We start from the raw sequence: 59342 nt of genomic DNA on the forward strand, positions 1-59342 counted from the left end.
CCCGCCTTAGACACATGATACTCACTAGCTGTGTGATCCTGGGCAAGTCACTTAACCCTTATTGCCTCTCAAAAAAACCAAAACAAAACAAAAACAAAAAATAGATTAACCTAACTGGCAAAAGAGATCCAAAAAGCCAGTGAGGAGAAGAATGTCTTAAAAAGCAGAACTGGCCGAATGGAAAGGAGGAACAAAAGCTCACTGAAGAAAATAATTTCTTAAAAATTAAAATGGAGCAAATAGAAGCTAATGACTTTGTGAGAAATTGAGAAACAATCAAATAAAACCAAAAGAATGAAAAATAGAAGACAATGTGAAATATCTCACTGGAAAAACAATTGACCTGAAAAATAAGTCCAGGAGAGATAATTTAAAAATTATTGGGCTACCTGAAACCATGATCAAAAAATGAGCCTAGATATCATCTTTCAAGAAATTATCAAGGAGCACTGCCCTGATATTCTAGAACAGAGGTTCTCAAACTTATTTGGACTACTGCCCCCTTTTTAAAAAAATTTACTTAATGCCCTCTGGAAATCTACTTTCTTAAATCCTTTAACAGTTTTTTGGAAATTTGTGTCTTTAAAAAATATATAAGACATTTTTTTTAAATGATGCGTCTTATGGGGTTCCACTTCTGGGATCCAAGATGATGGAATAAGAAGTATCTCTTACCCTCCCTTATTAACCCCTGAAAGCCCAGAAAATATCAACCCAGGAAAAACCCTGAGCCAGCATGGGGGATTAACGAGAAAGGACCCTTTCACTCTGGGGAAGGGGAAGCCATACAGGACTGGAGGAATCCCAGCAAGCCAGTGGCAAGCCCCACCTCAGCATATCAGGGGAGATCCTGATACCCATGTTGGTGGAGCAGGCAAGTGTCAACACCAGGAGCCTCCCCTGACCTCCCCACCCCCACCCTGAGAGCCTCAATATAGGCAGGGGAACCTGTAAACACCATCTTGGAAAACTTGGAAAACCATCATGGGTGACAGTGTTCTCTAGCAGCAAAATTACCCAGTGCCTCAACACAACTCTCGGAAGCACAACTCCAGGAGGCAAAACTCCAGGATGATATATGTTCATGAGCAGCGAAACATTCCTATGCAAGGCCTTGGCTAGCAGGAGCCAAACATTCAAGTGCAAGGAAACAGGCAAACACCATGCACAAAAAACAGAAATGGAAGATGATCATAGATTCTTATTATGTGGAAAGGGAAGATCAAGGCACAAATTGAGAAGAGGACAACATTGTCAATATACCCACATCTGAAAACTCAAAGGGGAATATGAACTGGTCTCAAGCCCAAAAAGCCTTCTTGGAAGAGCTCAAGAAGGATTTTAAAAATCAACTAAGAGAGGTAGAAGAAAAACTGGGAGAAGAAATGACAGGTATGCAAGAGAGAATCAATAGCTTGGAAAAGGAAGGACAAAAATTAACTGTAGAAAACAAGTCCTTAAAAAGTAGAATTGGATAAATGGAAAAGGAAGCACAAAAACTCACTGAAGAGAACTCCTTAAAAAGTAAAATGGGCCAAATGGAAAAGGAGGTACAAAATCTAATAGAAGAAAACAACTTGTTAAAAATTATAATTGGTCAAGTGGAAGCTAATGACTATGAGAGAATGAGAATTAGTCAAACAGAAACAAAAGAATGAAGAAATAGAAGAAAATGTAAAATGCCTCATTGATAAAACAACCAACCTCGAAAATAGATCCAGGAGAGACGATTTAAAAATTATTGGTCTACATGAAAACCATGATGAAAAAAAGAGCCTGGACAACATCCTTTAGAAAATCATGAAAGAAAACTGCCCTGAGGTTCTAGAACCAGAGGATAAATTAGTCATTGAAAGAATCCACCAATCACCTCCTTAAAGAGATCCCAAATTGAAAACGCCAAGGAATATTGTAGCCAAATTCCACAATTACCAGATCAAAAAGAAAATATTGCAAGCAGCCAGAAATTGGGCCAATTCCATTTGGCCCAATTTGAATATCATGGAACCACAGTCAGGATTATGCAGGAACTTGCAGTTTCTACATTAAAAGGTTGAAGGGCATGGAATACAATATTCTGTAAGGCAAAGGAGCTTCTATTACAACCAAGGATCCCAGCAAAAATGGGCATAATCTTTCAGGGGAGGAGATGGACATTCAACAAAATAGGGGACTTCCAAACATTCCTGATAAAAAGACCAGAGCTCAACAGAAAATTTGATTTTCAAATACAAGACTCAAGGAAGACATAAAAAGGTAAACAGGACAGTAAAAAAACAACAGTGTGCAATTAACAAGGGCAAACTGTTTAAATCCCTAAAAGGGAAGATCACACTTGTAACTCTTGAGAACTGTATTGTTATTACACCATTTTAAAGGGGTATACATAGACAGAGGGAATTGGTATAAGTCGACTTTGATGTAATGATAAAAAGCATCTGATTAAGTGGGTTAAATATATCTAAGTAAATGGATTAAGCAGATCTAATTAAGGGATTGTACTGGGAGAAAAGGAAAGGAGTAGACAGACAAGGGTAAATTACATTATAGGAAAAGGCACAAAAATCTATTGCAGTAGAGGGAAAGAAGGGAGGAAGATGAACATTGTTTGAACCTTATTCTCATCAGCTTTGGCTCAAGGAGGGAATAACATAATCAGTTAGGTATACAAATCTAACTTGCCCTATAGGCAGTAGTAGGGAAAAGGGGAAAGAAAAGGGAAGGGGGATAAAAAGGAGGGAAGAAGTAGTAAGGGTATACGGGAAGAAAAGGGAGGGGGTTAGTAGAAGGGAGGGTAGATGGTGGTAAAAGCAAAACACTAGTGATGAGGGAAGGGGAGAAAGGAGAAAGAAAAGCATAAACAGAGGGGAAATAGGATGGAGAGAAAGACACAGAGAGTAATCATAACTGTGAATGTGAATAGGATGAACTCTCCCATAAAACAGAAGCAGATAGCAGAATGGATTAAAAACCATAACCCTGTAATATGTTGTTTATAGGAAACACATTTGAAACAGAGGGAAACACACAGGGTAAAGGTAAAAGGCTGGAGTAGAATATATCATGCTTCAGCTGAGGTAAACCAAGCAGAGGTAGCAATTCTGATCTCAGACAAAGGAAAAACAAAAACAGATCTTATTAAAAGAGATAAGGAAGGAAACTACATCCTGCCAAAAGGCACCATAGACAATGAAGTAATATCATTACTAAACATATATGCACCAAGTGGTACAGCACCCAAATTCTTAGAGGAGAAGTTCAGGGAGTTATAGGAAGAAATAGACAGCAAAACTATAATAGTGGGGGACCTCAACCTCCCCCTCTCAGAACTAGAGAAATCTAACCACAAAATAAACAAGAAAGAAGTTCAGGAGGTGAATAGAATTTTAGAAAAGTTAGGTATGGTAGACCTTTGGAGAAAATTGAATGGGGATAGAAAGGAATATACTTTTTTTCTCAACAGTACATGACACCTGCACAAAAATTGACCATGTGCTAGGGCATAAAAATCTCACAATCCAATGCAGAAAGGCAGAAATAACAAATGCATCCTTTTCAGATCATGATGCAATAAAAATTATATGTAATAAAGGGCCATGGAAAGAGAGACTAAAAATTAATTGGGAATTATATAATATAATCCTAAAGGAGTGGGTCAAACAACAAATCATAGAAACAATCAATAACTACATTCAAGAGAATGACAATAATGAGACAACATACCAAAACTTATGGAAGGTAGTTATATCAATTCTATTCACCTCCTTAACTTCTTTCCTGTTTATTTTGTGGTTAAATTAACCAAAGGTGTATCTATTTTATTGATTTTTTCATAAAGCTAACTGTTAGTTTTATTTATTAGTTCAATAGTTGTACTGGCCGCGCCGACCTTCTGCCGGCCGCACGCCGTACCCTCTCCTCCTATAAGGAGCAGGCTACCAGAATCATACTCACTTCCGAGTCTTCGGTCCTCAGCCGGATAAACACACAGAGACGAGCCATCGGGAGGCGCCAACACCAGAGCTTTATTCAGAGGCCATCACAGCAAGCCATCATAGCAAGCCCAAGCAGCAAGGCCAGAGCAACAGAACAGGAGCCAGGAGAGAGAGCACGCATGATCTGACCACGCTCGTTCCTAAGTACCTACTTAGCCCCTCCTCCTCAGCCCGCTTACTAGCCAATGATTGTAGGGTCAGATACCGGAAGGGGCTGTCTGAGTTTAGCACACCAAGGGGGAGGGAGTGACGTAGGAGGCTAGGACCGGATACAGGGAGGAGGCATCTGGGACTAGTGCATAGACAGAGTACGTGACCTAGGAAGTCAAACTCAGATACTGGGAGGAGGGGTCTAGGGTCAGTGCTACACAAAGGGATCCAGGAAGTCAGGAAGGTCACAAGATGGAGGCGTCTGGGGATGACGTAGCATATAGGGAGGGGACTAAGCAAAGGGAACTCAGTCCTCTGCCGTCCCACTCCCACGTGGCACTGCCCCTTGCCTCAGGAGCACAAGCTCTGCTACTTCCTTGTACCCAGCTTATCTCACATAGCACTGCCCACTGCCTCAGGGCTTCTCCGTACCCAGCCCATCCCAGTTCACCATGACTCCGCCTACCACAGCCCCTGCCTCGACTTTCAAAATACCCAGATTCTACCCTACTCTTGCCACAGCGCCCAACTGGCAACTGCCAACATCAGACAGTCCCTCACAAATAGTTTTCTTAAATTCAATTTTATTAATCTTTTCTTTGGTTTTCAGTATTTCTAATTTGGTATTTAATTGAGGATTTTTAATTTATTCTTTTTCTAGCTTTTTTAGTTGCATGCCTAATTCATTGACCTTCTCTTTCTCTATTTAATTCATGTAAGCATTTAGAGATTTAAAAAAAAACAACACCAGCCCTGGAGTCAGGTACTAGCTCTGTAAAATGATTTTTTGGCAATTTGATTGATATGGCACTGAATAAGTAAATTAACTTAGGTAGAAGTGTCATTTTTATTATATTAGCTCAGCCTACCCATGAGCGACTGATGTTTTTCCAATTGTTCAGATATGACTTTACTTGTGTAAAAAGTGTTTTGTAATTGTGTTCATATATTTCCTGTGTTTGTTTTGGTAGGTAGACTCTTAAATATTTTATAATGTCTACAGTAACTTTAAATGTTACTTATTCAGTGCCATATCAATCAAATTGCCAAAAAATCATTTTACAGAGCTAGAAAAAATAATAACAAGATTCATTTGGGGCAGGGGGCAGCTAGGTGGTGCAGTGGATAGAGTACCAACCCTGGAGTCAGGAGGACCTGAGTTCAAATCCTTCCTCAGACACATAAAACTTACTAGCTGTGTGACTCCGGGCAAATCACTTAACCCCCAGTTGCCTCACAAAAAAAGAAAAAAAAATTCACTTGGAAGAACAAAAGATCTAGAATATCAAGGGAACTAATGAAAAGAAATGCTGAGGAAGGTGGCCTAGCCTTTCCAGATCTTAAATTGTATTATAAAGCAGCAATCATCAAAACTACTTAGTACTGACTAAGAAATAGAATGGTGGATCAGTGGTATAGGTTAGTTATGCAAGACACAGTAGTCAATGACTATAGTAATCTAGTATTTGATAAACTCAAAGACCTCAGCTTCTGGGATAAGACTCATTATTTGACAAAAACTACTGAGAAAACTAGAAAATAGTATGGCAAACTAGTCATAGACCACCATCTTACACCATATACCAAAATAAAGTCAAAATGCGTTCATGATTTAGATATAAAGACTGATACCATAAGCAAACTGGGAGAGCAAGGAATAGTTTACCTCTCAGATTTATGGAGAATAGGAGAATGTATGACCAAATAGGAGGTACAGAACATTATGATATGCAAAATAGATAATTTTGATTATATTAAATTGAAAAGTTTTTGCACAAACAAAGCCAGTGCAACCACGATTAGGAGGGAAGCAGAAAACTGGGAAAGAATTTTTGCAGCTAGTATCTCTGACAAGGGCCTCATTTCTAAAATATATAGAGAACTGAGTAGAGTTTATAAGAATAGAAGTCGTTCCCCATTTGATAAATGGTCAAAGGATATGAACAGGTAGTTTTCAGAGGAAGAAATTAAAGTTATCTATAGTCATATGAAAAAATGCTCTAAATCACTAGAGATTAGAGAAATGCAAATCAAAACAACTCTGAGGTACCACATCATACCTATCAAATTGGCCAACTTGACAAAATAGGAAAATGATACATGTTGGAGAAGATGTGGGAAAATTGGAACACTAATGCATTGTTGACGGAGTTGTGAACTGATCAACCATTTTGGAGAATAATTTGGAACTATGTCCAAAGGGCATACCCTTTGACCCAGCAATAGCACTTCTAGAGCTGTATCCCAAATAGATCATACAAATGGGAAAAGGACCCACATGTACAAAAATATTTATATCAGCTCTTTCTATGGTGGCAAAGAATTGCAAATTGAGAAGATGCTCATCAATTGGGGAATGGCTGAACAAGTTGTGGTATATGAATGTAATTGAATACTATTGTGCTATAAGAAATGATGAGGAAGCAGAATTCAGAAAAACCTGGGAAGACTTGTATGGACTGATGCTCAGTGAAGTGAGCAGAACCAGGAGAACATTGTATACAGTAACAACCATATTGTGTGATGGTAAACTTAGCCCTTCTCAGCAATGCAAAGATCTAAGACATCTCCAAAGGTCTCATGATGGAAAATGCTATCCACATCTAGAGAAAGAACTAAGGAGTTTGAATGTAGATCAAAGCATACTATTTGCTCCTTTTTTTCCTCCATTTTGTTTTGTTTCCTCTTTCTTGTGGTTCCTCCTATTGGTTCTAATTCTTCCTAACAATATGACTAATGTGAAAATATGTTTAATAGGAATGTAACTGTAGAGCCTATATCAGATTGCAAGCCATGTTGGGGAGGGAAGAGGAGAGAGAGGGGGAGAAAAATTTAAAACTCAAAAGCTTATGGAAGTGATTTTTGATAATTCAAAATAAATTAATAAAAAAAAGAAAAAAAAAGAAAAAAGAAAAACTGAACTTAAAGTCGAATTTTGGTGTTTTTTTTTGGCTAGGCAATGGGGTTAAGTGACTTGCCCAGGGTCACACAGCTAGTAAGTGTTATGTGTCTAAGGCTGGATTTGAACTCAGGTCCTCCTGAATCCAGGGCCTAGCTGCCCCTAAAGTTGGACTTTGGAAGAAGGTGTGTGTGGGGGGAGCTCTAAATCTCCCAAAGATATTAGTTATTAATGATAATTTCTCTCAGAAGGCTACCACTAGACATATATATATATATGTGTACATACATATATAAATATGCACACATATATACGTACACATATATGTATGTGTATGTATATACACCATACTATACATACTTCAATTTATCAGTTCTTTCTCTGCATATGGATAGCATTTTCCTTCATAGATGCTCTGTAGTTAATTTGAGTATTTATAATACTCAAAATAACTTCATTACTCAAAGTTCTTCTTAGAACAATATTGCTATTACTATGTACAATGTTCTCTTGGTTCTGCTCATTTCAGTCTTCATAATTTGATGTAAGTCTTTCCATGTTTTTCTCCTGTTCATCTGGGCCTTGCACAGGGATGTTTCCCTGCTGGTGGATGTCTGTTAGCCTGGAGCTTTGCCTTCTGGAGTTGTGCTTCCCAAAGTTGTGTTGAGGTACCAGGTGATTTCACTGTTAGAGAATGCTGTCGCCTGTAGTGGTTTTCCAAGCTGGTGTCTACTTGTTCCCCTGCCTGTACTGAGGCTCTCAGCGGTCCTGGTGTTGGTACTTGCCTGCTCCACCAACCTGGGTCTCAGGATCTCCCCCTGGTATAATGAAGTGAGGCTTGCCACTAGCTTGCTTGGATGCCTCTAGTCCCTGTACTATTCCCCCTCCCCCAGAGTGAGAGGGGCCTTTCTTGTTAATTCCCCAAGCTTCCTGGGCTAAAAGACTGCTGTGCCCTGTCTTTTGGCTGGCTCATGGTTTTTCTTGGGTTGATATTTTCTGGGCTTTCACAGGTCAATGAGGGAGGGTGAGAGTGACTTCCTATTCTGCCATCTTGGCTCCAGCTTTCCATGTTTTTCTAAAATCAACTAGCTCATCATTTCTTATAGCACAGTAGTACTGATGCAGTTTGGGGTTGCTGAGAGCCCCAAAATGTCAGGGTACAGGGCAGTGTCTGCCAGGAATGAATTCATATGCTCACACCTTCCTTTTTCCAGTCAAGGGGTGGTTTATTGTAATGCCAATAGCAATGGGCAGAGTTCCTTGTAAATCTGCAACTTAATGAGGGTGAGACTGGTGCTTATATAAAAAAAGGACAGTGAAAAGATCTGGATGGGATTAAGAAGTGATAAGTACTCTGGGATAGGCCAGGTGCCACAGTGAAAGGACTATCAGACAGGCTAATTAGGTGATCTAAATGGGATTAAGGAGTGGTTGGTATAAGCAAGTAGTCTGGGGTAGGCCAAATATGACAGTGAAAGGAAAGTCAAATAAGCTAATTAGGTGATCTAGGTGGACTGAGGTGTGCCAGTTGCCTTGGGCGGATGTTCCAGTGATCTGGGCTGCTGAAATGTATGGGAAAATTCAGGGACTGAGTGGCTTTCAAAGACATTTATTCCATCACAATCATATACACGACTTGTTTAGCCATTCCTCAATTGATAGCAAAGAAATTTCCTTTTCTTTGCCACTACTGAGAGCTGCTATAAATATTTTAGAACAGATAAGTTCTTTTCCTTTTTCCCTAATCACCTTGAGAAATAGACCTAATAGAGTTTTTATAACTGTGGACATAATTCCCAATTATTCTCCAAAATGGTTGGATTGGTTTACAGTTCCATCAACAATGAATTGGTGTCCCAATTTTTCCACATCCCCTCCATTTGTTGCTTTCCCCTTCTATCATTTTAGCCAATCTGACAGGTGTAAAATGATATCTCAAAGTTGTTTTAATTTGCATTTCTCTAATCAATAGTGATTAGAGCATTTTTTCATATGACTATATATAGTTTTGATTTCTTCATCAGAAACTGCCTGTTCATGTCCTTTGACTTTTTATTAATTTTTGAATGACTTGTATTCTTATAAATTTGACAAAGTTCTTTATATGTGTGAGCTATGAGACCTTTATCTGAGAAACAGTTTATAAAATTTTTCTTATTGGGAAGCCTTCTATTTTATCTCAATTACAAATAATGCTTGCTGATGGTTTTAGGAGATGCTTTTCATCCGTTTAAGGAAAAATCTCTTTATACTTATGCTTTCAAGTGTTTTTAATAGGAATGAGTGTTGTATTTTATTGAAAAATTTCTGCATCTATTGGTATAATCATATGATTTTTGTTACTTTTGTTATTGATGTAATCATTTATGTTAATAATTTTTCTTATGTTAAACCATCCCTGAATTCCACATATAAATCCCAGTTTGTCACCAAGTATAATCTTTGTGATATAGTGTAGTCCCCTAACTAGTATTTTATTTAGGATTTTTGCATCCATATTCATTAATGAAATTGATCTATAATTTTCTTTCTCTGTTTTTCCTCTTCCTGGTTTTGGTATCAATACCATATTTGTTTGATGAAAGGAGTTTGGTAGGACTCCTTCTTTGCCTATTATTCCAAATAATTTATTTAATATTAAAATTAGTTGATCTTAAAATGTTTGGTAGAATTCACTTGTAAATCCATCTGGTCCTGATGCTTTTTTCCTATGAAGGTCATTTATGTCCTGTTAAATTTCTTTTTCTAACATAGGTTTATTTAGATATTCTATTTCCTCTTCTGTTAATCTAGAAAGTTTATATTTTTGTAAATATTCACTCATTTCACTTAAATTGTTAAATTTATTGACATATATTTGGGCTTAAAATAACTCCATATAATTGCTTTAATTTCATCTTCATAAGTGGTATATTCACCCTTTTGATTTTTGATACTAGTGATTTGGTTTTCTTTCTTTTTAAAAATCATATTAACCAATGGTTTATCATTTTATTGGCTTTTTCATAAAACTAACCTCTAATTTTATTTATTAATTCAATGGTTTTTTTACATTTAAATTTATTAGTCTCACCTTTAATTTTTAGGATTTCCATTTTGGTGTTTAATTGGGGATTTTTAATTTGATCTTTTCTAGTATTTTTTTTAATTGCATATCAATTCATTGATCGGCTCTTCCTATAGTTTATTGTTTTGTTTACTATGTATTAGAGGTTAAGTGACCTGCCCAAAGTCCAGTGAGAAATTGTCAGAGACAGGGTTTGAACCCAGATATTTCTAAGTCTATGTTTAACATTGTAACCACTATATCACACTGACTTGTAGTCAATTCAGCACCAACCCATTTTTTTTTTGCAATCCAGTATTCCCAAATATCTATAGAATATATCTATTTAGATGTCTGCTATCATCAACAATATTGTACATTCAACATATTAAAAAAAAACACCAACGTTGTTATTCATCAATTATTTGATGGTAACAAGTGCTGGTCACTATGAGAGAAACAAAAAAGTATGATTCAGTTTTTGTCTTCAAGGAATATATTTTCACAAATGAAAAGTGAAATAATATTATAGAGCAATTGTTGGACTTTGGAATTTCACGTTGCATGGTTAAGGGACTAGGGCATAGGTTCCCAACTCCCTTTGGAGAAGAGTAAGTGTATCAATTTTTTTTTTAAAGAGAGAAAGAAATATAGTAGAGTTTTCAAATTTTAGGCCAGTGACCTTGACAAAATTCTAAAATATATTACTAAAGGAATGGTTAGTGAACATCTAGTAAAGGAAGTAGGGACCACAGAGAGACAATATGGCTTCCTCAAGAAGAGATCACACCTGTCTTACTTTTTTCCTTTTTTCACAGCATTTTGTCAGGGGAACCCCAACCTTTCAGTGGGCTTTTTCTGATCAGATATAGGAAGCAGTCTGATTGCTAGCTGAAAGGCTCAGCAAATTAGAGTGATTGTGTTGCTGGCCTATTCCTGTTCTTGGCCCTGGACTTAGTTCACATCTGCTCTGGGAGACATTGGACTGCTAACCCTGCCCTATTTGGAGGCCTTTGGGCTGAGTCCTCTGTCTTCCTGCCTCCTGAGAGATCCAGTGCTGCTTTCCTTCTCCACCCCCAGCCCTGTTCTCTAGATGGGCTGAGCCCATGATCTACTCTGTATGCTCTGAGTGACCCTGCCCTGCTGTTTAGTGTCCTAGGGACTGAGTCCATAATCCTACCTGCCCCAGGATATCTCCCATGGCTGACCTGGGCTGTAGGACTAAATCCTTGAGGTTGTTTCACTCCTCTAGTTCTTGCTGTAGTCACTTGGCCAGTGGGTTGATTTTGTGATCTTCAGCTAGAAAGATGTTTCCTTGTGTTTTCTCCTCAGATTTCTTGGTCACTATTTGGCTTGGCAGTTTTCTTTGTTTTAATAGTTGTGTGTGGGGGTGGGGGGGTGGGGAAAGAAGTTGGGCTACTCTGCTTTCTTGGCTGGTCTCTGACTAGTAGATAAGGGAATTCTGTAGATATACTTTGTTTAGCTTTGATCAAAGAATATGATAATCATATTCACATGGAAAGGATAAAAGGATGTGGACTAGATGGAAAGATAATTACAAAAATTTGGACCTAATCAAATAGTCAAATGCAATGATTTAAAGTCAGCTTGTAAGGATATCTACAGAGGAGTCCTCCAGGAATCTGTGCTTTTTACATTTTTTAAGTGATTTAGATAAAGTCATAGATGGCATTATTATTAGTTAACAGAAAGCTGGGAGTAATTACTAATAATTAATTAATCATGATTCAAAAATGTCTTGATGTATGAAAGCACTGAGTTGAATCTAAGAAAATGAAATTAAACAGGAATAAATGTAGAGTTTTTTGGTTTTTTTTTTTTTAGTGAGGCAACTGGGATTAAGTGACTTGCTCAGAGTCACACAGCTAGGAAGTATTATGTGTCTGAGGCCAGATTTGAACTCAGGTCCTGTGCTCTATGCACTGTGCCACCTAGCTGCCCCTCCCCCCTTTTAAAAATCAGTTTCATACATAAAAAATGTACAGCGAGAACTAGGGAGGTGTGGCTAGACAACATTTTGTCTGAAAAAGATCTGGGGATTTTAATGAATCAACAATGTGATGTGACTACCTGGAAAGTTCATGAAGTTAATTGTATTGAAACAATGGAGACGATATTTCTGTTGTACTCTGCCTTTGTCAGACTGCATTTGAAATATTGTTTTCAGTCTTGGTAGTCACATGTTTTGGAAGGTTCTTGACAAGTAGCGTATCCAGAGGAAGGCCAACAGGATGATGAAGAGCCATATGAGGGTTTATGCCATATGAGGGTTGCTTGAAGGAATTGTGAATGTTTATAAGTTGGAGAAGAGAAGACTTAGGGGACATAATAACTATCACAATATTCATAGGGTTGTTACGCTGAAAGAAGGATTAGAAATTGTTCTGCTTGCCACCAGAGGGCAGAATTAGGACAATGGGTCTAAGTTGCAAAGAAGCAAATTTAGGTTTAATAGGGAAAATTTATTAACATTAGAGCTATCCAAAAGAGAACTGTGCTTTCTTGGAGGGAGGTATTGCAGCCTTACTGAAGGTCTTCAAGTACACACTGGATAACTATTTGTCAGTTTATTATAGAGGGAATTCTTGTGTAGACCTACCTTTAGGTGGGTTTGTCACTCTCTTGAAGAATAATCCTGTGATGCAATGAGATATGATTCCTGATTGACTGAAAGACTTCTGGAAGAGAGAAGGAGATGGGGCAAACAGAAGCAAGGTGCAGACTTTAAATGGTGAACAGGAGGTCCCTGACACCACAGGCATGTGGAAGGTGCACTTCAACATGTCCCTTGATTCCCAACACCTGCATCCCCAGAGACTTGAGCTGACATTTCATCTTACTTCTAAGTCACAAAACCTTCTAACTCTTGAGTATTTGACCACCTAAATCTCCATGGTTTCCCTGATTACTGCTTTCACTTGGTTTAATAAATGTTTGTTCATTAGCTGTATTTATTTTTTATATAATAAGTGTTTCATGTGAGGGAAGGATAAGGCAAATAAAATTAACTGTTACACTCTGGGTCTGAGAAGAACTATTTCCCCTTCTCTCCTTTCCCCCCACCATGCCCTCCCTGAAGTGACCAGAGAAACCAACTTTTATCCAGAAACTGAAAGCTATCACACCTCTAGATATTAAATATCTAGTGTATTAGATATTAGATATTGCCCTCTTGAAGAGCAAGAACCTCCCAGTTCCCACAAACATGGAATTCTAGTCTCCTGGAAACATGCAGTACAGCATTCCAGATCTATTTATAAATCCCTGTTAAATTAAGCAGTATAGTCTCCTTGTATCTGTTAGTCTCTTTCCCAGTGCTGATTGGACTTGATGACCTCTGAGGTCCGTTCCAATTCTGAGATGCTGTAACTATGCTCTTTCTTTTTGACCCTAGAATAAGGGGACTTGTGTAAATATGTAGGGTTAATATTTTCCCAGGAAGGTTCTATCTATTTCTAGGCATAGAATTCCCGCAGGGCAATGTGTGGCTTGGGAATGCATAGTCTTGGTGGCAACAATTATTTTTCCACCTAAGGATAGAAATTCTTGAGGATGTTTTGTTCTGGTAATTGGTACATAGTTCCCTTGGAATGATATGCTCTTTTGAAAAGGTAACCTAGATATTATAACATAATGAATAAAGTTCTAGATTTGGAGTCAGGAAGATGAGTTCAAATCCCAACTTAGCCACTTACTAGCTGTGTGACTCTGGGCAAATCACTTAATATTGTTGTGCCTTAGTTTTCACCACTGTAAAACGAGAGGATTAGATTGAGGCCCTCTAAGGTACCTTCTATCTCTCAATCTATGATTGTATGATCTCAGAGAATTTTCCCAAAGAGCCTACCTACTAGTTCTGTGTTATTTCTGCTAGTGTATGGGTGCCTACTTTTAGGTAGATAATAGTATCACTATTACTATTGTCAATAGCTTTTCTTTCTAAACTGCCAGTGCTGGGTGCCACATGAGGATTCGTTGGGATGAGGAAATCAATATGGTATAGTGGCAAAAGCACTGCATTTAGAGTACTGGCTCTGCTGTTTACTAACTGTATAACGTTGGGCAAGTAATTTCATTTCTTTGGGTCTCAGTTTTCCCATTTATAAAATTAGGGGGTTTGACCAGATCATCTCTGAGGTCCACTTAAGTTCTAAATCCTAAATTCTTTTAAAGTAGCATATAGTGATTCAATCAACCAACCAACCAACAATGTACCAGGCACTGCTGGATGCTCAGGGTACAAATATGAAGAATTTATTATTCATTAATCCCTAATTTACCATTAAACATAATTATTAACAAATAAGACTATGACTAACCTGTATCCAATATAATAATGGAAAATTATGTGATTATAGTGTCATTGGATAAGTACTATCTTTCCATTATACATGAACATTTTTTCATTTCATCAATCTCCTATTGGTTAGTAATTTTGGAATGTTTGAAAACCTCACCTTGGGGAATCAGAGTCTCCTAATCCTTCAAACTCATGGCTGCTAGAAGGGGTTGAGTATTGAATCCAGAGGTATATTTTGACCTCCCCTCCCTTTTTTAATATATTTTATTTGTCTTTTGCCTTTACACCACGGTCATTTCTCCCTTCAGATTTAAACCTCCTTTGTGAAAAAGAAAAACAATTAAGCAAAAACATTTGATACATAATCCTTGCCTCATAATAGATATGATGTTTTGATCTAGTAATCTCCCACCTCTCCTCCATGAGGGAGAGAATATCCAGGAAGACAGTGGTGACTTCTACCAAAGGCTTCAGAGAGATCAAGAAGCATGAACATCAGAAAAAAGACCTTAGACTTGGCAATTAAGAGATCACTAGTAATTTTGGGGAAAGCAGTTTCAATCGAATGATAAGGTTGGTAGCCACAATGCAGAGAGTTTAGAAGAGAATGAAAGGAGATGAAGTGGAGATAGTGAAGGTGATAGGATCAAGAGGGTCTTAATGTCCAGCAAGGCTGGAAAGATAGGTTGGTAATGGGTTGTAAAGGGTTTTAAAAGCTAAACTGAAGTTTATGTTTTTTCCTATAGGGAGCTACTTAAGTCTATTGAGTAGGAGAGTGACATGGACAGATTTGTACTTAAGAAAGATTATTTTGCAACAGTGTGGAGGGTTCACTGTATACAGTATCATTCTCTTGGTTCTGCTTCTCTCCCTCCCCCAGCATTAAATCATACAAATCTTTCCATATTTTTTCTCTAAATTCCTCAGCTTTGTTATTTCTTGTTCCATAGTAATATTCCATTACATTCATATTGATTTAATTTTTCAGCCATTTCTCAATCAACAGGCCACCATTTTGTTTCTAGTATTTTGCTAACACAGATTACTTCTATGAATATTTTGGCATGTATTGGACCTTTGTTTCTGTCTTTGACTTTTTCAGGGCACATACCCAATAGTGGAGTTGTTGGGACCAAAGGCATGGATAGTTTAATCACTTTTCTTGCTTAATTCCATATCCTTTTATTGGAGATCTTCAGAGACTGACAATTAGGGCATAGATCCAGTTGTTCTTTTCTCCCAGCAAGAAAATAAGTGATATTTCTATTTTATTTTCATAATTTCAGAAGAGGAAACCAAGAACAAGTTCATTTGAAAGCAGCACATTTCTGAAGAATTAGAGTCATGATGAGAGATATTGAGAAGACCCTAAAAGGATGTTCCTTAGGTGTCTGAATTCAGAGAAGCCTTTCACGGAAAATTCAATAAGAAAGAAACTGGGGGAATAGATGAAAGGTTCCAGACAAATGACAGTCATAAAGAAGAAAACCCCCCAGAAGAGAGAGGTCACAATTATGAAGAATTTGAAAAAAAAAAAAAGGCTTCCTTCAGAGCTAAGATGTTATTCATCTGAGAATTCCTGCAGGAGCAAGCTTTCATTAAAATGATGAATATAGCAATGGTTTTATTTTAAAAAATCAAACCAGTATATATAAGGAAATACATGCATAGTAGAAACCTCACAAATGGAATTAGTATATGAAAGATTTCGATATTGGTATGAGGAAAGGATCATCATATCTGTTTAATGAATGTGGGGGAAAATAAATTTATATCTTAGATTCTAGACAATGTCAGAGAACAAAGAAAGATGTTTACCAATATATTAACCATGAGACTTGAAGTTCAAACCTTTCTAATCCTCAAATAATTTAGGCTAGGGAAAATTATCCAAGCATGTGATGAATGTGGGAAATCCTTCAGTTGGGAATCATGACTTATTGAATATTTATGGATCCACATTGGGGAAAAGCACTAGCAAGATAATGAGTGTGGGAAAAGCCTTCAAGCAGAGTTCCATTCTTAGTAAATATATAAGGGAAGAAATCTCATGAATATGGTGAATTTGAGAAATCCTCATGTGTAAATTCCCACCTTCTTCAACATAAAAAAAAGTAAACATTGGAGAAAAATACTAAGTATCTAATGAATGTGAGAAAGCCTTCCATCAGAGCTCCACACTTGGTAAACACAAGAGAATCTTTGTTGGGGAAAACCCTAAGAATGTGGGAAAGCCTTCAGTTTTAGCTTAATCTTGTCAGCATTAGAAGATCTATACTGGAGCAAAACTCTATCAGTATCAGTTTTAGTTGTTGTGAATTCCTCATTAACCATCAAAGAATTCACACTGGAAAAAACTCTGAATAGGGAAAAGCCTTCAATTATTCTTCAATTTTTCAGTCCTTAAAAATCTTCTGAAGGAAGTTTTTTTTTTTCGAATTCTTCATAATACATTGGTGAGAAAACTTACTAATGAGGGTAGGAAAGACTTCAATGTAAGCTCAGCTTATTAAACAAAAAAAAGGTATACTAATGATAAAATCTGTGAATGTAGGAAGACCGTCAGTCAGAACATCAGGAATTCCATACCAAGGAGAAACCCTTTATACATGAGGAGTGTGGAAAAATCTTCTGTTTAACCTCATACCTTATTCAACACCAGAGAATCTACACTGAAGAAAAACCTCCTCAGTATACTCAGCCTAGTAAAAACTTTATTCAGCGCTCAAATCTTATTAAATAATAATATTAATAGTTAACTTTTATATAGTGCTTGCTATGTGTGAGACACTGTGCTAAGCACTTTACAACTATTATCTCATTTGATCCTTGCAACAACCTTGGAAGGTACGTACTATTTTACAGTTGAGGAAACCAAGGCAAATAGGTTGGATGACTTGCCCAGGGTCATTAATAAGTGTCTGCAGTAGGATTCTTGCTCACTCCAAGCCAGGCACTTTATCTATGGCTCCACCTAGCTGCCTTATTAAACATCAGAGAAAGAATTCTAGGAGGACACTTTATGAAAGGAGTGAATGGAGAAAAGCATTCAATTAAAAGTTCTGACCTTACTAAATAGAGGAGAAGCCATGCTAGAGAGAAAGTTATGATTATGATGAATTTAGTCAATCCTTCAGAATCATATTGGAAGGAATCATACTATAGTAGTCCCTTTCCACTGATCTAGTCATGAAGGATCATGGTTTTGAGTACACATCTTCAGATTTAGCACAGAATGCAGATTCAGAATCTATTTAATTTATTTTGTGTATGATGTTTTATCATAAAGGATTTTAAAAATGTTTTATCATAAAGGATTTTAAAAAAATTATTACTCTAGCCCTATTTTATGTAAACACAAGATAAGCGGTCCCCAACTAAGGAATGAGTTGTGCTCCAAAAGTTCATTTGTTAGGGTTGTTTGGAAATCAAAATTCATTTTCCCCAACCACAGTCTATAAATAATGATTAGATTACTGAGTTTTATTGTTTCTGAATCTCTCTTGTCTCGTCTATTCAATTGATGTATCTCTATTTTTTAACCAATACCAGGAAGTTTGGATGACTGCTGCTTTACACTATAATCTGAGGTCTAGAAGTGCTATTCTCCCTTTTTCCTTACTTCTTTTCATAATTTCCCTTGGCATTCCAAACCTTTTGTTTTTCTAAGTGAATTTTATTATTATTTTATCAAGCTCTATAAAGTAACTTTTTGATAATTTGATTTGCATAGCATTATAAGTGTAAATTACTTTTGGTAATATTGCCATTTTTATTATATTTGTCATAGCTTAGCCATGTGCAGTGAATATTTTTCCAACTATTTAGATTATTCTTTAATTCTTTAAGAAATGCTTTTTAATTAAATCTATATAAGTCTTTTGTGTGCTTTGGAAGGATGACCTCCAGATATTTTGTGCATTGTAGCTATTTAGAATGGGATTTCCTGGGGCATCTAGGTGGCACAGTGGAAAGAGTTCCAGCCTTGGAGTCAGGAGGACCTGAGTTCATATCTGGCCTCAGACGCTTGACACTTACTAGCTATGTGACCCTGGGCAAGTCACTTAACCCCATTGCCTAGCCAAAAAAAAATAAAGGAAGAAGAAAAGAATGGGATTTCCTTTTCTATTATTGCATCTTGTGTTTCTTTTATTATCATATAGAAATGCTGTTGATTTTTGAGGATTTAATTTGTAGCCTACAACTTCACTGAAGCTATTAATTATTTCAGGTGTTATCTTTGCTATTCCCTGTTTTGTTTTTTTTTTAAGTAAGTCATTGTATCATCAGGAAATTGGATAGTTGATAAAAAAACCTCTTCTTTATCTATTTTCATTCTTTTAATTTATTTCACTTGTCATTCACTTTCACTAGCATTCCCAGTATTATAACATATAATAGTGGGGAGAGTGGACATTCTTGCTTCACTCCTATATTTATTGGAAAAGGTTCTACTAAATTACCATTGCATTTGATGCTTCATTTTGGTTTTAGGTAGATGGTTTTTATGATATTTTTTAAAAGGTCCCTCTATACTTTTACTTTCTAGGTTTTGATTTTGGTTTTTAGCACAGAGGCGTGTTACACTTTGTCAAAGGCCTTTTCTATATCTATTGAGATGATCATATGGTTTGGGATAGTTTGGGTTTCAATATGATTAATTATGTTGATTATTTTCCTAATGTTGAACCATCCTTCATCCCTGGTATAAATCCAATTTTATTATGATGAAGAATTTCTGGTCTAAATTATTTTGAGTCAATATTCATTAATGATAATGGCCAATAGTTTACTTTCCATGTTCTAGCTTTTCCTGCTTTAGGTATTAGGACTAAATTTGTCTCATAAAAAAGATTCTGACAGAACTCTGATAGAATTTTTGAGAATAATTCACAAAGTATAAGTACTAAAATTCAATAGAATATTCCTGTGAATTCATCAGGTCCAGGATTTTTCCCTCCCTTTGGTAGTTACTTTACAGCTAGATTTATTTCCTTTTCTGAGATTGGCTATTTAATATTTCCATTTGGTCTTCTAGTAGTTTGGGCATTTTATGTTTTTGAAGAGTATTCCTGTATTTGTTTTATGTTCTCAATTTTGTTAGCATATAACTGAATATTGTATATTCTGATTATTCTTTTTATTTCTTCTGGTTTTGTTGTGATTTTACCTTGCTCATTTGCTGTTTTATTGACTTAATTTTCTATTCTCTTTAATCAGATTAGCTAAGGGTTTTTTAATTTTATTAGTGTTTTAAAAAACAGGTTTTAGTTTTATTTATCATTTCTTACAGTTCTGTTTCCAACTTACCTATTTCCCCTCTAATACTTAATATCTTTTTTGTGCTTATTTTAGATTTGTTTATTTGTCATTTCTCTAATTTTTAAAAATGTATATTTAGTTCATTAATCTTCTGTTTTTTCTGTTTTATTAAGGTATGAGTATAAGGATGTGATTTTACTCCAAGGACTACGTTAGCTGTATCTTAGAAATTTTCGTATGCTATTTCATATTATCATTTTCTTTTACATAATTATTAATTGTTTTTGTGATTTCTTTTTTAGCCTACTCATTATTTAAGATTTCATTGTTAAGTCTCCACTTTGGTCTGTATCTTTTGTTTGTGGTCCCTGAACCGATTTCTCATCTTATTACCTGATGGTCTGTAAAAGATGTATTGATTATTTTTGCCTTTTGACATATGTTTGCAATATCTATGTGCCTTAGTACATGGTCAACTTTTGTAAAAGTTCCACGTGGTGCAGAGAAATATATATACTCTTTTGCTGACTCATTTAGAAGATGCCACAAGTCTTTCAACTCCAGTTTCTTCAGAAATTTGTTCAGTTCCATATTTCCCTTTTTGTTTGTCTTTCTATTATACTTTTCCAAAACTGAGAGAGGGTCTCCTAAACACTAATGTGTTACTATCTAGGTCTTCTTGAAGCTCAGATAATGTTTCCTTTATGACTATGGATGTAAAGGCATTTGGACTATGTGAGTTTATTACTGATAATGGCTTATTGTGGATGGGTCTTTTCATCATAATAGGGCTTCATTGTTTATCCCATTTTATTTTTTGAATGTTTATTTTTGCTTTGTTTAATAACAAGATGGCAAACTCCTGCTTTTTTATTCATTTGATGCATAGTAAATATTTTTTTATCACCTCAGTTTTATTTTGTGGATATGTTTGTTTTTTGAATTTATTTATTTTTTAATTAATTAATTATTTTTTAGTTTTCAACATTAACTTTCACAAGATTTTGAGTTCCAAATTTTCTCCCCATCTCTCCCCTCCCTCACCCTAACATGGCGTGCATTCCAAATACCCCTTTCCCCAATCTGCCCTCCCTTCCACCACATCCCTTTCCTTTTCTTATCCCTTTCCCCTCCTATTTTCCTGTAGGGCAGGATAGATTTCTACTCTGAACTTTGACCCAGTCCCTGCTCAAAAGTGTTTGCTTCTGATTACTCCCCTCCCCCTAATCTGCCCTCCCTTCTATCATCTCCCCCTCTCCTATCCTCCTCTCCCCTATTTTCCTGTAGGGCAAGATAGATTTCCATACCCAATTCAGTGTGTATGTTATTCCCGTCTTAAGTCAAATCCGATGAGAGTAAGATTCACTCACTCCCTCTCACCTCCCCCCTCTTCCCTTCCACTGTAAAAGCTTTTTCTTTTATGTGAGATAATTTACCCTAATCTATCTCTCCCTTTCTCCTTCTCCCTGTACAATCCTCTCTTACCTCTTAATTTTATTTTTTAGATATCCCTTTATATTCAACTCACCCTGTGCCCTCTGTCTATGTATATATATATATTACCTCTAATTATCCTAATACTGAGAAAGGTCTCATATCATTTTTCCATGTAGGAATATAAACAGTTCAACTTTAATAAGTCCCTTATGATTTCTCTTTCCTGTTTACCTTTTCATGCTTCTCTTGAAGCTTCTCTTGAAAGTCAAATTTCTATTCAGCTTTGGCCTTTTCATGAAGAATGCTTGAAAGTCTTTTATTTCATTGAATATCCAATTTTTTCCCCTGAAGGATTATACTCAGTTTTGCTGGGTAGGTGATTCTTGGCTGTAATCCTTGTTCCTTTGACCTCTGGAATATCATATTCTAAGCCTTCAATCCCTTAATGTAGAAGCTGCTAAATCTTGTGTTATCCTGATTGTGTTTCCATAATGCTTAAATTGTTTCTTTCTGGTTGCTTGCAATATTTTTTCCTTGACCGGCTATAATATTCTTAGGAGTTTTCCTTTTGGGATCTCTTTCAGGAGGTGATCAGTGGATTCTTTCTATTTCTATTTTACCCTCTGGCTCTAGAATATCAGGGCAGTTTTCCTTTGTAATTTCTTGAAAGATGATTGATATCTAGGCTCTTTTTTTCATTATAGTTTTCAGGTAGTCCAATAATTTTAAAGTTATCTCTCCTAGATCTATTTTTTAGGTCAGTTGTTTTTCCTTTTTTTTTTTCCTTGATTTTTTTTTTTTTTTTTAGGCAATTGGGGTTAAGTGACTTGCCCAGGGTCACACAGCTAGTGTCAAGTGTTTGGTCTGAAGCCGGATTTGAACTCAGGTCCTCCTGACTTCAGGGCCAGTGCTCTATTCACCGTGCTACCTAACTGCCCCTTAGTTGTTTTTCCAATGAGATATTTCACTATCTTTTATTTTTTTCATTCTTTTGGTTTTGCGTTATATTTTCTTGATTTCTCATAAAATCATTAGCTTCCATTTGTTCCATTCTAATTTTTATGGAATTATTTTCTTCAGTGAGCTTTTGGACCTCCTTTTCCATTTGACCAATTCTGCTTTTTTAAGGCATTCTTCTCCTCATTGGCTTTTTGAACCTTTTTTGCCATTTGGATTAGTCTTTCTTTTTTTTAAGGTGTTATTTTCTTCAGTATTTTTTTGGGTCTCCTTTAGCAAGCTCTTGACTTGTTTTTCATGATTTTCTTGCATCACTCTCATTTCTCTTCCCAATTTTTCTTCTATTTCTCTTATGTGATTTTCAAAATTCTTTTTGAGCTCTTCCATGGCCACAGACCAATTCATATTTTTCTTGAAGGCTTTGGATGTAAGAACTTTGACTTTGTTGTCTTCTTCTGGTTGTATGTTTTGATCTTCTTTGTCACCAAAGTAAGATTTCATAGTCTGAGGTTTTTTCCTGCTGTTTGCTTATGTTTCCAGCCAATTATTTGACACTTTTTGTTAAGGTAGGGCTCTGCTTCTAGTGTGGAGAGTGTACTGTTTCAAGCTTCAGGGGTTTTGTATAGCTGTTTCCAGAGATACTTCTAGGGACCTGTAAATTGTCAGTTCTTCCAAGGTGGTAAGGTAAAGGAGAGGTATTTCCTCCTTTCTTGGCCTGTGCTCTGATCTATGAGTGACCACAAACACTCTTTTCTGCCTTGGAACTGTGAGGAGGATTCCCTCTCCATCACTACCACAAGCTCTGCCATGCCAGCGCTCCTCCTTGCCCCAGGACTGCCACCCAGGGCTGTGACCCAGATCCAAGCATGGGCAAAGCAAGAGAATCCTGCTTCAGTGCCAGCAAAGAGATTCCTGCAACCCCCTCTCTGATCAGCCACTCCATACCCCCACTGTCTGTGGGCCAAGAGCTCCAGAAGCAACTGCTGCCGCTGTGGCCACTGCCCAGGGCTATGCTAGGGCCAGGGCTGGACTGTGCTTCTCTTTCACCCAGGTCCAACAGACCTTTCCCACTGACCTGTCTTTGGCATTTGTGGGTTGAGAAATCTGGAAACCACCATAGCTTCCTGTGATTCAGTCCCCTGAGGTCTGCTCCAGGTTTGCTGGTGGCCAGTTTTTGCCTGCACAGCCCACACAGAACTGTGCTCCTCTCTCTGCCTGGCTCAACAGACCTTCCCCATCAACTATCAGTTTGTTTCCCTCTGTTCTTTTGTGGGTTCTGTAGCTCTAGAATTTGTTTAGAGTCATTTTTAACATGTATTTGGAGGGATTTGGGGGAGAGCTCAAGCAAGTCACTGCTTTTACTGTGCCATCTTGGCTCCGCCCCCCCTTGAATGTGTTTCTTGAGCAACAGATTGTAGGTTTTTATTTTCCTATCCAATCTGTCACTCTTTTTTATTTTATTGAATTATTTAAGCTATCACATAGAGAGAGCTTTATATTTTCTTCCATTTATCTCTAAAATTGGGTTTTATTCAAGTTACTGTTTTTCTCCCTCTTCTGCTGTAAACACAGGATTATATTCTGTCATTTACTTTATTTTAATCTTTTTTATTTTTAAGTGGCCCTTTTCCACTGGCTCTCTTCCTTTCATCCCTTATTCCCTCTTCTCATGCATTACCCTTTTTGTCTTTAGGGTTTTGTTTATTATTTATTCTCTCCTTTTTGATCCAGTTATATATTTCTACACTCTTCTCTCCTCCCCCCACCCTCCTTTAGTTAGGCAGGTAGATTCCCTATTCCTTTCCTCCTCTCCAGCTAGTCCTGTTCATTATTTTTTAAAATTTTCATTTTTTTGCACTCTTTTCAAAAATATTTTTTCGTTCTTTTTATTATCCATCTTTTCTTTCTGTTTACTCTAGATCCTTAATCTCTGATTCATGGCCTTTATAATCATCTGGTCTATCTCTTTTCTCTATGCATGTTCTTTATAAAATGAAAGCTTCGAATTTATCCATTCTAGACTCTTATCTCTTGGTCCTTTCTGCCACTACCTTATAGGGCTTACCACAGGGATTCCCCTTTTCAATTGTGCCTCATTCTCAACAAGAAACATCTTAACATCACCAATAACCACAATGGTGTCATTACATGGCATTTGGTTTGGCATTTGGGGGTACAAGTTATATGCCCTTCAAAGAGTAGGTGTTCCCAAGGGGTACCAATCAACTCTGATTGGTCAACACACTGGGAGATGGGCAATATTAAAATGAGGTCTTGAGTATGTGACTTAGGTCACTTAATCTTGCTCAACAGGGGGTGATACCATCCTGCCATCTGGACAGATGAAATACCACCTCCAGTCTTGGGCTATCTAGGCAGAAGAATCTGTCTCCACCCAAACCTGAGCAGATTAAATCAATTCAAGCGTGGGTTGGAGTTTGACCAGGATAAAATGATGCAATCTTATTATCAGTAATGTCCTTCTGAAGAACTTTTCAGAAGGGGACTGGTGGAGAGGGGGACAGGAGGGGAGCTCTGAGAATCATTCTTTATAGGAGGAAAGTAGAAAGACTGAAAAAGGGAAGGAGGTCATACTTTAAAGATGGGAGGGGATTCCATCAATGAATGCTCCTATGTTTGACAAGAGATGAGGACTTTACACTGGATGAGGCCTAGAGATTTTGGTGCTGAAAAATCTCCTTGTCCTTGGAGTGGGAGTAGTGGGAACCCCTTGGGGCAACTAGCATCTGGAGGAGTAGGAGAGCCAGGGAGCTTTACAGGCAAATGAATTTTTTTTTTAAAAGGTCAACAAGAGAAAGTATAGATCAGTGGTGGGATGGGCAAGTGATTGGGAAGGTTCCTTACCCTGTGGCAGTATCCTCTCTGATGCCTACAATAAATGGCATTGTTCTGAGTTATTGTTTTTCAGTGGTTCAGTGGTGTCTGACTTCAAGACTCCATGGATTATAGGATGGCAGGCCCTTCTATCCTCCACTACCTTAGACTGTCCAAGTTCATGTTTATTGTTTCTATAAAACTATCCATCTCATCCTCTGCCATCCTCTTTTTCCTTTTTCCTTTAATCTTTCCCAATATCAGGGTTTTTCCAATGAGTCCCATCTTCTAATTGGCCAAAAGTATTTAAACTTCAACTTCAGTATTTGACTTTCCAATGAATAGCCTGAATTACTTTCTTTAAGTATTGACTGATTTGATCTCTTTGCTGTCCAAGGAACTCTCAAAAGTCTTCTCCAGCATCACAATTGCCCACTCGACTTAATTCTCCAAGACATCTGGCACCATGATGTCTGACCCCCCCCTTAAGAGAGCCCAGTTTTGGACTGAACTCCCATGCAATGCATATCAAGCCAGCTTGAGAGAAATTAAATGGTGAAACACACACACCCTAATTTCATTTGTTTCTTAAAACAGACTATGTTTTTAAATTGGGGTTTGACACTTCTTGCTCACTCTCTTGTAGGGCTTTCTATTTCTGAGACCACAGAGGTCACTTTTCCCTCTTGATTTGACCCCAGCACATCACTCATTCCTTTATATCCCTTTTCTCCCTGCCCCCTCTTTTATGTACTCTCTAATTTTGTAATGTAGTGCTACAGGAAAAGCATTCATCTGTCCATCTCTTCACTGATGCCTCTTCCAGCTTTCTGCCTTCACTGTTGTCTTGTGTATATTTAGAAAGAAGTTTCTCCCTTATCTTTCTGTTATGACCAAATTGCTGTTGTTAAATGTATTTATTCACTCCTGAATTTCTGTTGTTTTAGGCGTTTGAAATGAAAAAAAAAATCTTTAGTTCTGTTTAAGAAAAAAACAACACTTCAAACTCTTCTTGATCATTAAATATACATCTTTTGTCCTGTATGATTAAGCTTAGATTTGCAGGATAGGTCATCCTGGATTGATTTCTTGTCTCTAGTGCTCTTCAGAACATATTATTCCTGTCTCTTCTTTTTCTAGTGGGTACATAATAGTTTTGCACAATTTGAATGTTCTTTCCTTTGTATTTGAAGGTCTTTCTCCTGATGGCTTACAGAACTTTTTGTTTCTGAATCAAATTGTTCATTTTAACCAGTATGTGTCTTAAAGATTGCAGCCTTGAGTTGTTTTCTGGAAGTGATTTGTGAATTCTTTCAATTGGAATTTCATTTTCTGTGTTTAGAAGTTCTGAACATTTCTCTTCTATTAATTCCTTCTAATTATAATGTTAAAGTTTTTTCTCCTATCATGTTCTTCTGGGAGACCTCTCGTCTTTATGTTGACTATGCATCCTGTCTTTGAGACTTTTGAGATAAATATTTCTTATAAATATTTACAAAGTAAAACTGAGATGATAGAAAAATATTTATGATGCATCAAGTGACTAAAAAAAAGCAGGAGTTGCCATAATTTTGCTTGCACAGTGAGCATATTTTCTTTTAATGTTAAAATTGTCTTTCACTTCTGTGTATTTGCATTCCCAATCTATTGTTCTTTCTTTTGTTTCTTTGGTTAGATTTGCAGTTGCAGATTCAAATTTTTCTATTCTGCTCATTAGTTTTGCCATGCAGGACGTAAATTTTGCTCGTATATTTCTCATTTCTCTTTTAAACCACTAAGGAACAGCACATGTGTTTCCATGTTCTCTTCAACTTCCAAAGGGTCCTCTGTTTTGCCAAGTGTTACTTGTTTTGTAGTATTTACTCATAGATGCCTAAACTTGTTTACTAGATCTGGATGTCATGTTCCTTTCTGTTGTTACTGTTTTTTCCTGTTGATTCAACTGTTTATGTTCAAGGTCTTTGGGATTTCTTCTTCTTGGAATCTTTAGAGCTTTCAGAAATTTCCTTATTACTCATTTCAGATCCCTTCCCCTATGATGGTGGTTTCCTTGGGAGTAGTTTACAATTCACCAGTCTAGATGTTTGCCTTAACTGACTTTTGAGTGGTCAGAACTGGCCTCAGCTGGATGCTGTGTTCTTTCTGATTTGGTGGAGTGCTGCACAGTTCTCAACACTCACACTGTCCTGTCCTGATGACTTGGCTCACTCCCTCTATTCCTTAGTTCTTTGGCCTACCACCAGCAGTTCAGAGTCTGCTGGCACCGACAGTTCAGAACCTACTTTTCCTGGCACCAGCAGTTCAAAGTTGCCAGAAATGCAGAGCTTTGTAGCATTGGTGCTTCTGGGTTGCAGTCTTTAGGAGGCTTTTGCTGCTGGAGAGCTGTGGCCAAGCTGGTTGTTGAGGACTGAGAAAACTTCCACAGCCTGGAGCCAAAGTCTGTATAGCACTGGAAAGGAGGGGGGACTGGGATAAAGGTGTGGGTTTTGATGTAAGCCAGTGTCAGGTCCTTCGGTCTGCTAGTATAGCTTCCCAGCTGGAAGTGTGGGAGGTAGGGGAGCTCAATGAGCTTAGAATCAATGATTGTTAATTCCTGGGCTTCGTTTGTTTGTTTTTTACCTGTTTCAGATTTTTTGTGTTTCACACCAAGGAAACAGCTGAAGTCACTTTATATAATATTTGTTTTGTGGAGATTTGAGAGGTCATGGGGATTGGAGACAATGTCTAGTCTGTCATCTTGTTGTTCACATGACCCAGAAGTCTCTGCTAGTTTTCCATAAATGTGTGTTCAATCTTCCCATTGGTAAGAGAATGTGATCCAGTTTATTAGTGAACTACAATTTTTTTTTATTACTGAGTAATAATAAAAATAGCTAGATTTTATATAATGCTTTAAGATTTGCAAAGTACTTTATATATTTGCTCATTTGATCCTCACAATAACTCTCTGAAATGCATGCTATTTTAATCTCCATTTCACAGAACAGGACACTGAAGTTGAATCTAGCTTTTCCTGACTCCAAGTCTGTATTCTATTCACTACTCTATCTAGTTGAGGTGTTATAATTATTCTCACCTTTGCCTTATTCTTAAAGAAATTCTATATGTGTAAAAGTTAATGGTGTCATGGTGACTGATCTAAGATATTTGACTTTTAGGATTCCCTGCTGCCTGGGGAATGGAAACAACAGTTGAGGCAGCTCAGGAAGAGCACAACTGCCTCCTCACTACTTGAATGGGATGTGGAATGTGCACAAGGAACAACCCACAAAAATCCGACTTACTGATTCACCATCATTTTGGAATGGATATAGAAAGATTCCTTTGATGATGATGGATGACATTAGAAGACAACTCAAGAACCTGCTGGTCAATAGTATCATCAGAGAGCCCCCATTGTAATGATCCTAAGGAAAAATGGAAAGATACACCAGCATCTTCTTAGTTCAATTTCAATGTTGAGACAAAATGAGGTACTCGTGAGTTACTGAATGTTTAACAAAAGAGGAGGTTTACTTTCTCCTGACGCAGCAAGAGTATACAGGGCAGATACAGAACAAAGATATAGCTGGCACTTAGCTTCTCTGGATGTAGCCCTTCTCATCTCTATCTGGAAACACATCTGGTTAGGGTATAGCAATTAGTCTGATTTGAGGGGCCCTGAGCTCATATGGCTTGTTTTTTTTTTTAAATTGGTCCTAGATCAGGAAGCTGCATTAGAGAAGTTGGGGCCAATCAGGTTTCATAGGGGGAGGAAGCTTTGAAGCTTCACTAGGGAAGCCTCTAAGGGTGTTGGGGCCAAAAGAAATTATGTGCGGGTTGTATGTGGGGAGAATGTTGTGTCAAGGTAAGGGGAGTTGTATTAGGAAACTGTTATCCTACCACATCAGGAAAGATCAATGTGGATGCATTGTCCAGAAGACCACAGGACTCCAAAGCTGTGGTAATACCTAAAGAAGGAAGAGAAGCTATGTATAACAACAAAGTACTGGATTGCAAGAAGATAGCAGTCCATGTGAAAATCTAGATTGTATGCTAACAGCATATGTGAATCTCACTTCCTTGAACCAGCTTTCTTTGCCTCAGTTGTCAGTGGATTACTGGAGAAGAGAACAGATGGCATAATGAAGTCTAGGACAACACTTTATCAACCTCAAGGGGACTCATAACCTGAACATTTTAACCAAATTCTGATGAACATGTTATTGACACTGAGATCAGAACAAAAATTTCAGTGGAGCCAGGTAGCTTTTCTGGTATATGCATACAATTTCACCAGGAATCATGCCACCAACTTTACAGCCTACCTGTTGGTGTTTGGGCAAAAGCCATGTTTAGGGGTCTCTGGGGACAGAGAAACTGCAGATACTCAAGACCAGTATGTCTCCCAGTTGAGAGAAGCTTACTAGCTAGCTACATCATTAGCCAGGAAGAATGTTGAAAGAAATAAATGGCAATATGATGTTCATGTTTATCGTCAATAAGGTGACAGAGTCCTGCTAAGAAATCTTGACACTCATGGGACACACAGTTTAGCAAACCCATGGAAAGGGAACCTGCATATTTATGAGGTAGCCCCTGAGACAAGTGAGGGCACATTAAAGATAATTCATTGCAATCACTTATTGTGAATTGGTGAATTAGTTGGTCTCCCAGATGGACAGGTTGAGGATGAGAGACATTAACTTCAGCAGAAGAAGCTGCCTAATAGTGATGCAAAGACTGATTCAGACAAGGGATTAGAGATAGATATTTCTTTTTTTATTTTATTTTCATTGTTAACTATGCTTATTCCTTCAATTTCTCTTATTGCTATAGCTAGAATTTCTAGTATAATATTGAATAATAATGGTGATAATGAATATTCTTGCTTAATCCATGACCTTACTGTAAAGTCTTCTACTTTATTCCCATTATAGATAATGTATGTTCTTGGTTTTAGACAGATACTATTTATCATTTGAAGAAAAGTTCCATTTATTCCTGTGCTTTCTAGTGTTTTTTTTTTTTAAATAGGAATGGGTGTTGTATTTTGTCAAAAGCTTTTTCTGCATCTATTGGTATAATCATGTGATTTTCATATGGTTTTCCTGAATGAACCAGCCTCACATTCCTAGTATAAATCCAGCCAGGTAATAGTTTATGTGATCTTTGCTGTTAGTCCTTTATTTAAATTTTTTTTTTTGCATCAATATTCATTAGTGAAATTGGTCTAAAGTTATCTTTCTCTGTTTTGACTCTCCCTGGTTTAAGTATCAAAACCATGCTTATGTCATAGAAGGAATTGGTAGGACTCTTTCTTTACCCATTTTTTCCAGTTTGTATAATATTGGAATTAATTGTTCTTCAAATGTTTGGTAGAATTCACTTGTAAATCTATCTGGTCCTGAAGTTTTTTTGTTTTTTTTTAAATTAGGGAGCTCATTTATGGCTTATTCAATTTCCTTTTCTAAGATAAGGTTTTAAAAATATTCTATTTCCTCTTCTGTTAACCTGGGCAGTTTGTAGTTTTGTAAATATTCATGCAATTTTGGATTCTCACTTTTACCGGCAAGTTAGGCAAAGTAGCTCCTGATAATTAAGAGATGGACATTTCAAGTGAAGAAAGCTCTCTATATTGTACCCTAAAAACCAATTCAGATGAGAGGAGACAACTGTGAATCCAGTATCAAAATCTTTTCTAATACTTCAACTTTAGAGACTCCCGGGGGACAGACAATTGCCTCAGAACACAGGGACATTGTCAATCAGCTCGGTACCCTAATAGTGTCAGATTTAGGTAGACAAAGCCATTGACTACCATTGGTACAGGGGCAGAAGGGCTGACAAGTCACAGGAGGGTTTGGACTATCTGTCCAGTAACTGGCCCCACGGGTTCGTTTGTGACCACGACATTACACTTGCTTTTTGCATTTGTCTACTCAGCAACTAGCACTGTGCTTGGCACGTAGCTCACCCTTAATAAATGCTTTTCATTTAGGGTTATCCCTCATTTACACCTAGGAGTGAATATTTATTAAATCCTTTTTTTCAGAGCCTGCGAACAAAAGGATTGAGAACTTGATTGGGGAAAGGGAAGAGTGGCGTGGACAAGAAGAAAAAAGATACAATAAATGAGAGGGACACTAAAAGACAACTCTCTCTGTTTCGGAGACTGGTATAGAACCGCGGATGACTAAGGGAAAAGTGTCTCATAAATTTAATCCCCGAGCGCAGTAAACGGTTATCCATCCACCTCAGTCTCATCAACACGCCTAGCCCAGGGGGCTCCTCGCAGCAGTTCCACCTCCCGGCGCTGATTGGCTCTTTGGGTAGAAGGAAAGCGTACATATTACGTCAGCTAGCGCCTGGGGACAGAGTTCTCAGAGAAGCTTTTAGAGGAATACTATTTTTTGAGATGGAAGGAAATTTGGAGATTAGTACAATCTCCTGATTCGTACAGCTCTGGCGGCTGATCTGGAGCTCATGGGGTCGGGGCCAGGATCTGGGTCAGGGTCAGCAGGAGGACGACGAAGGGAATGACACTTGAAGTCCTCAGTGCCTCCAGCAACACACTAAGAGCCAAAGGAGGAAGGGGTAGGTGCGAGTCTCCCGACTCATCAAACTTGCTCCCTATGTGCTTTCCTTGGTTTGTTTTCTCTTCATTCCCCTCCCCCCGACGCTCCACGCCCCGGAGTGTAAGAGTTGTTATCACCTTCAGAGCTACCAAATATGCGGCATCTCCTTTCTCCCCGCCCCCTTCCCATCCCCACCCCGGCTCCTGCGGGGTCTCTCGGCTGGTGATGTCGGAAGAACATGAGCCGGGCAGCCACTATTCTCTTTCGGGAGGTTAAGCTGTGGGTAGGGGGGGTTCTGCTTTTCTCCCTGGTGTGAGGAAGGAGGTGTACGTCGCTGAGAGCTTCGGCGTTTGGCCCCAAGACACCCAGATTCTCTTGCTCTCCAGACTCCGCCCCGAGCCGGATCAGCAGCTGCCGCCGTCCACTCACAGAGACGCAAACCTCCGGGATTCCTAGAGAGGACTCGGAAGTTATTCCGGAAGGGGAAGGGGCGGGATTTAGCGGCCCTGCCAGCCAAGGGCAAGGAAGGCATTGATTTAGTAATTTCCCGTGAGTTTTGGGAAGTCTAGGGATTGACTCGACCTCTCCAGTGTCTCTTGGAAAGAGCCACTTACTTCCTTTTCTGATTCCGCCTCGTTGGAAGTTCTGTTCCCTGAAGAACGAGCCTCTCAACAGAGAGAGGGGCTGTGCAAAGGGGAGGGAGCCCTGGGCTGTCGGGGAGCTACCGGCTTCATCTCTCGCTGACTAGGCCCGTCTCTGGTCCTAACTTGGTGCCTGCCGATATTTCAGATCCTGTGTCACTGGGGCTGGGTCCCTAGGTTGATGACCTGAGCCTTCTAATGGGGCTGCGCAGTTTCTGCTGGGAAAGCTTATCCGGGGTCTTTCAAGTCTTGTTATCTTAAACAGGAACGATTTTTTTGCCCCTTCATCCTTCCTCGTTGAGTCCCTGGGCCATTTGGAATTACCCACATTTGGGATTTGGCCCCAAAATAAGAAAGAATCAACTTACCTGGATAGTTATTTGTAAGTCTCAGCCTTATTGCTTGTACTTTAGTAAGCTGTGGTTTATGTTGGTTCAAGTAATTCTATGGCAAATCCTTTCTTAAATTTACTTTTGTGGTTAATCTTCAGTAAATTTCCTTCATCTTAGCATTTACATGAACTTTGTTATTTCTTTTTGCTAATAATTATTTTTAATATGTCATTAGGTTGCATTCTACCTAAAGTGCCATTCAAGACTTCTCTTAAGAGCAGAAGTGGGTTTGATCTCTACAGGTCAGACCTTATACTGAAGCATTCCTTTGGGTGTGAATCATGCCCAGAGAGTCGAGAGAAGCTGCAGCCCTACCCAGTACAGTTCATCCTCCACAGGAGCAAGAAGGACTTCTGATAGTGAAAGTGGAGGAAGAAGATTGCACCTGGATGCAGGAGAATACCCTTCCCAGTATGGAAACCTTTAACCAGCGCTTCAGACAGTTCCAATACTATGAAGCATCAGGGCCCCGGGAGGCTCTCAGCCAACTAAGGGTGCTCTGTTGTGAGTGGCTGAGGCCAGAGATGCACACAAAAGAACAAATCCTAGAGCTGCTAGTGCTGGAACAGTTCCTGGCCATCTTGCCTGGACAACTTCAGGCATGGGTGAGACAACATCATCCAGAAAGTGGGGAGGAGGCTGTGGTTTTGTTGGAGGAATTACAGAGAGACATTGATGAACAAGGAGAAGAGGTGAGAAGGAAAAAAATAAAACAACTATTCTAGGCAATGAGGAAATAGAAAGGAATTAAGGAGATAACATGGAAATCAACTAATATTTATTGAATTGAATTAAGGAAAAAATTGGGAAAGTGTCCATAATGTTCTTTGCATCTTGACACCCCATCAGGATTTTTTTGTTCCCTTAGGTTCTACTTGAGTCCTAGGCCCAAGCAAGCATTTATTACAAGTGTCTGTTATGTGCCAAGCACGGGGTTTCAAATATAAAAAAAACCCCAACAAAAAAAAAAACAAAATCCCTAATCTTAAGGAGCATAGTAGTGCATAATAAAGGTTTTAAAAAGAAAAACAATATTCCTTGTGTCTATCTGGAGCAGTTATGGGCTTTTAACATCTCACTTTCACTGTTCTTATGGGGAGGTGGGTGGATTTCCTTGTTTTTTCTGTAATGGTTTTTCTTTTTCCCATGCCTCAGGGTCACTTTGGACTTCTGACTGTATTCTGGATTTCTCTCTAGAAATTCCTTTTCTTCATGTTAGAAACTTCACAGGTTCATTCTCTGTGAGTACCCTGGTTGCTACTTTAGGCATGGAACAGGACAGAACCTTTTAGTCCTTGTGTCTTTGGGCAGGGTTTCCAACAGCCTATTTAACATTTCATCCTTTAAAATTGAAGTAGCAGCACCCTTCACCCTAAGACAAATAACCTTGATGTTAGGTAATGGTTGAGAGAACTGCTAAATTTTCTTCTTGTTCTGCTACCACTTGCGCCCTTTCCATTAAGCTCATTTGGTTCTTTTGTACTATTAGCCAAATTCTATGAGAACGTTAAACTCCCATTGTCCTTCTTTAGACTAATACTTAACTACCCAGAACAGCTTTAAAAAAAGGGTCAACGTCATTAGTTTATAGTGTTCATTGAGCTAAATACTATAGAGAGTGAGAAAAGACCTCAGGATCAGATATGAACTGCTCATAAAGATAGGCTACTTTTTTTTTTTAAGGCATTTGGGGTTAAATGACTTGCCCAGGGTCACACAGCTAGTAAGTGTTAAGTGTTTGGTCTGAGACCAAGATTTGAACTGGGGTCCTCCTGACTTAAGGGCTGGTACCCTATCCACTGCACAACCTAGCTGCCCTGATGGCTACTCTCTTAAGGGAAGTATAGTACAAAAAGAGCTCTATAAATATAATCAATTGCAGACAGATAAGAAGATTGCTAGAGTAGCTAGATGGAGTGGGATCAGCAAAGCTTTACATTAGGCACTGTTTCATAGACATTTTATAAACAATAGTTCTTTGTTTGGAACAAAGATATAACCACTAAGATTGCCAAAACAACATGGTCCTTGATAAAGGAAAATGAACTTTTGAGTTACTTGAATTTTTCTATTAGCTACTAGTTGATATGTACACATGGGGTGCTCAGCTTACTTTGTATTTTTCTGTACCAGTCTTGCTGATATCTCTTATAATTATTCTTTTTTCCTTTGATGCTTTATCCCTTAGTCATTTCCAATATTTTCCATGTGTCTTCACCATTTGGTGCTTTTCTCTCAATTGGGCTCACTTGTGTTTCCTCCTGAAAGGGCAGAGATGTGGAGGGACTCCATTCTAGGCATGGTGGACAATCTGTCAGATGGAGGTGGGAGAGGGCAGGAAGAGATTAAGTAATTGGTGTTAGTCTAATTTGTCTGGGACGAACTAGAGGTGTGTGAAATAAGACTTAGAAGGAAAGTTAGGTTTGCACCAAAAGGCCTTGAAAACCATAATAGGGAGTTTATGTTTTATCCTTTTATCCTAGAAAATTTTTGAGCAGGGGAGTAATGTGATCAGAATTGTGTATTAGAAAAGATTGCTTTAGCAATCTGTGTGAGCAATAGATTAGAAATTAGTACTGTGTGAGTAATGGATTAGAAAAGGGTGACAGACCAGTTAGGAGGCTATTATAATAGTCTGAGTGAAAGGAAATAAAGAGTCCTTGCACTGTGAGTAGAGAGGAGAGGATAGATGAGGTAAGTCCTGACCTCAGAAACTGGGAACTTAAGGATGTGAGGAATGAAGAAGAACATAGAGTCAAAGGTGACTCCAAGTTTGGTTGGGAGATTATTAAAGAAAGGGAAGCTGGAAGTAGGGACAAGGCTTTTTTTTGTTTTGTTTTGTTTTGAATATGCTAGTGCCTTCCCTCAGATTACCTCCAATTTATGCTGTGTGAATCTTTGAATGTAGTTGTTTGGAGAGTGTCTCCCCCATTACATTGTGGGCTTTCTGGCTGTTTTTGTCTTTCTTTGTATCTCCAGCCCTTAGTATAAGCCCTGGCACATAGAAGATGATTAATAAACGCATGTTGACTTAACTTAATGTAGGGGTAAGAAGTTTAGTTTTGGATATGCAAAATTTGAAGTAGTGGTGAGTCGTTCAGTTGGATAAAATTTCACCACATTAGAAGGTTTCAGATTGGAGCTCAGGGTAGAGGTTGTGACTGGAGATGCTAGATTTGGAAGTCATTGGGTAGAGGGGATAATTGAAGCCTGGAAGTGAATGAGGTTGCCACAGGAGAATATGGAGAAAGAAAAGAGCCAAAAATAGAACCTTGAAGGACATTTAAGGGCCAGAAGAACTGTGAAGGAGCAATTAGAAGTAAAGGAGAATCAAGAAATAAACATGTCAGAGAAGTTAGAGGAAGAGGGAGTCTGAGGAATGTGGTTGGAGGTATCAAATCATATGGAAAGATCAAATAAAATGAGTAACAAAAGATGTTTGGAGTTATTCTTTAGAAGGTCATTAGTAACCTTAGAGAATTGGTTTCAGTGGAATTGTGCAAACTGAAACCAGATTGGGTAGAACTGGAGAAGAAATTTTAAAGAGTCAAATTTAGGATTGAGGTAAAGAAAAACTTTCTATTAATTAGAACTATTCAAAAGTGAAAGAGGTTGTCTTGGGAGGTGATAGGTTTCCCTCCCCTGGAGGTCTTCAGGCAATTACTGTTTATTCTGTAGAAGTGATTCCTGTCCAAATGCAGCTTGGATTAGGTGGCCTTTGAGGTCCCTTTTAACACTGACAGCTTGAGACTACAAGCAGGAAAACTTTCTAATTTGCTGGTGAGGAGGAGGAAAATGGTATTTGAAGACTTGATAGCTAAATGACCCAGTGCCTGTCAGGCGGCATATGTCTGTAGAAGGAATGGTTGGAAAACAGCAGCGATTTGGACTTGGAATCATAGAATGTTAAAACTGGAAGGGTCCTTAGAGAAAAACTGATCCAATCCACTAATTTTATTTTATTTATTTTTTATTAGAAAACATTTTGTTTTCTTTCCCTCCCATTTTCTCTCTTCCTTCAATTGAAAAAAAAAAGAGAGAAAAACAAAACCCTTTTAACAAATATGCATAGTCAAGTAAAACAAATTCACATATTGGCAATGTGTAGAACTGCATGTCTCACTCTGCATCTTGAGTTTTTCACTTTTCTATCAGGAAGAGGACAACGTGTTTCCTCATCAGTTCTCTGGGATCATGATTGTTCATTGCATTGATGATCTTTCAAAGTTATTTGTTTTTGCATTGTTGTTGTATAAATCGGGATTTCTTAAATGTTTTCCACTTGTGACTCATGGTTTAAGAAGTGCTAGACTATAAATTACTTTGGTTTTTCTCACTTTCCTTTGTACCAGTCTATGTAAGCCTTTGCAAGTTTCTTTGAAACCATTCCTTTTAGCATATGGCACAATGGTATTCTATTATATTTATGTATTATTGTTCAGCTATTCCCCAATTGATGGACACCCTCTTAATTTACAGTTCTTTTCCACTGTAAAAAGACCTGCTATAAATATTTTGTATATATGGATCCTTTTTCTCTTCCTTTGATTTCTTTGGGGATATTGCCTTACTAGTAGTATCTAGTGATAGTAGTAAGAAACAGTTTAGTAACTTTGGGCTTTGTTTCAAATTGTTTTACAGAATGGCTGGACCGTTCAGCTCCATCTACAGGTCATTAGTGTGCCTCTTTTCCACCTTCCAACATTTGTCTTTTTCTTCTTCGTCTTTTTTTTTTTTTGGTCTTTTATCAATCTGATGGTTGTTAGATAGAACCTCAGAGTTGCATTTCTGTAATTGTTAGTTATTTGGAGCATTTTCTTACAGTGCTGTTGATAGGTTGGATATCTTCTTCTGAAAATCATCTATTTATATTTTATGACCATTTATCAATTGAGGAATGACTCTCTTATTCTTATAAATTTGAATAAATTCCTTATGTAGCTTAGAAATGAGAACTTTGTTTTAGGAACTTAATATTGTAAAGATTTTATTTTCCAGTTTTTTTTTTTTAATAAATTTATTTATTTTTAGTTTTCAACATTCACTTCCATAAGATTTTGGGTTCCAGATTTTCTCCCCATCACTCCCCTCTCCCCACTCCAAGATGGCATGTAAATTGATGTAGGTTCAACATATACATTCATATTAAATCTATTTTCACATTAGTCATGTTGTAAAGAAGAATTAGAACCAGTGGGAGAAAGCACGAGAAAGAAGAAACAAAAAAAAAAAAGAGCAAATAATATTCTTCAATCTGCATTCAGACTCCAAAATTTTTTTTTCTGGATGTGGAAAGCATTTTCCATCATAAGTCTTTTGGAGTTGTCTTAGATCCTTGCATTGCTAACAAGAGATAAGTCTATCAAAGTTAGTCATCGCATAATGTGACTGTTGCTATGTACAATGGTTCTGCTCACTTCACTTAGCATCAGTTCATATAAGTCTTTACAGGTTTTTCCGAAGTCCTCCTGCTTATCATTTCTTATAGCACAGTAGTATTCTATTACATTCATATACCGCAACTTATTCAGCCATTCCCCAACTGATGGACATCCCCTCAATTTCCAATTCTTTGCCACCACAAAAAGAGCTGCTATAAATATTTTAGTACATGTGGGTCCTTTTCCCATTTTTTGTGATCTCTTTGGGATACAGCTCTAGAAGGGCTATTGCTAGGTCAGAGGGTATGCACAGTTTTATAGACCTTTGTGCATGGTTCCAAATTACTCTCCAGAATGGTTGGATCAGTTCACGACTCCATCAATAATGCATTAGTGTTCCAGTTTTCCTACACCGCTCCAACATGTATCATTTTGCTGTTTTGTCATGTTAGCCAATCTGATGAGTGTGATATGGTACCTCAGAATTGTTTTGCATTTCTCTAACCAATAGTGATTTAGAATATTTTTTCATAAGATTATAGATAGCTTTAATTTCTTCCTCTGAAAACTACCTGTTGATATTCTTTGACCATTTATCAATTGGGGAATGACTTTTATTCTTATAAATTTGACTCATTTCTCTATGTATTTTAGAAATGAGGCCTTTATTAGAGACACTGGCTGTAAAAATTGTTTCCCAGCTTTCTGCTTCCCTCTTAATCTTGGTTGCATTGGCTTTGTGCAAAAACGTTTCAATTTAATGTAATCAAAATCATCCATTTTGCATTTCATAATGTTCTCTATCTCTTGTTTGGTGGTAAATTCTTCCATTCTCCATAAATTTGACAGGTAAACTATTCCTTGCTCTCCCAGTTTGCTTATAGTATCAGTCTTTATATCTAAATCATGAACCCATTTTGACTTTATTTTATTATATGGTGTAAGATTTTGGTCTATGCCTAGTTTCTGCCATACTATTTTCCAGTTTTCCCAGCAGTTTTTGTCAAATAGTGAGTTCTTATCCCAGAAGCTGGAGTCTTTGGGTTTATCAAACAGTAGATTGCTGTGGTCATTCACTACTGTGTGTTGTGTACCCAACCACTGATCTGCCACTCTATTTCTTAGCCAGTACCAAGTAATTTTGATGATTGCTGCTTTATAATACAATTTAAGATATGGAAAGGCTAGGCCACCTTCCTTAGCATTTCTTTTCTTTAGTTCCCTTGATATTCTAGACTTTTTGTTTCTCCAAATGAATCTTGTTATTATTTTTTCTAGCTGTATAAAATAATTTTTTGGTAGTTTGGTTGGTATGGCACTGAATAAGTAAATTAACTTAGGTAGAATTGTCATTTTTATTATATTAGCCCTGCCTACCCAGGAGCAGCTGATGTTTTTCCAGTTATTTAGATCTGACTTTATTGGTGTGAAAAGTATTTTGTAGTTATGTTCATATAGTTCCTGGGTTTGTTTTTGCAGATGGACTTCCAGATATTTTATAATGTCTACAGTAACTTTAAATGGAATTTCTCTTTCTATCTCTTGCTGTTGGGCTTTGTTGGTAATATATAGAAATGCCAATAATTCATGTGGGTTTATTTTATATCCTGTACCTTTGCTAAAGTTGTTTATTATTTCAAGTAGTTTTTTACTTGATTCTCTAGGATTCTCTAAGTATACCATCATATCATCTGCAGAGAGTGATAGCTTTGTTTCTTCTTTGCCTATTCTAATTCTTTCAATTTCTTTTTCTTCTCTTATTGTTAAAGGTAACATTTCTCGTACTATATTGAATAACAGTGGTGATAATGGATATTTTTGTTTCACCCCTCATCTTATTGGAAATGCTTCTAGCTTATTCCCATTACATATAGTGCTTGCTGAAGGTTTTAGGTAGATGCTGCTTATCATTTTAAGGAAGACTCCATTTATTCCTGTGTTCATTAGTGTTTTTAATAGGAATAGGTGTTGTATTTTGTCACAAGATTTTTCTGCATCTATTGAGATAATCATATGGTTTCTGTTAGTTTTGTTGTTGATATGATCAATGATGCTGATAGTTTTCCTAATATTGAACCAGCCTTGCATTCCTAGTATAAGTCCTACCTGGTCATAGTGTCTTATCCTTGAGATAGGAGGCTATAATCTCTTTGTTAATATTTTATTTAAAAGTTTCACATCTATATTCATTAGGGAAATTGGTCTATAATTTTCTTTCTCTGTTTTGGCTCTTCCCAGTTTAGATATCAGTACCGTATTTGTATCATAAAAAGAATTTGGTAGGATTCCTTCCTTACCTATTTTGCTCAAATAGTCTATATAGTATTGGAATTAATTGTTCTTTAAATGTTTGATAGAATTCACTTGTAAATCCATCTGACCCTGAAGATTTTTCCCTAGGAGTTCATTGATGGCTTGTTCAATTTCTTTTTCTGAAATGGGATTATTTAAGTATTTTATTTCCTTTTCTGTTAATCTGGACAATTTATATTTTTGTAAATACTAAGATTGTCAAATTTATTGACATGCAGTTGGGCAAAGTAGCTCCTAATTATTGCCTCTTCATTGGTGGTGAATTCATCCTTTTCATTTTTGATACCGGTAATTTGGTTTTCTTCTTTCTTTTTTAAACAAAATTAGCCAAAGGTTTATATATTTTATTGCTGTTTTTTTTTTTTTTTGTAAAACCAGCTCTTAGTTTTATTTATTAATTCAATAATTTTCTTGATTTTAATTTTATTAATTTCTCTTGATTTTCAGTATTTCTAATTTGGTATTTAATTGGGGATTTTTAATTTGTTCTTTTTCTAGCTTTTTTAGTTGCATGCCCAATTCATTGATTTCCTCTTTCTCTATTTTATTCATGTAAGCATTGAGAGATATAAAACTTCCCCTAAGAACTGTGTTCGCTGCATCCCATAAGTTTTGGTGTGTTGTCTTATTGTCATACAATCATCTTCTCTTGGTTCTCACTTTAGTCTCAAAGACCTCTAGGTTTAAGGCAACAAGGTGTTGTAGATTCTGTCACCTTGAACAAGTTACTTAACACTGTTCAGCCTCAACTTTCTCATCTACAGAATGAATAGGTTACCAGTACCTCTGGCTCCTGGGGTAAAGATTCACTATTCAACAAAAACTGCTGGGAAAACTGAACAGCAGTTTGGTAAAAATTACGTTTGGGGGCAGCTCGGTGGCACAGAGTGCCAGGCATGGAGTCAGGAAAACCAGAGTTCAAATGCAGCCTCAGACATGAAGTTATTGCTTATTTCTGTGCTCAGTTACTTTCTTATCTAATTTTAGCTATATTTATGTTGTTGCACAAAACCCTTTTTGATTTTATGTTGTCCTTAAAATTCTCCATTTTATCTTTTGTGATCTCCCATGTTTAGTATTGAACTTTTCTACTATCCATACATCCAAATTTCTTCTTTATTTCTCTAATTTGTTTATGATGCGACTTTATATCTAAATCACCTATCCATTTGGTATTAATCATCACCTATGGTGTGAAGTGCTGATCTAAACCTAATTTCTTGTTGTAATTTCAGTCAAGTCTGATTTTTCTTGACCCTATTTGGGGTTTTCTTGACAAAGACATAGGAGTGGTTTAACATTTCCTTCTCCAACTCATTTTACAAATGAGAAAACTGAGGCAAACAGAAATAAGTGACTTGCCCAAGGTCACACAGGTAGTTAGTGTCTGAGGCTGCATTTGAACTTGGGTTTTCCTGACTCCATGCCTGGCACTCTGTGCCACCTAGCTGCCCCCAAATCTAATTTTTACCAAACTGCTGTTCAGCTTTCCCAGCAGTTTTTGTTGAATAGTGAATCTTTACCCCAGGAGCCAGGGGTATTGGTAACCTATTCATTCTGTAGATGAGAAAGTTGAGGCTGAACAGCGTTAAGTAACTTGTTCAAGGTGACAGAATCTACAACGCCTTGTTGCCGTAAACCTAGAGGTCTTTGAGACAAAATGAGAACCAAGAGAAGATGATTGTAAAACTATTAGAATTGGCTTTTGCTATTAATCTCCATCTCCCATCTTATTTTTTGCCTTGCTCCCTGTGAAACTGAATAATATTTTAGTTCCCTCTTTATATTTTATCTGTCTAATATGAAGGCTTGGATTTTCTTAGCATTCTTGCTATACCCTGTTGTCTAAAAGAGTGATGCTTATTTGTTGTCCCTAGGTTGCTGCCTATCCAGAAGTACCACTTCAGGAAATGATGCAACAGAGAATGGTCCAGGAGTCCCTGAATATCCAGTTGCAACCCATGGACACCCAGCCTGAGAGTGGTCCCCAGAAACCTCTGTCCTTTGAGGCAAATGGTGAGGGAGCAGCACTGTTCATTGATGGGCTTGGGAAAATCCTTATAGAATGTAAAGTGGGAGTGTTGGCCATAATAAGGGAAAGGAAACTCTGAGAACGAAAAGTAAACTATCACTAGAGGATTGTGAAATTGAATACTAAGGTTGAAAGTCAGATCAAAGAAGTTTAATTCAGTTATTAAGTTATTGAGCTTTATACTGTAGGGTGGTTTAGGAAGATGAAATAAGACGCAATCCCTGCCCTCAAGAATCATTTAGGTCAATAGAAGGGATGTGACACATACACAGATAATTATATTAATACAGGACAGAATGTGATAAGTGTGATGGAGATGTCCAGACAAAATACAGTGGAAAAACTCAGGAAGAGATCCCTTTTGTTGAGGAGAATTAGGGAAAGAAGTAGCACCTGAGGTGGGCTTTAAAGGCATAGATTTTAACAGGTGGAGTTGGTAATTGGGGGAGGCAGAAACATAGAGATGGGAAAGAATAGGATGAATAGTCCATTTTGCCTGGAATGTTCAGTAAACATTATGTACTTCTGAGTGCAGCGTACTGTACTAGATGTTCTGTATACAAAGACAAAATGAAACGATTACCCTCAAGGGCATTCATTTTACTGAAGTGTACAGGAGATTAGAGGAGGTGGGAATTTGATTAATAACAACAATAGCAACAGCAGTAACAAATAAATAAATGAACAAATAAGTAATAGCTAGCATTTATATAGCACCTGCTATGTTCTGGGCACTGTGCTAAGCACTTTATAAGTATTATCTCATTTGGTTTGCCTAAAACTGTGGTGCTATTATTATCCCCATTGTACAGTTGAGGAAATTGAGGCAAACAGAGATTAAGTTACAGGTTACATAGATAGTAAGTGTCTAAGGTGGAATTTGAACTCAGGTCTTCCTGATACCATGCCTAGTGTGTATCCATTGTGATACTTGCCTTGTAGAGAGCCATAAAGCCAGGATAAAGAATACATTAATAATCAGTAGGTAATGGAATCACTGAAGGTTTTCAAGTAAAGGAATCATATTAGTGATACATTAGTAAGATTACTAAGGCAGCAGTGTTAAGGATGGACTAAAAGAAAAACAAATTAGGAAAACCAGTTATAATGCTATTTCACTAGTGCAGGTAAGAGGTGATAAGGGCTTGAATTAGGATTCAGTGAAAGCAGACAGGAGGGAATGGATACAGAGATAGACACGCTATAGAAGTAGAATGGACAGAACTTGGCAACTTATTGGATGAAGGAGAGAGAAGGGATGACTTTAAAGAGTTTTGCGTGAGGAGCCAACTGACCCAGACAGGTGAGGATCAGAGATTCCACAGGTGCATCTCTTTCATCCTTCTTTGTAGTTGAAAGTATTGCTGATAGTGATACTGTGTTTGCAGATATGATTGGAAAATAAAAGCTGCACAAAAACCCTTTTCCAACGTGCACATGTAATGTTGTGCTGCTATTTATAGAGTCCACTACTGTTTGTAAATCTTTCTCTTAGAATCTGCCTCCCAAAGCCTATGCTGAAAAAGAATCCTCCTTTTCTTGATTGCAGCATGCTTGGCTGATCCTCTTTCCCACAAAGTAATTATCATACCAGGTTCTTTGAAGCTGTGCTTCATTGTGTCCTTAAAACATTTTCTCTGTTTTTGTCTCACTTCACCTTGCCATACCAATTTGCTAACTTATATCAAAGACATTATGGAAAGAAAGTGAACAATTAGTGACCTAATACGAATCATTGTTGCCTGTAAAACTAACATGAAGTTAGTCTACATATTTTTGTTCTCTTTGTAAAGCTAAATAATTCCTGTTGTATTTCCTTTTCTTCATACCCAATTCTATTTGATTCTTTGCTGTCTCCTCAAGTCCCTTAGGATTTCCCCAGTCCCATTCCTTTCCTTCTAGTAAGGTGTCTAGTAGACACCCCTCCTCCCAGTTTATTTGGAAGCTTCCATTATCTAACTGGATACAACCCTTATGTTGAGATCCTTAATGTTTTTTAAGAATTATCTAGTAATAATTTGGCAGTCATACCCGTTTTTCTATTTTTCAGATTTACTCTTCCTTTTTTTGCTTTGATGTTCAGATCCTGGACTGAAGATCAGTTCTTACTGTTACTTTTATAGTCATCTTTTTTTTTTTTTAATGACACATTAATTGCTTCTTTTCATTCAAGACTTTCTTTGGCCCCTTGACCTTACTTACTCTTAGTGTTTGGTCCCTTCTTATTTTCAGTCAGTCTTCTCTCCATTCTACCTTTAAGTCAAAAACAGAAAGCAATTCATATGTACCAGGCAAGCAGTAAGGACCAGAAAAGCTCTGTAACAACATCTAAAAAACCAAATAAGTATTTGGTCAAGGGGAAGTATGAGGTAAATCAGTCTCAGGCAAGGCACATACCAAAGTCAGGGTAACCCACAGGTTTGAGTTGAACCGTGGTAAAACTTGGGAGCATGGAGGAAGACATACAAGGAATGAACAAAAGTGATAACAAAGGATTGAATGAACAGCAACATTCATAGAAATGAAGAAGTAAGAGATTTGTGTAGCCTAGGCTATTGGGAGAAAACATTATGGAAAACCTGAGTTGGATCCTGATTAAAGTATAGGCTTTATGTTGTCAGAGATGAGGGCATTCCAAATAGAAACCTGATCAAAAAAGGTGCAAAGACAAGAATAATCAGCCTGGTATATGTAGGAGACAGAAATGGCTTGATTGAAGCACAGTGTCCATATTGGGGGAAAATGGTAAATAAAGTTAGCTAGGTAGCGTGTGGAGCTCAATTAATTTGGGCACTGAAAGTTAATTAAAGGAGTTTGGACTTGATACAATAGGCAGTGGGGTCCTACTGTAGATTCCTGAGCAGGGGAATAACATGGTGACCTTGAGCGTAGGGCAAGGCAATTCTCACTCACAACTCCTTTTCTCCTCCTTTAGCTCTGCCTGTTTCCCAGATTCCAGCTATTCCTCAGAAGGGAAATCTTAGAGACCAGCAGATGGCAGCTGCATTTCACATGACTGGGGCCCAAGTGAGCTATCGTCCTTTCTCTGCCTTCATTGAAACCCTGTGGCTACTCCCTGATTGTGGCCTTGTATGCTCCCCTCATCCTGGAGTTTCTTTAGGATACCTCTCCCACCCCCCGTTAGGAAACTTATCTTTAAATACTTTCCCCAGAAACCAGGCCCATCTTGGATTGGTCCCTAGTTCCCCTTGTATTTTCAACTCTGCTTTCCTCCTCTTCATTTAATACCTACTCACCCTTTTTAGGGAGGCACATAATTATAGAAATGTTAAAGCTGGAAGAAATTAAAAGATCATATTGTCTAACAACCTCATTTAACAGATGAAGATACTGAGATCTGTAGAGGCTTAGTCAGTTGCCCAAGGTCACACAGTGAGCTAGTGGCCAGAACCAAGAGTAGAATCAAGGTTTCCTAACTCCTAGTCCAGTGTTCCTTTCATGTAACACCACACTGCATATTTCCTCCCACTTCATCCTGCTTTCATGTTTGATGCTCTGCTGTCCCTTATTTAAGAGCAGAATACAGGGAACAGGAACTGAGTAGGGATCTCATGTTTCAGACATTGGTGAAAATTGAGGATGTGGCCGATGTGGCTGTATCTTTTATCCTGGAAGAATGGGGGCATTTGGACCAGACTCAGAAGGACCTCTCTAGGAATGACAGACAGGAGAATTATGAGACTGTTACCTCAGTGGGTAAGAACTGTTTACATTTTATGGATTGGAATGAAGTGGTTTTGTTATCTTGTGTACAACATTTATATTACTCTGTATGTGTGTATATATATATATATGTATGTGTGTGTATGTATATATGTATGTATATACATGTAATTATGTGTATATCTACATGTATATCCCCTCCACTATTGTGACTTAAATTTTTTTCATTATAAACTAGAAAGTCATCAATAAACATGAACATTTCCATATACAAAGGACAGTAAAAGAAGATTGGATAGGAAATCATGAGTCTGTTATAGAATGATTTTAAAAACATGTATTAAACATGTAGTAGTACCAGCATTGTTCTACTTATCTGTGTTATCTTGTAAACTTTGTTCATTTTTCTTTGATGTATTTTTAAAATGTTTCATTGTTGCTTTTTTTTGGCATCACTATTGCTATCTCCTGCTGTGTTCCATACATAAAAAAGCCCTTCCTTTTAATAGATAAATTTTAATCAAGAAAAACATGTGTTGAATGTGTCTGGAAATGTCTGTCTCATTCTGCAGTAAGAGGTGAGAAACATGCTTCTTTTTCAGTCTTCTGGAATCCTGATTGTTCACCTCTTTGATCAGTATTCTTAAGTCTTTAAAACTTGTTTTCCTTTTAAACTGTTGTAGTTATCACATAAATATTTGTCTTGGTTTTACTCACTTCAGTCTGTATCAATTCATAGAATTCTTCTAAGGTTTCTCTGAAACCATACTTTTTTGTCATTTTTTACAGCATAGTAATATTCTGTTACGTATATATAGCATAATTTATTCAGCCATTCCCAACTGGCTGCCTAGTTTGCTTCCAGTTCTTTGCTGTAACAAAGATATATTTGTACAAAATATATTTGTAGGGTTCTTTTTGTCTTTCTTTGATCTCTTTGGTATATATCACTAGCAGTGTTATCACTGGGTCAGATGATATGATTTAGTGACTTTGAGTATAGTTCTAAATTGCATGTCCTTGCCTAGTCCTCCAATAATTGCAATTTTCCTATTTGGTCATTTTTTTTAATCTGATGGATATGAGGTATAGTGATTTTAATATGCATTTCTTATTATTAGTGATTTAGAGCACCTTTTCTTATGTTTGTTTTAATAACTTGCTTTTCTTTTGAGGACTATCTGGTCATATGACCATTTTATCTGTTATTTGGAAAAGACCTTGATTCTTAAATATTTGTATCTATTCCATAATATAGCCTGGACATTTATCAGAAAAATTTGCTGCAAATATTTTTTCCAGTTAATTTTCTCTTCTAATTCAAAATATATTGCTTTTGTTTGTGCAAAAACTTTTCAATCTTATATAATCAAAATTGTCCATTTTTATCTCCTGTCATCCTATTCCATCTTTAATCAAGACCTCTTCCTCTACTCATAGCTATGAATGGTATCTCCTTCCATTCTCCTTCAGTTTTTGTTATGACTTTTTATAGGTCATATACCTCATTGGAAACATTTTGGTATATTATGTGAATTGTTGATCTAAGCCTGTTTTGTTCAGACTGCTTTCCAATTTTCCCAGCAGTTTTTGGTAACAGTGAATTGTTACTCCAAAGAGTTGGTGTCTTTGGGTTCATTGAACACTGTTATGTTATGCTATATTCAGTTGCTCCAGCATCTTGTGTACTTATTCTGTATTGCTAATTGACCCTTCTATTTTTAATCACTTTTTGCTCTCTCCCTTCCTACTTTTTTTTTCATTATTTCTCTTGAGATTCTTAACCTTTTGTTCCTCCAGATTAATTTTGTTATGATTTTGTCTAGTTCTGTAATCCTTTGGTGGTTGAGTACTGCATTGAGTCTTGTAAATATTCAAGTCTTTTATTTCTGTAAAAAATGTTTTGTAATTGTATTTATATAGTTCCTATGCCTGTCTTGGTAAATGAACTGGAAAGGTTTCTAGTGTTTTTAGTAAGGAAGAGAGTATTTATTACCCTGTTTTGTAGTATTTTTTAGCCCACCAGGGGTATGTATTTTTTTAAAAGCTTTTTCTGCATCAATTCATATATCACATGATTTTTGTTATAATTTTCCTAATATCGAACCAACCCTGCATTCACGGTATAAATCTACAAGTGTTATAAATAAACAAAATAAAAAATAATAATACGTAAAAGTATGTATTTTATAAGTTATATAATAAATTATAATTTATAATATAAAATTATGTAATTATAAATTATATAAAATATAAATATATAAAATGAAATATAATAAAATCATATTTTAATATGTTGCTGAAATCTCTTTGCTAATTTTATAAATTATTTTTTAATAATGGTGCTTCTTATTATTATTTCTGTCTTTGTTTTGACTGCCTGTTTGAGTTATTACCATATTTGCCTCATAGTAGGAGGTTATTAGGATGCCATCTTTCTCTATTTCCCTTGCAACCATTTATGTAAAATTTGTGGATTTTTTGAATGTTTAATAGAATTCACTTATAAATCCATCTAGCCCTGAGGTTTTTCTTTGTAGCTAATTTATGGATTGTTCAATTCCCCCCCCCCCCCGAGATTGCATTATTTAGATTCTCTTTCTCTTGTTCTGTTAACCTGGCTATTCTATATACCCAAATACTCACATGGATTTGTGATTTTATCAGTTCTGGAGTTCCTTTCAATAGTGTGGATTATAGTCCATCCAGTGCCAGCCTGTCCTGTTAGATTTTAGTGCTTGCCTCCTGTTTGTGTTCACCATTTTGCTGGAGGCCTTCTTTGATTTTTCCTGATGTTTTGAAGTTACACAGTAGAGTACTCTGGCCATTCACTTGTTATCTCTCTTGAAATGTCACCAGATTAACTTTTCTTTCTGTTGTTGGTGGCACCCTTTCCTTCCGTTCTTCTTCATAGTGGTCTTTAGCAGTTCTTTTGCTGCCTTCTGTATAGGACTCATCTTTAGATCTTCAGTGGCATTGATATTCTAGGTCTTGGCAATACTAGTAAAACATTTATATTGAAAAGTAGATCTTTGCTTTTATGGGAAGGGTAACATCAGAAAGTGTTCTGCAGTTTTCTAAAAACAATCCAGCACACTACCCTCCTCAAGATCATTAGAATTCCTTAGAGGATATAAAAACAGAAATAACCCTGTTCAATGACTTTCTGAAATCAGACCTCAGTGGAGGAATTAAACAGGGAGATGTGTGTGAACAAAAGTATTTGCCATTGGCAAATAGAAGAAATCCAGCACTGAGACCTTATCAAGGAGGAATTGGATTTCCTGTAAATGGTTACGTCCTCCAAGTGCCGATGGTGTTGATTACATCAAACTCCAAGGCATTGCCAGATCTTCTGGAAGTGAGAGAATGTCCATACAGTAAAGACCAAATAATATCTTTTGCCTAAATTTCAACTGTATCTGTATGGACACCCTATAGAGTTTGTCCATCAGTATATACATCTTGGATCAACAATATCCTCTTCATTTTTTGTGAATTATTTTAGTTTTTAATTTTGGCAATTTTGTTTACCTCTTTAAAATATTAACTAATTGTTCACCTATGCCATTATTATATTCAAGAAGTTTTTTTATTTATCAATTTTTAAAGTTTTCAACTTTATTGGATTTTGGAAATTTCTATTTTTTTGTGTTTAGTTGGAATTTTTTGGTTTGTTGTTTTTCTAGTTTTCTTTAGTCGCATCCCTGATTAATTAGTGTTTGTTTTTGTTTTTAAATTAGTGAAAGTGTTTTAGAAAGGTACTTTTTCCACTAAGGACTGCTTTGGTAACATCCCCCAAATTTTGGTTATACTGGATATTTACTATTATGTATTGTGTACCTGATCTGTTCCACTGATCCACCACTCTATTTCTTAGCCAGTACCAGATTGTTTTAATGATTAACACTTTATAATATATTTTGAAATCTGGAACTGCCAGACTGCCTTCCTTCACATTTCATTGATTCCCTTGATATTCTTGACCTTTTCTTCTTCCAAATGAATTTTGTTGTTGTTTTCCCTAGCTCTATAAAATAATTCTTTTGGAGTTTGATTGGTATGGCACTGAATAAATACATGAACTTAAATAGTATTTTCATTTTTATTATATTGGCTCAGGATTCTCATGAGCAATTACTATTTTTCTAATTGTTTAAATCTGTCTTTATTTGTAATTATGTTCATGTAGTACCTGGCTTTGTCTTGGCAGATGGACTTCCAAGTATTTTATATTGTCTGCAGAGAGCAGATATTTCATTCTTTGTGGCTTTGCAACATTTACTTTTGATTGTTTTATGGTGATTGTTTCCATTTACATTGTTATAGTCATTGTGTATATTGTTTTCTTGGCTCTGCTTCTCAGTATTTTGTCATTTCGTATAGCATAGTAATATGCCATTACATTAATGTACCACAGTTAGTTTAACTCTTCCTCAATCATGGGGTTCTATTTTTCTCCCCAATTCTTTGCTACTGCAAAAAGTGCTACTAATAAATATTCTAGTGTATATGGAAATTTTCTTATCAGTGATGTCCTTGGAGTATAAGCCTAGTAAGTAAATGTGATATGAAATTTCAGGATTATTTTGATTTGCATTTCTCTTATTAGTGATTTGAAGAGATTATTTCATATGGTTGAAATTTGTTTTCAGTTCTTTTGAGAACTGTTCATATCCTTTGACATTTTACAGGAAAAAAAATTGAGGCAATTTTCCATGAGCTCTGTCATCTCCCCTCTTCATGTCCTAATCACTCAGATGGCTTTGCCACTGTTGCCTCCTTCACCCCTATCTCACATTGTGAGGTGGCTTTACTCCTTACAAAGGCTTACCCCTCCACCTGCTCTAGTGATTCCATTCTATCCCATGTCCTCCAACTGATTGCCCCCTCTGTCATCCCTATTCTGTCACTTATTTTCAATCTTTTCCTATCTATTAACTCATTCCATAGTGCCTTATAACCTTGCCTGTTTCTCCCATCTGAAAAAAAAAAAAACCACACCAAAAACCCCTCACTTGATTCTTCCATCCTATCATCCTGTTTCTCTTCTGTCCTTTGTAGCTAAACTCCTCAAAAGGGCCATCTGCAATAGGTGACTTAACTTTCTCTATTCTCACTTTCTTCTAAACCCCTTATAATCTTACTGTTCTAACCTTATCATTTCTCTGAAACTGCTCTCTCCAGAGTTACCATTTATCTCTTAGTTGACAAATTTAATAACCTTTTCTCAATCCTTATTCTTCTTAACCTCTCTACAGAGAGGCCTTTGATACTGTTAATCACCCTTTTCTCCTTAATACTCTCTTTTTACTCTCTTAATACTCTTTGGGACTCTTTCCTGGTTCCTCCTCCAGATTACAACCTCTAACTGTAGGTGTCTATCAGGGTTCTGTTCTGGGTTCTCTTTTCCTCTGTAATACTTCATTTGGTGATCTTCATAAGCTCCCATGAACTTAAATACGATCTGTGTACTGAAGATTCTTACATCTACCTGTCCTGCCCCAACCTCTGTGCTGACTTCTGGTATATATCTCCAAACTGTGTTTCATACACTTCAAACTTGATGTCTGGTAGACATCTTAAACTCAACATTTCCAAAACAAGAACTCATTGTCTTTTCCCCTAAACCCTCCTCCTGCCTTCCCTGTTACTATAAAGGACAGTCCCCATCTCCCAGTCCCTTAGGCTTACAACCCACAATCCTTAACTCCTCACTATCTTCCTCCCAAACTCTCCATATCTAATCTGTTGCTAAGGCCTGTCATCTCATTTGCAACATGTAATATGCCTTCTTCCATAGTCTGATACTGTCATCATCACCTCATGCCTGGACTATTGCAATAGCTTGGCTGCCTCTAGTCTCTTCCCATTCCAGTCCATCCTCCATTCAGTCACCAAAGTGATTTTCATAAAGTTCAGGTCTGACCATGTCACCCTCTCTACCATTTCCCTATGAATCCTGTCTTTGAATTCAGTATGATTTGCTTGTGTACTGAGAATATTTTCTTTTAATGTTATTTTTTTTGCTTCTCTTCTAGATTGTTTTTTATTTCTGTATATTTGCATTCTCAATCTATAAAATAAAAGTCTACAAAAAACCATTTATTAATTGGGGAATGACTTGTATTTTTTATAAATTTGACTTAGTTTTCTATATAGTTGAGAGGTAAGATCTTTATTAGAGATACTTACTGCAAAATTCCACCCCCCCAATTTTTGGGCTTTCCTTTTAATTTTGGTTGCATTGGTTTTATTTGTGCAAAAACATTTTAATTTTATATAATCAAAATTATTTTGCATTTTTGTAATGTTCTCTATATTTCCTTTGGTCCTCAATTCTTCCCTTATCTATTTATGTCTAATAAACTATTCTATGCGCTCCTAATTTGCTCATGATATTACTCTTTATGTGTAAATCATGTACCATTTTGACCATATTTTGGTATATGGTGTGAGATGTTGGTCTATACCTAGTTTTTGTCATCCTGCTTTCCAGTTTTCACAACAGTTTTTGTTAGATAATCAGATTTTTGTTCCAAAAATTTTCATCTTTGGATTTATCATATAATAGATTACAATGGTCACTTACTATAATGTAATGTGTACCTAATCTATTTCACTGATCCACCACTCTATTTCTTAGCCAGTGTCAGATTATTTTGATAATTACTGCTTTATTGTACAGTTTGAGGTCTGGTACAGCTAGACTACCTTCCTTCACATTTTTTTTTTCATTGATTCTTTTGATATCCTTGATCTTTTTGTTTTTCCAGGTGAATTTTGTTATTATTTTTTCTGACTCTATAAAATAATTTTTTGGTACTTTAGTATGGCACTGAACAAATAGATTGATTTAGATTGAACTGTCGTTTTTATTATATTGGCTCAGCCTGCCAATGAACAATTGATATTTCTTCAGTTATTTAGATCTACGTTTGTATAAATGTATTTCATAATTGTGTTCTTTTAGTTCCTGTGTATATCTCAGCAGGTAGACTCCCAAGTATTTTATAGTCTGTAGTTATTTTAAATGGAATTAATCTTTCTGTCTCTTCCTGTTGGATTTTTTTGGGTAATATACAGAAATCCTGATGATTTGTGTGGGTTTGTTTTATATCTTGAAATTTTGTTGAAGTTGTTATTTGTTTCAATTAAGTTTTTTAATTGACTCCAGGTTTCTCTAAGTAAACCACCATGTAAGATATAAAAAGTGATTATTTTGTTTCTTCATTGCCTATATTTATTACTACAATTTATTTTTCTTGCCTTATTGCAATAGTTAATATTTCTAGCTCTTTATTGAATAGTAATGGTGGTAATGTACATCCTTGCTTTACCCCTGAACTTAATGGAATAACTTCTAACATTCACATTATAGATAATGCTGGCTCTTGGTTTTAAGTAGGTACTACTTCTTATTTTATGAGTTCTATTTATTCCTATGCTTTCTAGTGTATTTGACAGGAATGAGTATTGTATTTTGTCAAAAGCTTTTTCTGCATCTGATTTTGATGTTTTTGTTTTTAATATGGTCAATTCTGTTTATAGTTTTCCTAATTTTGAACCAGCCCTGAATTACTGGTATAAATGTAATTTGAATATCTTTGTGATATGTTGGGGAATCTCCTTCCTAATATTTTATCTAAAATTTTTCCATCCATACTCATTAGTGATATTGGTCTATAGTTTTCTTTGTTTTGACTATCTGAGTTTAGGTTTAGATCATTTTTGCATTACACAAAGAATTTGGTAGGACCATTTCTTTTCCTATTTTTTCAAAGTTTTTATGTAGTAGAAATTAATTGTTTTTTAAATATTTGGTAGAAACTAATTGTTAAGTCATCTGGGCCTGCATTTTTTTTTTTTTGTTACTTTACTTTGTGGGTTCATTTATGGCTTGTTCAATTTCTTTTTCTAAAATAGGGTTAAGTACTCTGTTTCCTGTCATGTTAATCTGGGCAATTTGTATTTTTGTCAGCGTTCACCTATTTCTTTTAAATTGCCAGTTGTATTGGCATGTAATTAAACCAAATAGTACCAAATAATTGCTTTTTCGTTGGTTGTGAATTCACCTTTTACACTTTTGATGCTGATAATTTGCTTTCCTTTCTTCCTTTTTTTAAAAAAAAAAAATCAAATTAGCTAATGGCTTATCTATTTTATTCTTCTACCCTTCCCCAAAACTCTTAGTTTTATTTTTTAATTCAATGGTTTTTTGCTTTCACTTTTGTTAAATTTTTACTTTTGTTTTCAGGATTTCTATTTTAATGTTTAATTGAAGGGTTGTATTTTAATTTGTGGGTTTTCTAGGTTTGTTTTTTTTTTTAGTTGCATACTCAATTTGTTGATCTGCTTTTTCTTTTTTATTGAAGAGTACAGTGTTCCTTAAGGAATCTCAGGGGAAGCTCAGGCCAGTGAGCTGCCAACTTTCAGTTTACCTAGTTAGTCTGATCTAGGCCATGATCCAAGTCTTTTTCCCAACTTCTTACTTGGGACCCCAATTTGGGTTTGGGCAATACAACTGAAGACCGTTGTTGGTCCTGGCCCCTGTCAGCTAGTTGGAAAGCTCTATAGGTTCAGAGTGTCAGGACTTTAGGATGTCTCCTGGTCTGCAGCCCTCTTCCTTGGTCATCTTCCCTTGGTCCTAGTTCAAAATCCTGTTTCATCAGAGTGACAGCGCTGCCATCCTACCTTGTTCTCGGACTATGTGTTGAATTCTTAGTTCATTCCTGGTTAGCATGCTATAGCTTTGTGGTATTGATCTGTCTGTAGAGTGACAGGAACCCTTTTTTCTACACCTAGTCTGTGCCTAAAGGTTATATCGAAGATCCCTTTCCATGTTTGGAGTAAAATAGCTACTGGCCCACCCCTTTTCTGCAATTTCTGTCCTGGGCACTTTATCTGTGGGCTGAATTTATGATCTTGGGCACCAAAAATGACCAGTTGTGGTTTTCCTTGGATTTTCTGTTTGCTACTTTGTCTGGCTGTCTTTCTAGATCTTTTTTGGAGAAGTTGTGGTAGAAAGCTCTGTTGTGCTGCTTCCTCGTACTCCATCAGTTTTGCAGGTCCTGTCAAGACCTCTTTTTGCATTGACACTGAAGTATTTTTGATGACTCTTGAATCCAGCCATTCAGCCTGTTTTAAATCCTTTTAATTGTATTGTCTTTCTCAGAATAATGAATGCTTTTTTCTCATAGACTAATTCATTCCAAATTGAGTCTGTTTTAGCTCTGAAGAGAGTAGGAAAGATTTTTTAGGAATTAAGAGGAAAAGGAGGGTAAAGACTGAGTTAGGTTTAAAATGCAAAATTAGATTTTATTATGAATATTCGTATGTAAATTTTTACAGTATTCAGATATGTCTTAACAGTAAAAGGAAAATATCATTACAGAGATACTGTTTTCCCTACTTAGAGGCAGCTAGTCTTGCAGCCAGAAAAACCTGGGTTCAAGTCCTATCTCTGTCATATACTGACTGTGTGACCTTGAAAAGTCACTTATTCTCTCAGTATTCTGGACAACACTCTTAAGACTATAGATTGCAGAGAATACATTGATAGAGGCAGTTACTTTATCTGTGAGTTTCATATACTAATGAAATCATAGGTTTAGTCCCTATCACTACTTTTTTCCTATGTTTATCACTTTCTGAGTTTTCTTGCTTTTTTTTAACCTCATCTGCTGATCTCTAATTTCCTGCTTGAATGCTTATCTCATCTCATATTCTCAACTCAAATATTCTATTATACTCAAAAAGTTTTTTTATTCCAGAACAACTAACATTTACATTTTTTAAAAATTGCTGTTTCAGATTATGAGCCCAGGAATGAGAATATGGAGCTGATTGTAAAGCAGGAAATTTCTGAAGAAGCAGAATCACTCTGGATGACTCCAGGAAGTATCCAAAAGAATGATTCTCAGGATCGAGAATATGAACTCTCTAACTATGGAAGCTACTTAGAAAGACAACAGGAAAATTATACAGTGGATAAACCAAAGCAATGTCCTTCCCAGAAAAGGGGTTTCAGGGATATTATAGACATCAATAAAAAACAAACCATGAGGGTGGAAAAAGGTCATAAATGTAATGACTGTGGCAAATTCTTCCTTCAAGCCTCAAACTTTATTCAACATCGGCGAATCCACACTGGTGAGAAACCATTTAAATGTAACGAATGTGGGAAAAGCTATAATCAGCGTGTGCACCTTACTCAGCATCAGAGAGTCCACACTGGTGAGAAACCATACAAATGTCAGGTGTGTGGAAAAGCTTTCCGTGTGAGCTCACATCTTGTTCAGCATCAGACCGTCCACAGTGGAGAAAGGCCTTATGGATGTAATGAATGTGGGAAAAGCTTCGGTCGGCATTCACACTTGATTGAACATCTAAAGCGCCACTACAGAGAGAAAACCCGTCAATGTAATGAAGAGAGAATTTATATTTGGGGGAAAATGAAAACAAAACTGTGTAGTGCTGTTAAATGGGGTGGGAGTGTTAATGGAGAATGGATAGACAGGGTAATTGAATTTAATAAGCATGGGTAGGGTCACTATAAACAGTTTTGCAGTCTGAAGGAGAAGGGTGGTGGTTTTAATTCGTCAATTATTATTGTTTTTTAGAACAGTGATTGTGTATTTGTCTTTTGTATTTGGTTTTCAACCATTATTTGTATCCTTTGTTTCAGCCTAATGTTCTAGTGAGTTTGCAATCATTTAAAAAATGGAGTCAAATTAAGCATTTTCTTCAGCCAATCCCATCCTATTTTGGAGTCTGATTGCCTTGTTAGGAAAGCACTATGATATATGCCCTTAGTCTTTAGACTAGTTACTTTAAACTAGGTCAGCTGTGGCAACTTTATAGTTAACCTGTTAATCCTCACCCTTTTAACAACATGTCTTGTTGGCCCTTTCTTAGTGCTTTGACATTTCCTAGTCATTGTTTTCCATCCATGTGATTTCCCTTTCCCCCGCCAGTCCTGCTTATTACAACTTTTTTTTTTAGCCCACTTACCTTCAGCCTTTCTAATTTTTGCCCCTTTCCATCATCCTTTCTCCAGTTATTGACCCATTCATTCCCCTTATCCGTTCAGTTCCTCTTTTTCTTCTATTATCTAATGACCTTCTCTTCTCTGTCTGCCCTACACCTCTATTCCCCAATCAGAATTCCTTTTCCTGCTTATTAATTGATATTTTTGTTCATATTTTTGCTATTTAGGCCAACTGGGCACTCACCTTGATCAGCTTTATCCATCTTCTGTTAGCTTTGCCTTCTTTACCTGACCCAATCCCCAAAATTTTGTTCCCTAAGGCCCTGTAATGGAAGTCTTTTCTAGTAGTTGTTATATGTTAGCTGCATCTGATTAGATAATTATGTTTACCTCTTTTACAGTTTGTTTTCCTTCTGTATAGGAAACAAGTGACATTTCCATTTTCTATTCATTGTTTCAGGTGGTGAGAAAAGGGGTAAGAACATGAAGGTACTAAAGAAGAAAATTTCTGATGCCACAGAAACATACAGAGAAATATCAGCAAAAATTCAAAAGGATGTTCCACAAGGTCAGGAGTTTAGTGACAGTCATGAACATGAAGGCTGGTTAGATAAGCAACAGGGAAAACTCACAGGGATGATACTGGGGAAGCCCCCTTCCCAGGAGAGAAGTTTTAGAGAAGTTATAGATATCCACAAAAAAAACCCTGCGGGAGAGAGACCACACAAATGTGATGAATGTGGGAAAAGCTTCATTCAGAGTGCACACCTTATTCAACATCAGCGAATACACACTGGGGAGAAACCATTTAAATGTGATGAATGTGGAAAAAGTTATAATCAACGTGTACACCTTACTCAGCATCAGAGAGTCCACACAGGGGAAAAACCTTATCAGTGTCCCTTGTGTGGGAAAGCTTTCCGGGTCAGGTCACATCTTGTTCAACATCAGAGTGTTCATACTGGAGAGAAACCCTTTCAATGTAATGAATGTGGGAAAAGCTTTGGGCGGCGCTCACACCTAGCTGGACATCTAAGACTCCATTACCGTGAGAAACCAAACCGGTGTCATGAATGTGGAGAAAATTTCCATCAATATAATGGCCTAATTGAGCACCAGATGATTCATAGAGGCCAGAGTCTTCATGAAGGTGGCACTTGTGAGAAAGCATATGGTTGGAATTTATCATTGATTGAAAATAAGGAGATGCTTATGGAAGAGAAACCCTATAAATGTGATATATGTGGGAAAGCTTTTTGTTATAGTTCACATCTTATTCAGCATCATAGAATGCACACTGGAGAGAAACCCTATGAATGTGATATATGTGGGAAAAACTTTGGCCAGCGTTCTCACCTAACTCAACACCAGAAAAGCCATTCCTGCAAGAAACCTCATCAGTGTAATGAATGTGGGAGAGCCTTTGCACTAAAGTCACATCTTAACCAGCATCAGAGAATACACACTGGTGAGAAACCCTTTCAGTGCAAGCAATGTGGAATGAGTTTTAGTAGGAGTTGCAGCCTCATAAAACATTTGAGAAGCCATGAGAGGACAGATCCCATAAGCAGCTTCAGCACATAAACAACTTCACTTTGGAGAATAATTTTTATTCAGCTTTAGAGAACTTCTCCCGTAGAGAAACCTTATTTGTGTAATGAATGTAGTAACCACTTTAGTTACAATTCAAACTTTACTTTTATTTACATTTTCTATTTATTGTTTGGAGGATCTACATTGAAGAAAAACATTCATTGTTAAGATTGGGAAATACTTTACTTAGCAGGGTCACCTAAAAGAAGAAAGCCTAAAAGAATGTAATGGATGAGTGAAAGCCTTTGAATGACACTCTTTTTGTCAATGAATTTTAGAGAGCAGACACTGGAAAGAATGATCTTGAATACAATAGACTTAAATCTATTCATTGATCGTGCTTGCTTTAATTCACATCAAGGATTCCATATAGGTCAAGAGCCCAGGGAATTAAACAGTTATACAAGTCTTATACAGGCTGTCAGATAAAGTCCCCATCACTGAGCTCCTTCAGAAGAGATCTCCTTTTAACCTATGAAGGACTCTAGTTGGGTCCTAATTTGAACATTAAACACTTTAAAAAGAAGTTGGCTTAGGGTGTCTGTATTTGGGGACTTGGGAGCCCAAAAGGCTGGTAAACCATCTCAAGTACTTCGTCTATTTCAAGACTTCTTTATGAGACTCAGTCCACTTTTTATTGCCCAGGTCAGAATGGATATTAGTAAGAGAACTTCATACTTAGTGATCTAGAGCCTGACTAGATATTTAGCCTAGTTTTAAGCAATAGAGGTCAAAGAGAAATGGCATAGTGTGACTGAGTGGTCTAAAGTACTAGGTTGAGGCTGAAGTTTCTTTTGAGGTAGGAGTTTGAATCCTGTCATTAGGAATGGATTAATAAATCATTTTTCCAGATCATG

The 59342-nt window shown here is 36.9% G+C and overlaps 1 protein-coding gene across 6 annotated transcripts; it reads left to right on the top strand.

The window, feature by feature from the left end:
* Window positions 1-31095: 31095 nt before the first annotated feature.
* Window positions 31096-59011, top strand: ZKSCAN5 (zinc finger with KRAB and SCAN domains 5). Of its 6 annotated transcripts, none has more exons than XM_027840608.1 (7): window positions 31096-31478; window positions 32668-33184; window positions 42064-42202; window positions 45154-45245; window positions 45800-45935; window positions 55716-56161; window positions 57353-57480. In XM_027840608.1, the coding sequence occupies exons 2-7, from the start codon at window positions 32774-32776 to the stop codon at window positions 57377-57379; spliced, it is 1251 nt and encodes a 416-aa protein (XP_027696409.1). In that variant the 5' UTR covers window positions 31096-31478; window positions 32668-32773; the 3' UTR covers window positions 57380-57480. The 6 variants fall into 6 exon arrangements, with proteins under 6 accessions (XP_027696409.1, XP_027696394.1, XP_027696399.1 ...); XM_027840598.1 differs by having other exon boundaries at window positions 31117-31478; window positions 55716-56054; window positions 57353-59011; XM_027840575.1 differs by having other exon boundaries at window positions 31118-31478; window positions 55716-56324; window positions 57353-59011.
* The last annotated feature ends 331 nt before the right edge of the window (window positions 59012-59342 follow it).

This window comes from Vombatus ursinus, unplaced genomic scaffold (assembly GCF_900497805.2).
Source record: "Vombatus ursinus unplaced genomic scaffold, bare-nosed wombat genome assembly UNPS02004704.1, whole genome shotgun sequence".
Classification (NCBI taxonomy): domain Eukaryota; kingdom Metazoa; phylum Chordata; class Mammalia; order Diprotodontia; family Vombatidae; genus Vombatus; species Vombatus ursinus.

What these genes read in the sequence shown, in the direction of transcription:
- ZKSCAN5 (XM_027840575.1), top strand. Translation starts at nt 32,774, where the DNA reads ATGCCCAGAGAGTCGAGAGAAGCTGCAGCCCTACCCAGTACAGTTCAT. An exon ending in TCTGTCCTTTGAGGCAAATG is followed by an intron (nt 42,203 to 45,153) that starts GTGAGGGAGCAG and finishes CTCCTCCTTTAG; the next exon opens with CTCTGCCTGTTTCCCAGATT. An exon ending in TTCACATGACTGGGGCCCAA is followed by an intron (nt 45,246 to 45,799) that starts GTGAGCTATCGT and finishes CTCATGTTTCAG; the next exon opens with ACATTGGTGAAAATTGAGGA.